This window comes from Rutidosis leptorrhynchoides, chromosome 11 (assembly GCF_046630445.1).
Source record: "Rutidosis leptorrhynchoides isolate AG116_Rl617_1_P2 chromosome 11, CSIRO_AGI_Rlap_v1, whole genome shotgun sequence".
In the NCBI taxonomy this organism is placed as follows: Eukaryota; Viridiplantae; Streptophyta; class Magnoliopsida; order Asterales; family Asteraceae; genus Rutidosis; species Rutidosis leptorrhynchoides.
This window is the reverse complement of record NC_092343.1, coordinates 53293802-53365890: the sequence shown is the minus strand read 5'-3', so window position 1 is coordinate 53365890 and position 72089 is coordinate 53293802. Positions and strand designations below refer to the sequence as shown.

The 72089-nt window shown below is 33.3% G+C and overlaps 2 protein-coding genes and 1 non-coding gene across 3 annotated transcripts; 2 read left to right on the top strand and 1 right to left on the bottom strand.

Annotated features, from left to right (window-relative positions):
• Positions 1-548: 548 nt before the first annotated feature.
• On the top strand, positions 549-655 carry LOC139879263 (small nucleolar RNA R71). The gene has a single exon (XR_011770115.1). It is a non-coding gene; the product is annotated as a small nucleolar RNA R71 (small nucleolar RNA).
• Positions 656-30035: 29380 nt separating this feature from the next.
• Positions 30036-32090, top strand: LOC139874580 (uncharacterized). The gene is made up of 6 exons (XM_071861990.1): positions 30036-30497; positions 30603-30702; positions 31185-31299; positions 31382-31481; positions 31916-31981; positions 32075-32090. The coding sequence occupies exons 1-6, from the start codon at positions 30466-30468 to the stop codon at positions 32088-32090; spliced, it is 429 nt and encodes a 142-aa protein (XP_071718091.1). The 5' UTR covers positions 30036-30465.
• A 3743-nt stretch (positions 32091-35833) lies between these two features.
• On the bottom strand, positions 35834-37074 carry LOC139874578 (uncharacterized mitochondrial protein AtMg00810-like). The gene is made up of 2 exons (XM_071861989.1): positions 36939-37074; positions 35834-36681 (listed from the first exon to the last, which is right to left on the bottom strand). The coding sequence occupies exons 1-2, from the start codon at positions 37072-37074 to the stop codon at positions 35834-35836; spliced, it is 984 nt and encodes a 327-aa protein (XP_071718090.1).
• Between the last annotated feature and the right edge of the window lie 35015 nt (positions 37075-72089).

Below are 72089 nucleotides of genomic sequence, written 5' to 3'. Positions count from 1 at the left end.
AACTCACTACACTCTATATCAATTTTAGTGGTTAAACGTTTAAGCGTAAGCTGAAAATTAGTGATTAATTCTTCAAAAGTCTTTATCAATGTGTCGAACTTATGTTGGCATTCTATGACTTGAAGGTTTATCATATATTGCTTTTTAATAAATTCAACTAAAATTTCCTTAGAGTGGTGAGTAGGTTTGTGCAATGGAAAAATTATATTATGATCCTAGCTATTTTGCTGTTTGTGTGCCCATCTAGGGTAAGGATACCTTAGATTGGTTCTAGTAGCATCGGAGTTCTTAGGAATTCGTAAACTTTGAAGAGTGAGGGTGAGATCTTGTAACCTGGTTTCCAGCATTTTTACCGTATGAGCGAAGACATCATCCTTCTCAGCAGCTTATTGTTACAGTCTTCCTGTTGTGCAGCTATTGTGTCCAAGAGATCTCATGCTTCATCTGCTGTTCGAGACATGAAATTGCCTTGGGAGGCCATGTCTAGGAGAGACTAGTCATTCTTGGTCAAACCATTGTAAAGCGTACAGACTATGTCTGCCCGACTTAATAAATGATTCGGACATCTTTTAAGCATCATCTTTACTCTATTCCATGCTAGACACAATGACTCATTTTCTTTTTGGGAAAAGTTAGTGATGTCATTTCTTAAAATGTGATATACCCCACCTATCAAAGGAAAGCCTTTTATAAACTAAGGCATTTCTGGAAAGTCTTTCAAATGTTTGACAAGTTAATTTTACCATAACTAAATGTGCTGATGAATTCTGACCGACTCTAGACAAGATTTCCTCAATCATATCCTCTGGTAGGTCTTCTAAAATATTCGGTTGTCTACCCTTAACGTCCATTTTATTTTTATACTGTAAAATAGACAAGGATTAGATTCGTAAAAGATAATTAACAAACAATACAAGCAATTTTTATATAGAACATAAAAGTACAAGCACACTACAATACATATAATACACAACATGATTACAACCCTCTAATCTGAATCACTGGTTACTTCTTCTTCGGACTTGGTTCGTTTTCCTAATTTTCTAGGAATATATGGTGTTCCTCTAATACGAGCCGTCATTTTCCATAATGATTTAGAAAAACCTGGTGGTTTAGAGGTTCCCGGGTCATTGTTACATTTTAGGAAATACGGATGTTGTCGATACATATAAAGTTCATCGGGATTGGAATCGAGTTTCTCTATTTTTATACCTTTTCCCTTATTATTTTCTTTCGCTTTATTAAATTGGGTCGAGGTAATTTCTATAACATCATCGGAATCCTCATCGGGATCCGATTCATTGGAAAATTGGTAATCTTCCCAATATTTTGCTTCCTCGGCGAAAACACCATTGACCATTATTAACTTTGGTCCATTGGTTGAGGATTTTCTTTTATTTAATCGATTTACTATAGGTATCTGATATGCCATTAACGGACGGTTTTTATTTTGTGCGGTGCCGTTAGGTCGCACGGTGTCCGATTCGGTAGCACACAGCATCTTCGTTTATTTATATTTTGCGGGGCCTAAATTTACTTTACTTTCTAAGGTGTAGAAGGTGTAAGTTAACCTAGTGTCGAATTTTATGCTGATTAACTAATTGAAGATCAAGCGGATAATTGTCTTTTAGTTAAATTACCTGGATAAAAGATAGTAGTTGATTTTAGCTAGAGGTCCTAAATGCAGAAAAAGTAAATAAAGTGGGAGGATATCCGGAGTATCCAGATCAAGAAAACGTTGACCAAGATATCAGTATTGGGTTAGGGAAAGGTAATTATGCTTATGTTAAGACTATTCTTGGATTGATGTTGATCTGGTTGGATGAGCCAATTACACAGACCTACTTATCTCTGAACTCTTGGAGTTCTCTTTGAGCAGTGAGAAGTATTTCACTTGGTCGTATAACTGAAGTGTAACAATACCCCGAAGGTTATCCTCGGTAGAGTACTAGGTTTATTAGTGAGTTAAGCTCTAATCCTAACCCTCGTTATCAGCTTAGATAACTGAATAACAACGTGCCGTGTTGATTGAACACTGATCACAAACGGAAGGAGTCCGTCGGTTTAAGTTGGCAAAACCTTAAATGAAAACTAACAACCATTACATCATACTAATGAGATCACAACAAATCAAACATTATACATCATTACAGCTAATATACTGTTAGTAAAGCAGATAGAAACCTAATAAGTACCTAAACAGTTGATATGACTAAGACCTAGGGCAACAATCAGACAAGAACATGCAATAGGCTTGGGTCATATAGTAGAGGCACTAACTAGATCTTAACAGCTCCTAAGAGGTCTCTTCAGAATAGTCAATAGGCATACTAGGTCATTCATGTCTCAATTCCTAGGTTCCGTGTCCTAAAAGTGCATTTGATGCCTCTCGGGAACTCCGGCCATACCGAGTTCATAGAATCTTCAGATACAGTATAACCAGGGGTCTTAATCCTATGAAGTAGCTAATTTCACATAGGTGGACAAGTCCTGATCACAACCTAAGTTGGTCAATCCTTAAGATGCTAGCATACAAATCTATCAGACTCCCTAATTCAGTATTATAACAGTAATCGTACTATATTAACATAATTACGCTAACCCAAACTTCTATCATGGCAACATACAGATAAATTAAGCTATCATGGCAATATCGGAATGCATTATTAAACATAAAAGATAAGAATACATGTTTAATACAAAAGACAAGCGTTTCGGATAAGAACCTGAAAAAGCCGAACTAATCTGCCCGGGATCGCAGGGACTCGCGGGGATATCCTCCGGAAAATAAAAGCTAAGCTAACTACTACTAAAAACTACCTAAAATATTGAAAATATAAATTGTATTGCAAGTTGAGTATGTCTTGGAATGAATGGAGAAATCCCCTTTAAATAGACTTGAAATTCTGCCAAATACGCCTGGCAGGCCGTTTGGCAGGCCTGATAATGCTAAAAATGAACATATATTTCATAGCATTATCCCTCAAGAAAGACAAGCTTTTAGTTGCAACTGTTCTATTTACAAGTGATATTCGTGTAAATAATAAAAGGTGAAGACAAAAGACAGATTCGACGAATTGAAAACGCAAACGACCAAAAAGCTCAAAAGTACAAAATACAATCAAAGAGGTTCCAATTGTTGATAAGAAACGTCTCGAAATTACAAGAGTACAAGATTCAAAACGCAAAGTACAAGATATTAAATTATTCGCAAGGACGTTCGAAAATCCGGAACCTGGACCAGAGTCAACTCTCAACGCTCGACGCAACGGACTAAAAATTACAAGTCAACTATGCACATGAATATAATATAATATATAATTAATTTTTAAAATTAATATATATATTATATTATATTTAAAAACCGTCGGCAGAAGAAAATAACCAAATGTGACTCTCCCCAGCTGGCCATGCGATCGCATGGCTTTGAAGGGCAAAGTTCATGCGATCGCATGAGGCTCTTTTCCAGCTCACAAGGCCTATAAAACACGAACTCTGGTGTACCATATATCATATATCTTTCTCTCTATCTCGTAAACATATATATATATATATATATATATATATATATATATATATATATATATATATATATATTATAATTTTAATTTTAATTTTAATTTTAATTCTAATAATAAGGGTATGTTAGCGAATGTTGTAAGGGTGTAAGTCGAAATTCTGTCCGTGTAACGCTACGCTATTTTTAATCATTGTAAGTTATGTTCAACCTTTTTAATTTAATGTCTCGTAGTTAAGTTATTATTATGCTTATTTAATCCGAAGTAATCATGATGTTGGGCTAAAAATATTAAAATTGGGTAATTGGGCTTTGTACCATAATTGGAGTTTGGACAAAAGAACGACACTTGTGGAATTTAGACTATGGGCTATTAATGGGCTTTATATTTGTTTAACTAAATGATAATTTGTTAATTTTAATATAAAGATTTACAATTGGACGTCCCTATAAATAACCATATACACTCGATCGGACACGATGGGCGGGGTATTTATATGTACGAATAATCGTTCATTTAACCGGACACGGGAATGGATTAATAGTCACTAGAATTATTAAAACAGGGGTGAAATTATGTACAAGGACACTTGGCATAATTGGTAACAAAGTATTAAAACCTTGGGTTACACGCAGTCGATATCCTGGTGTAATTATTAAACAAAGTAATAAAACCTTGTTACAGTTTAAGTCCCCAATTAGTTGGAATATTTAACTTCGGGTATAAGGATAATTTGACGAGGACACTCGCACTTTATATTTATGACTGATGGACTGTTATGGACAAAAACCAGACGGACATATTAAATAATCCAGGACAAAGGACAATTAACTCATGGGCATAAAACTAAAATCAACACGTCAAACATCATGATTACGGAAGTTTAAATAAGCATAATTCTTTTATTTCATATTTAATTTCCTTTATTTTATATTTAATTGCATTTCTAATTATCGCACTTTTATTTATTGTTATTGTATTTAATTGCACTTTTAATTATCGTACTTTTTAATTATCGCAATTTTATTTTATCGCACTTTTATTTATCGCAATTTCATTATCATTATTTATTTTACGCTTTAAATTAAGTTATATTTATTTTTACATTAGGTTTTAACTGCAACTAAAGTTTTAAAATCGACAAACCGGTCATTAAACGGTAAAAACCCCCCTTTAAAATAATAATATTACTTTTATATATATTTATATTTTTATAAATTAAAACTAATATAGCGTTAAGCTTGTTTAAAAGATTCCCTGTGGAACGAACCGGACTTACTAAAAACTACACTACTGTACGATTAGGTACACTGCCTATAAGTGTTGTAGCAAGGTTTAGGTATATTCATTCTATAAATAAATAAATATCTTGTGTAAAATTGTATCGCATTTAATAGTTTTTCCTGTAAAAATATAAACTATTTTATATACACCTCGCATAACATCAAGTATTTTTGGCGCCGCTGCCGGGGATCAATTTCTTGCTTAAACGCCGGAAGCGCAACGCTAATAAAAAAAAATTTAAAAAAAAATACGCTTTTGTAAAAATACGTTTTAAATATTCGAAAATATAAAAAGAAAAACAAAAATATAAATATTTTTAAGAGTTTGTAAGTTATATAAAAATTTTCTTTATCTTTATTTTAAAAAATAAGTTTTATTTAATTTATATAAATATATTACATAATTTTTTATTAAAACAGCAAAACAGAAGAAAAAAAAATAAAAATAAAAACACTCGAGTCCAAGTACTGTAGCAGCCCAGTGTCTGGCCCGAAACCCTAGCCCATGCGATCGCATGGCCGGGTAACTTAGAACTCATGCGATCGCATGAGCTCTGCAGACACACCAGAATTGACTGAAAACTGCAATCATTACGGTTTTATTATTAATTATTTATATAAACCCTAATTAGGTTATTCTTAATTTATTAATTAGTTATTAGTTTTTATTTAATTTGTATTATTTAGTTAAATTAGTTTAATTAAATTATAAATTTAATGCTTTTATAAAATAAAAAATATAAAAATAATATTTTTATAAAAATTGTACTTTTTACAACTTTTAGTATATTTTTATATTTTGTCCCTTTTTAATTATTTTAGCGTAATATTTGTATTTTTCGTTCGTATTTAGTTTTTAAATATAGTTTTTGCCATAGTTATTTTTTTACCTTCTAGATTTTTAGGCTTTGCCGTAAAATACCTTAAGCGTTTTTTCTTTAAATTAAGATTTAGGTGCTTTAGAATTTTGAGACACATTTTTAAGTTTTAGTACCTTTTTAAGTTATTGCCATTTGAGATATAGTTTTTCTTGTAAGCTTTAATATTTTTAGACGCAACTTTTAGTTTTTAGTTCCTTTTTAACTTTCAACGCGCTACTTTCTTATTTTTATTTTTTGACGCCTTTTACCTATGTATCAATTATCACTCCAATTAGTAATCTCAATTTGCAATTTTAATTTTAAGTTAGTGATAGTAATAAGGTTGGGTTAGTCGAGTGTTTTTAAAATTTTATAAGTCGCTCTTTTTCTTAATTTTTCAACCCTTTTCTTTTTCGACGCGCTCTTTTTCTTTCTTATTTCTCGCTATTCTAGTTTTTAGGACATAGATTTTTATTCTACTTCTTATCTAAATTTCTTAAAATTACGAAAATTTATTTTAAGTGGTTAAATTGATAGACATCAAAATTTTCTGGTTCGTAGTAATAGTTGGATTTGTACGTGGACCGGGTTATTGGAGCCAAACAGTCCTCAATTATATTGAGACCAAATAAATCCTGCCCCTCTGCTGCATCTTTTGGCTATTCGAAATGTGGGCAAAATCAGAAAAGTCTATTAATTGGATAACTTATATAATTTTTCTTTCCTTTTAAAAAACTAATAGGATATTCAGTGAATGCACCGAGCAAGACGTTCACCACCTTTTGTACGTTCACCACCTGTAACTCGATCAAGACATTTAGCAAATATTACCGCCTTTGATTTTTCTGTAGAATCATCATCCAGTCGACCAAGTACTCCAATTCAAATTTCTGATAATCCATTTTTTGAACCCGACCTCACAATTGAGAATTCGGAGAATATTCAGGGACGATTCATAGATCCTGAACCATTAATTTTTCCTCCGGAACCACCAATCATTCAAACAGAGATTGTTGAGGAACGAACCATTAAATCAGAATCCTCTAGTGATTCAGATTCAACAAATTCAATTATGGAAAATCTGGAACCTTTAAGTATGGAAGACCGAATGAGAGCTAAACGCACTGGACAAGGTCACGCAATTACTCATCCTGACATTAATGCGCCAGATTATGAAATCAAAGGACAAATTCTACACATGGTAACTAATCAATGCCAATTTAGTGGTGCACCGAAGGAAGATCCTCGTACCTTTAATAGGATCTGCACACTATTTAAAATAAGAGAAGTGGAGGATGAACAGATATATCTCATGTTATTTCCCTGGACTTTAAAGGGAGAAGCCAAAGATTGGTTGGAATCGTTACCTGAAGGGGCGATTGATACATGGGACGTTTTAGTTGAAAAATTTCTTAAACAATTCTTTCCGGCATCTAAAGCCGTAAGACTTCAAGGAGAAATTGTTACGTTCACACAGAAACCGAATGAAACTCTATATGAGGAGTGGACAAGATTTGGAAAGTTATTAAGAGGATGTCCGCAACATGGTTTAGACACCTGTCAAATAGTACAAATATTCTACCAAGGATGCGACATCACTACAAGGAAAGACATAGATATAGCAGCTGGTGGTTCTATTATGAAGAAAACTGAAACTGATGCTTACAAAATTATTGATAACACTGCTTCCCACTCACATGAGTGGCACCAAGAAAAAGATATCGTTAGATCATCTAAAGCAACTAGAGCCGATTCTAGCCATGACTTAGATTCCATTTCAGCAAAGATAGATGCTGTCGAGAGACGAATGGAAAAGATGACTAAAGATATCCACTCAATACGAATTAGTTGTGAGCAGTGTGGAGGACCACATTTGACAAAAGATTGTCTCAGTATTGAACTAACAATGGAACAAAGAGAGAATGTTTCATATCTAAACCAAAGGCCTGGAAATAATTATCAGAATAATTATCAACCGCCAAGACCGATCTACAATCAAAACCGGAATTATAATCGAAATGTTCCATACAACAACCAACAAGGTCCTAGCAATCAACAAGTATCCAATAATACTTACAATCTGCAAAGACCTAATTTTCAAAACAAACCACCACAAACCGATGATAAAAAGCCGAATTTAGAAGATATGATGACAAAGCTAGTTGAAACTCAAACGCAGTTTTTCACATCTCAGAAACAAACGAATGAACAAAATGCTCAAGCATTTAGAAATCAACAAGCTTCTATTTAAAACTTGGAACAAGAAGTAAGTAACCTAGCAAGGTTAATAGGTGAAAGAAAATCGGAAATTTTACCTAGTGATACAAATGCTAACCCCCGGAATGAAACAGCTAAAGCTATTACCATAAGAAGTGGTACAACACTTAAACCACCTGAAATACCTGTAACTTCTGATGAAGCTATTCCTACTCCAAAAGAACCACAACCTGATCAAGATAAGGAAAAAGAACCGGTAGTTGAAAAGGTTAATGAAGATAACACAGTTAAGGATAAACCTCATGTTAAACCATACCAACCACCACTTCCTTACCCGAGTAAAATGAAAAAGAGAAACTTGAAGCCGAGCAATCCAAATTCTTGGATATGTTTAAACAAATAATTGTAAATCTTCTCTTCATTGATGTAATTTCAGGAATGCCTAGATATGCTAAATTTCTGAAAGATCTAATCACGAATAGAAAGAAAATGGAAGAACTCTCGGCTGTTACTATGAATGCTAATTGTTCGGCAGTGCTGTTGAATAAGATACCAGAAAAACTATCTGATCCAGGAAGTTTCACAATTCCATGTTTTCTGGGTAGTCTTAGTTCAATAGAAGCATTAGCAGACTTAGGTGCTAGTATAAATCTAATGCCGTATTCACTATACACTAAACTAGATCTTGGAGAATTGAAACCAACAAGAATAAGCATACAACTAGCCGATCGATCAATAAAATATCCTAGAGGGATAATGGAGAACATGCTAGTTAAAGTTGGTACTTTAGTATTTTCAGTAAATTTTGTTGTTCTGGACATGGAAGAAGATTCTCAAGTTCCTCTCATATTAGGAAGACCATTCTTAAACACGGCTAAAGCAATGATAGATGTGTTTGGTAAGAAACTGACCCTAAGTATAGAGGACGAGAGTGTTACCTTTTCAGTTGATAGAGCAATGCAACAACCGCAATCTGCAGATGATACATGTTATTATATTCAAACTATAGATTCACATGCAGAATTATTAGAAGAATTTCCAGAATTACAAGGAACAGGAGAATGTTCTTTAGGAGAAGGAACTGAACCAATTGATGAAGCTAAAATGTTAGCTACACTAATGGCTAATGGATATGAACCAACAACAGAAGAAATTCAAATGCTAAAAGAAGAAGACAGATATCGATATAAATCATCGATATAAGAACCTCCGAAATTAGAGTTAAAGCCACTTCCAAACCATTTGGAATACGCTTATTTACATGGTGAATCTAAATTACCTGTAATAATATCGTCTTCTCTTACTGAAAATGAGAAATCACAACTCATTTCTGTGTTGAAAGCTCATAAACCAGCTATTGCATGGAAGATTCATGATATCAAAGGAATAAGTCCTTCGTATTGCATACATAAAATCCTTATGGAAGAAGGTCATAAAACGTATGTGCAACGCCAATGAAGACTAAATCCTAATATGCAAGATGTTGTTAAAAAAGAAATTATTAAACTGCTAGATGCAGGTTTAATTTATCCAATTTCTGATAGTCCATGGGTAAGCCCAGTTCAATGCGTGCCTAAGAAGGGTGGCATGACTGTCATTACAAATGAAAAAAATGAGCTTATTCCTACTAGGACTGTAACAGGATGGCGTGTGTGTATTGATTATAGAAAATTAAATGACGCCACCAGAAAAGATCACTTTCCCTTACCTTTCATTGATCAAATGTTGAAAAGATTAGCCGGAAATAGTTACTATTGTTTTCTAGTTGGTTTTTCCGGATACTTTCAAATTCCAATAGCACCCGAAGATCAAGAGAAAACCACGTTCATGTGCCCTTATGGTACTTTTGCTTACAAACGCATGCCATCTGGACTTTGCAACGCCCCTGCAACCTTTCAAAGGTGCATGATGGCGATTTTTCACGACATGATAGAATAATGCATGGAAGTATTCATGGATGACTTTTCAGTCTTCGGTGATACATTTGAATCATGTCTAGTTACTCTTGAACGAATGCTTATTAGATGCGAACAATCAAATCTAGTACTTAATTGGGAGAAATGCCATTTCATGGTTAAAGAAGGCATCGTTCTTGGACATAAAACTTCAAAAGAAGGAATTGAAGTGGATAGAGCTAAAGTAGATGTAATTGCTAAACTTCCACATCCCACTAATGTTAGAGGAGTTAGGAGTTTTCTAGGGCATGCCAGTTTTTACCGACGTTTCAGAAAAGATTTTTCTAAAATTGCCACTCCTATGAATAAACTCCTAGAAAAAGATGCTCCATTCATCTTTTCAGATGAATGCATCAAATCTTTTAATATTCTTAAAGAGAAACTTACTAATGCGCCGATTATGATAACACCGAATTGGAATCTACCGTTTGAACTAATGTACGATGCAAGTGATTTTGCATTGGGAGCCGTTTTAGGACAAAGGATTGAAAAACGATTTCAACCTATATATTATGCTAGTAAGACGTTACAAGGAGCACAAACAAATTACACAACTACTGAAAAAGAACTCCTTGCTATTGTCTTTGCTTTTGACAAATTTCGTTCATATCTCGTTCTAGCAAAAACGGTGGTCTATACCGACCATTCTGCTCTTAGATACCTATTTTCGAAACAAGATGCTAAACCACGATTAATCCGTTGGATCTTACTCTAAGAATTCGATATTGAAATCCGAGATAAAAGAGGAGCAGAAAATCTCGCCGCTGATCATCTTTCTCGTCTTGAAAATCCCGGATTAGAAGTTCTAAATGAATCGGCCATACAAGACAACTTTCCTGATGAATATCTATTGAAGATAGATTATAATGAAATTCTATGGTTTGCATACTATGCAAACTACTTAGTATGTGGATTCCTTGAAAAAGGATTATCGTACCAAAAACGAAAGAAATTCTTCAGTGATATAAAACACTATTTTTGGGAAGATCCACATTTGTTTAAAAGTTGTCCAGATGGAATAATACGCCGATGTGTATTCGGAGATGAAGCTAGTAAAATTTTAAACCATTGTCACACAGGACCAACAGGAGGGCATTATGGGCCTCAACTAACAGCAAGAAAAGTTTATGATGCTGGATTCTATTGGCCTACAATTTACAAAGACGCACACCTTCTTTGTAAATCCTGTGATGCTTGTCAAAGGGCCGAAAAAATAAGTCAACGTGATGAAATGCCACAAAATGTCATTCAAGTATGTGAAGTATTTGACATTTGGGGTATTGACTTTATGGGTCCATTTCCAAAATCTCATAATAATCTATATATTCTCGTAGCCATTGATTATGTATCTAAATGGGCGGAAGCACAAGCTCTCCCAACTAACGATGCACGAGTTGTAGTCAACTTTTTAAAACGTCTTTTTGCAAGGTTTGGAACACCAAAAGCTTTAATAAGTGATCGGGGAACTCATTTTTGTAATAATCAACTTGAGAAAGTTCTCAAAAGATATGGAGTAACTCATAAAATCTCCACTGTATATCATCCACAAACAAGTGGACAAGTTGAAAATACCAACCGAACTTTAAAACGTATTCTAGAAAAAACCGTAGGATCAAATCCGAAGGAATGGTCCATTAAATTGGAGGATGCACTCTGGGATTTTAGAACAGCCTACAAAAATCCAATTGGAACCACACCTTTCAGACTCGTTTATGGAAAAGCATGTCATCTTCCAGTAGAAATTGAACACAAAGCATTTTGGGCTTTGAAGACATGTAATCTTGATTTACATGAAGCTGGACGTCTACGGTTAAGTCAACTAAACGAATTAGAAGAATTAAGACATGAAACATACAAAAATTCATTAATCTATAAGGAAAGAACAAAGAAATGGCATGATAAAAGAATCAGAAGTTCAAAAGAATTTAAAGAAGGAGACAGAGTTCTTCTTTTCAATTCACGATTCAATCTATTTCCTGGAAAATTGAAATCAAGATGGTCTGGACCATTCATAGTCAAAAGAGTTTTCCCATACGGAATAGTAGAATTAATAAATTCAAATGGAATTGAATTTAAAGTTAATGGTCACAGAGTTAAACATTACATAGATAGTCCGATGGAAGTCGACAACGAAGTTAATCACAATTTCGATACCACAGCTAACTAAGTGTGGGGAGAATCAAGTCTTTAAAGGATAATATGTATTTATGTTAGAGTTAGATTTTCTGTTTTCGTGTAGTTCTCGAAAATGGAACCCGAATGGTCTTTCCCTAGCAGACCCTAAAGAACTAGTCTTCTCCCCCCATTCTGAATTTTTATTTTTTTTAGGTTTTTATGAAATGAAGACTTCCTGTGAACTAAACCATGGTCTAATGCTACACGCTTTGATCACTAAACGTAATAATGACACACTTCCAAGTGAACTAGTATCAGTAATCAGAGAAAGATTGGACGGAGTAAGAAAAGAATCCAGATGCGAAGATAATAAGTTACAATTTGGTAAAGGAAAATCAAAATCCGCAGCGAAAAGAAGAGCACGACACCTTAAAAAATGTCACAAATGCGGAAAATGGTCACATGGAGGTAAATGTTCAAATAATCAAACCTATTCAAACACCGAATTTGTTACTTTATGCAGAGACGGACCGTTCATATGTTTAGAAGAAAAAACACTGAATGCTCGAGGTTACGCCTATGTAGCTATGGAAAACCAATTAAACCGACTATTTTATGAGTGGGATAGATCGTATCACTAAGAATACTATCTCACAGGTAAGTCTGTACAGTTTTTATTTTTTATTTTTATTTTTAACCTTTTGATAATAAACGCTAATTTGTTCGCTAAAAAGTATTAAATTGGTATTCGATTAAATTAGGTTTGGCGACCGAAATTATTGATATCATACAAAAATTTATTACATCACTGCGAAATTTAACGTTTATTCTTAAGGTATAAATATCTTTAATCAATCAACCCAAAATATTTCAAAAATTCGTCATGAGTTAAATTAGGTCATGGAACCGAAATTACTTTACCGAAAAGAGGGGCGTATATTTTTGATAATATTTGATTGATTAAAGTGGGATTAAAAGCCAAAAAGATTTTTAATTTTATTTTTACCATGTTTTTAAAATTAATAAATTAGTATAAAAAAAATTATTGTAAACTTTTTAAATCAATATATTTAAAATTGTAAATATTTTAAAAATTAATCTTCTTAATATAAGTTTGTATGTATAAAAACAAAAATATAATATAAGTTTGGTGTGAATTTATAATATGAATTTTTAATTAAGTTTGGTGTGAATTTTTAATTTTATGCATTTTAAATTTAAGTTTGGTGTGAATTTAAAAATAAAAATTTACTTTATTTTGCTAAGTTAAAAATATGATTTTTAAAATTCGTCGTAAGTTGAAGACTAGGTCTTTGAACCGAAATTGCTTTACCCGAGGGAGGGACGAGAACTTTTATTATCATTATTTTTAATCTTATTGAACTAAAGTATGCCAAAAACATTAGAAAACCCAAAAATCTTTACTTTTAAAACCGCGCTTTGATTTGACAAATTTTAAAATTTTGTCGAGGGACAGACTAGGACGACGATCCGAAACGCCCTCGCTCCTAAAGGAAATCAAATTTTTAAAATTTTATTAATTTTATGTTTTATAAAGTATAAGGTAAAAAAAAAAAAAAAGCCAAATCACTGTAGCCGGATACCCATGCGATCACATGGGATTTAAACTCCAACTCCATGCGATCGCATGGAGCTGGATTTCAGGCCTGATACAAACAGACCAGCGGGTCTGTCTTCTCCACACAACACACACACAAACACGAAACTCTCTCAAATCTTCACCAAATTTCGCCAATTTTCCGCCGTAATTCGTCATTTTTCTTGCTCTAATCATGCCTAGATTCTCATTCTTCAGCAAAATGGTAAAAATTACACCCCTAAACTCATAAATTTGCTAGTTTTTGTGATAATTACCAATATTTTACCTAATGCAATTTTGTTAATTTCCTGTGTAATTAGTGTTAAATTGTTAGTAATTTATGCATGTATAACCTAGATTGATGCTATTTAACATGATTTGAAGCCAAAAACTTCAAAATTTTTAGAAATCTAGGGTTTGTGTTCTTGAGCAATTTGGGGCTTTTTGATATAAACAGGTTATGGCCGATTTTTGTCATGAATTATTGCTAAATTGAGTAGTGTAACATGTTTAGATAGTTAAATGATCCAAACATTGATCCTAAACATGATTTTTAGAGATTAAAGTGGACTTTTTAAGTCCAAAATTCATGAACTTGATTAATTTGATATATTTGCCATTTGACACTTGTTTAATTATTAGTAATGACTATTTTGACATGTTATTTGAGTTAAATGCTTATGAACTTTGTATACATTTTCATATGTGCTTATTTGAAAAGTGTAGAATTGTGAAAAATTGTGAAAATGTGTATAAGTTTAATTTTGATTTAACATGTTATAGTGATTGTTTTAAGTTGTTATTTTGCTAACACAAATGCATATTTGGATGCACAAATTTTGTGTTTAATGTGTTTTGCAGAAAGCCGATACGGGAGGTTCAGGAGCATCATCATCTAGACGACCAGCACCAGCACCAGAATCAGAACCAGAAATGCAACACGAACAAGAACCACAACAGCAGCCTGATCAGCACATACCTTATTATGATCCGGTACAGTTTGTTGATGAATTTATAGTATTCCCGATGAGACCGCCAGTAGAATTCCCAACAATTCCTGAGCACACTCTACATCCTAATCTGAGATTTGATAGAAGATGGAGAGATTACGAGACATATCAAAGGAACAAATTCAAATTGGTAACAAAAAATGTAGAGGTGCCAAGGGTAATCGATTGGGTTCCTTTGGAAACGGTCCATCTAGCTGACCGTGTTAGACAGCTTTTAGTTCAAAGGTATGGCAGTTCTTCTTTTACAGATTGGGAACGTCTTTTCACCATTCGTAGACCTGTATATAAGGAATGGTGTGTTCAGTTGATGAGTACTGTATCACTTGATACAAATATAGTTAGAATAGATGATAGAAGATTTCTTAGGTTTATCCTTGGCGGTAGGATGTACAGAATGTCCATGCTGGACATGGCCAGGGCTTTACAGATATATACTCCTGGTGAGTTGCTACTACCCGATTGTACAAACTTGATTCATTATGGTGAAAGGGTAGATAGCAACTTTGACGCTGACGCCATTTGGAGGCGTATGTCACATTTTGATGTTTTTACACGAGCAGGAGGACACTCCTATACACATATTGACATAGCCGAGCTTCGTATCATTCATAGATTTTTGGCTAACTCGATTACACAGAGAGGTCACAATAAAAAAAAAATTACCTTACATGATTTATTCTACCTAAAGTGTATTCGGGATCCTAGAAGCTTTGTCAATATCCCTTACTGTGTTGCTTTTTATTTATCTAAAATGGTAGAGGGAATGCAGGACGGGAGTATAATAGGAGGAGGTATTTTTGTTACTCTCATTGGAGAGTATTTAGGTGTTGATAGGAACCAAGGAGGTCCATTACAGCTTTGTAGAGAACAGGTTGAGCCCTTAGGATTGAAAGTTTATGTGGGTGCTAAGGTATTGAAAAGTAGACATAACCAGGTAGTACCCTATGAGGGATCTCATCCTCAGGTAGAGAGAGGCTCAGACGAGGAAATGGAGGAGGCGGAAGACATTAGGGATGTCTTTCGAGATGCTATTCTTGACGTCCACGTTCGTATAGATGAGGAAGCAATGACGAACGCGGCCAGACATAGTATGTATGAGCAGCGGAACTCCGAGCGAGTATACGAGGATTATAGGCGACGCCAACACGATAGCTGGTTAGTTCATCAGCACCAAATCATGAGCCAGCTATCATATCAGGTACCAAATAATTACGTGCCTACTCGACCTGCTCATTTTCTGCCACACAGCCCCGAGATCCGACCACCCTTTAACCGGTATGACTATAACCAAGCCTATCAGAACACCTATAACCAACAATGGAACCCACCTGACGAGATGAACTGGAATCCATATCCAGACTGATTTGGTTCCATTTAGTTATTTTTATGATTGTTATGTTTTTATCTTTTGACTTTTTCATGTTTAAACTTATGTTATTGGATATATTTGTGTAATTTTTATCATTTTTATTATTATTGTGTACTAATATTTCACATTTAGGATTTGAAAGTGGGATATTAAGTCCCATTTCAAATTGCCATGAATGTTTATATTTGTATGTATGTATTTTGTCAATTGTACAAAACAGGGTAAAACAGCGCATTTTCAAAGACTGGCATTAAGTTCAGCAAAAGCTAGTTTTGACGACAAAACGAAAAACAAATGTGATGTAACAACAAGAAGGAATGAACAAATGATGTGCACCATTTATCATTCATCAAACAAACGCCAATATGTTTGGAAACTTTGGTAAAATTTAATCATTTCTACGCTAATCACCCTCAATAATTTAAATTGTTACTGATTTCTTGCAAATGGGGGCATTGCAAGATCTTAAGTGTGGGAAGGGGTTAAATTCTTTCGGATTTTAAAATTTTTACTTTATACACTTGGTTACCATTAGAAATACTAGTAAAGTAGTAGTTGTATTAGAATCTAGTGCTCTCTGATAATAAAGAACATCCCTAGTCTTATATACTGACTACCCAATTCTAGTAAAATTTTTCAAAATTTTCAATTAAATGAACTCAAAATCATGTTTATACATATTTATGAACGATAAAACTAGGTGTTAACACCGAAATTATTGTTACCTCGGAAAGGACATAAATTGAGAAACAAACCAAAATGTTAAAATTCATTTAAAATGGAATAGAGGACAATAAAAAGGAAAATAAAAGCCAAGTGTGGGAAAAATTACCAAGTTATCTTAAACATATGTCACATATTTCTGTAACAAATAATTGAAGATACTTTTGCTTTGGACTAAACTAAACAGTTTTACCCGATTTACTTTAATATATTTGAAAGAAAGATGGATCTACACGATGAATCAATTCCATCGTTAAAAGGAAGTAAAGTCTTCCGAAAAAGAAACGCGCTTCTTGATTTAGGTCATGAAGTTGTCGTCCAGACCAGCTGTAGGTTGATGAAAAATCTAGAAAAGTCATCTCTAAAATCAGCAGGAAATCCACGGACCTCAGCATCAAATAGGGTCGCCATGTGGTCAGACTTATCCTAACCATGAGAGGATCTGTCTCGTAAAATGGGGAGGGCGCCGTGCAAATTAGCTTGATAAGACTAATGAATCAGACCCCCAGAAAGGATAATCTCCTTAAAGATTAAAAATCAGCTTTTAAGCCTGATATTACTCAATCCTTGAGATTGACTTTAAAGATTGAGAATTACAAACTCATGAAATTCGATGATATCTAAACTCGAGCTTGAACGAGAAAATATTTTGATCAAATTATAAACCGATTTGTTTTCTGAAAACCCCTTTTCAATGCGTTCATTACCATTGAACGTAAAATCCTAGGAATTCACCTGAAATTCATTAGGTCATCTGAACCAAATCGGGTGTCAACCGTAAGAACGGTGGTTGCATAGCATGGTCAAAGACAGGACCTTGTGCCAGACCGGAAAATTATAAGGGTGAGCTTTACTATTTCTCCTACAAAGGATAGTAATTGCGTTCGACACGTTATAGACCATAATTAAAAGCATGTCAAGGGACATTGCCTTAACAGTTGCTTGTTCAACGCTTTCCTTTACAACCGGACGGTAGTTTATCGAAAGGTAATATTCGGAGCAAGTATACTGGACGTGTTGCTTTCCTAATACAAGGTTAGCAAGTAGGTGACACAAAACCGCAAGTTTTGAGCTAAAATTTTCAAATCTGAAACCCACCAAACCCACAAAAATATTTTGCAAACACCGGTGAAGGGTTATTTCGGAAAACTTATCTAGGGTAAAAGCTAGATTTAATTTTCAAAAAGATCAAATGTTTTCATAAAGATCCAATTTCCTTAATGGATCTAAATTTTATAGTCATGTGGGACTGTAAACCACATCGTTACTACCATTGTTTATACCGCCGTAAAGAAATCACTGATGTACAAAGTGTGAAGAATAAAGAAGTGATTCTAGTATTTCAAGACTATATTGCTTGAGGACAAGCAACGCTCAAGTGTGGGAATATTTGATAATGCTAAAAACGAACATATATTTCATAGCATTATCCCTCAAGAAAGACAAGCTTTTAGTTGCAACTGTTCTATTTACAAGTGATATTCGTTTAAATAATAAAAGGTGAAGACAAAAGACAGATTCGACGAATTGAAGAAGCAAACGACTAAAAAGCTCAAAAGTACAAAATACAATCAAAGAGGTTCCAATTATTGATAAGAAACGTCTCGAAATTACAAGAGTACAAGATTTAAAACGCAAAGTACAAGATATTAAATTATTCGCAAGGACGTTCGAAAATCTGGAACCGGGACCAGAGTCAACTCTCAACGCTCGACGGAACGGACTAAAAATTACAAGTCAACTATGCACATGAATATAATATAATATATAATTAATTCTTAAAATTAATATATATATTATATTTAAAAACCGTCGGCAGAAGAAAACAACCAAATGTGACTCTCCCAAGCTGGCCATGCGATCGCATGGCTTTGAAGGGCAAAGTTCATGCGATCGCATGAGGCTCTTTTCCAGCTCACAAGGCCTATAAAACACGAACTCTGGTGTACCATATATCATATATATTTCTCTCTATCTCGTAAACATATATATATATATATATATATATATATATATATATATATATATATATATATATATTATAATTTTAATTTTAATTTTAATTTTAATTCTAATAATAAGGGTATGTTAGCAAATGTTGTAAGGGTGTAAGTCGAAATTCTGTCCGTGTAACGCTACGCTATTTTTAATCATTGTAAGTTATGTTCAACCTTTTTAATTTAATGTCTCGTAGCTAAGTTATTATTATGCTTATTTAATCCGAAGTAATCATGATGTTGGGCTAAAAATATTAAAATTGGGTAATTGGGCTTTGTACCATAATTGGGGTTTAGACAAAAGAACGACACTTGTAGAAATTAGACTATGGGCTATTAATGGGCTTTATATTTGTTTAACTAAATGATAATTTGTTAATTTTAATATAAAGATTTAAAATTGAACGTCCCTATAAATAACCATATACACTCGATCGGACACGATGGGCGGGGTATTTATATGTACGAATAATCATTCATTTAACCGGACACGGGAATGGATTAATAGTCACTAGAATTATTAAAACAGGGGTGAAATTATGTACAAGGACACTTGGCATAATTGGTAACAAAGTATTAAAACCTTGGGTTACACGCAGTCGATATCCTGGTGTAATTATTAAATAAAGTAATAAAACCTTGTTACAGTTTAAGTCCCCAATTAATTGGAATATTTAACTTCGGGTATAAGGATAATTTGACGAGGACACTCGCACTTTATATTTATGACTGATGGACTGTTATGGACAAAAACCAGACGGACATATTAAATAATCCAGGACAAAGGACAATTAACCCATGGGCATAAAACTAAAATCAACACGCCAAACATCATGATTACGGAAGTTTAAATAAGCATAATTCTTTTATTTCATATTTAATTTCCTTTATTTTATATTTAATTGCATTTCTAATTATCGCACTTTTATTTATTGTTATTGTATTTAATTGCACTTTTAATTATCGTACTTTTTAATTATCGCAATTTTATTTTATCGCACTTTTATTTATCGCAATTTCATTATCATTATTTATTTTACGCTTTAAATTAAGTTATATTTATTTTTACATTAGGTTTTAACTGCAACTAAAGTTTTAAAATCGACAAACCAGTCATTAAACGGTAAAAACCCCCCTTTAAAATAATAATATTACTTTTATATATATTTGTATTTTTATAAATTAAAACTAATATAGCGTTAAGCTTGTTTAAAAGATTCCCTGTGGAACGAACCGGACTTACTAAAAACTACACTACTGTACAATTAGGTACACTGCCTATAAGTGTTGTAGCAAGGTTTAAGTATATCCATTCTATAAATAAATAAATATCTTGTGTAAAATTGTATCGCATTTAATAGTTTTTCCTGTAAAAATATAAGCTATTTTATATACACCTCGCATAACATCAAGGCCGTATGGCAGGCCGTATTTGGCAGACCGTATTCTTGGCAAACCATTTGGTGGCTCATGTGGTGGCACGTATCTGGCAGGCCGTTTCCATAGTGGCAGGCCGTATGGCAGGCCGTATTCTTGCTGATCAGGGCCTGATTTACTGGATCGTAACTTGATTTCTTGTCTTTCACCGTTTTCGCTCTAGAATCTTCGTTTTAGCTCCGTTTTACTTGATTCTTTTTGAATCGCCTTTGTAATTACTTAATCTACAAAATCAACCGAAAAAGCGATAATTTTGCCGACAAAGTTTTAATCTTTATTGTTTTAGGACCTGATTTAGGGGGTAAAAACGTGACTTTTTACCCGATATCAGTATCAATATTTCTTCCTCCGGAACCTCTTCTTCTTCTGGTTCCTCCTATTCCAATTCCTCCTCTTCCAGTTCCTCTTCTTCCGGTTCCTCCTCTTCCGGTTCCTCCTCTTCCGGTTCCTCTTCGGGAATTTGTGAATCTTCCCAAAATATATTTGACTCTTCATTATTATTAGGTGAATCAATGGGATTTGTACTAGAGGTAGACATCTATCACACAATATCAAACACGTTAAGAGTTTAATATATCACATAATATTTACATGTTAATAATATATAGTTTCCAACAAAAAAATGTGAAGCAATCGTTTTTGAAGAAAATCACGGTCGAAGTCCAGACTCACTAATGCATCCTAACAAACTCGGTAAGATACACTAATGCAATTTTCTGGTTCTCTAAGACCAATGCTCGGATACCAACTGAAATGTCCCGTTCATATTGATTATAAACGTTCCATATTAATTGATTTCGTCGCGAGGTTTTGACTTCTATATGAGACGTTTTTCAAAGACTGCATTCATTTTTAAAGCAACCATAACCTTTATTTTATCGATAAAGGTTTAAAAAGCATTGCGTAGATTATCAAATAATGATAATCTAAAATATACCGTTTACACACGACCATTACATAATGGTTTACAATAAGAATATATTACATCAAAAATAAGTTTCTTGAATGCAGTTTTTACATAATATCATACAAGCATGGACTCCAAATCTTGTCCTTATTTTAGTATGCAACAGCGAAAGCTCTTAATAATCACCTGAAAATAAACATGTTTAAAATGTCAACAAAAATGTTGGTGAGTTATAGGTTTAACCTATATATTATCAAATCATAATAATAGACCACAAGATTTCATATTTCAATATACATCCCATACATAGAGATAAAATTCATTCATATGGTGAACACCTGGTAACCGACATTAACAAGATGCATATAAGAATATCCCCTATCATTCTGAAAAATCCTTCGGACATGATAAAAACGAATTCGAAGTACTAAAGCATCCGGTACTTTGGATGGGGTTCGTTAGGCCCAATAGATCTATCTTTAGGATTCGCGTCAATTAGTAGATCGGTTTACTAATTCTTAGGTTACCAAGCAAAAGGGGCATATCCAACTTCGATCATTCACCCATATAATGTAGTTTCAATTACTTGTGTCTATTTCGTAAAACATTTATAAAACTGCATGTATTCTCATCCCAAAATATTAGATTTTAAAAGTGGGACTATAACTCACTTTCACAGATTTTTACTTCGTCGGGAAGTAAGACTTGGCCACTGGTCGATTCACGAACCTATAACAAATATGTACATATATATCAAAGTATGTTCAAAATATATTTACAACATTTTTAATACGTTTTAATGTTTTAAGTTTATTAAGTCAGCTGTCTTCGTTAGTAACCTACAACTAGTTGTCCACAATTATATGTACAGAAATAAATAGATATATATTATCTTGAATCAATCCACGACCCAGTATAGCTAACTCCAACATTACTGCATATAGAGTGTCTATGGTTGTTCCAAATACTATATATAGATGGGTCGATATGATATGTCAAAACATTTGTATACGTGTCTATGGTATCCCAAGATTACATAATATATTAAAATACATGTATAATACAATATAAGTTATCTAGGATATGATTAATATAAATTTGTTACCAATTTTCACGTAGCTACAACAAGCAAAAATATCCAATCTTGTTTTACCCATAACTTCTTCGTTTTAAATCCGTTTTGAGTGTTTCAAGTTGCTATGCTTTCATATTGAACTTAAGTTTATGAATCTAAATAGAAAAAGTATAAGTTTATAGTCAGAAATACAAGTTACAAGTCATTTTTGTAAAGGTAGTCATTTCAGTCGAAAGAACTACGTCTAGATGACCATTTTGGAAAACATACTTCCACTTTGAGTTTAACCATGATTTTTCTATATAGTTTCATGTTCATAAGAAAAATAATTTTCCAAGAAGAACAACTTTTAAATCAAAGTTTATCATAGTTTTTAATTAACTAACCCAAAACAGCCCGCGGTGTTACTACGACGGCGTATATCCGGTTTTACGGTGTTTTTCGTGTTTTTCGATTTTAAATCATTAAGTTAGAATATCATATAGATATAGAATATGTGTTTAGTTGATTTTAAAAGTCAAGTTAGAAGGATTAATTTTTGTTTGCGAACAAGTTTAGAATTAACTAAACTATATTCTAGTGATTTCAAATTTAAATCTTCGAATAAGGTAGTTTTATATATATGAATCGAATGATGTTATGAACATCATTACTACCTCAGGTTTTGTGGATAAACCTACTGGAAATTAGAAAAATAGATCTAGCTTCAAAGGATCCTTGGATGGCTTGAAAGTTCTTAAAGCAGAATCATGACACGAAAACAAGTTCAAGTAAGATTTCCACTCGAAATAAGATTGTTATAGTTATAGAAATTGAATCAAAGTTTGAATATGAGTATTACCTTATATTAGAAAGATATCTTACTGTAAATAAGAAAGATTTCTTGAAGTTGGATGATCACTTTACAAGATTGGAAGTAAGCTAGCAAACTTGGAAGTATTCTTGATTTTATGAAACTAGAACTTATAGAATTTATGAAGAACACTTAGAACTTGAAGATAGAACTTGAGAGAGATCAATTGGATAAAGAAAATTGAAGAATGAAAGTGTTTTTAGGTGTTTTTGGTCATTGGTATATGGATTAGATATAAAGGATGTGTAATTTTATTTACTTGTAAATAAGTCATGAATGATTACTAATATTTTTGTAATTTTATGAGATATTTCATGCTAGTTGCCAAATTATGGTTCCCACATGTGTTAGGTGACTCACATGGGCTGCTAAGAGCTGATCATTGGAGTGTATATACCAATAGTACATACATCTAAAAGCTGTGTATTGTACGAGTACGAATACGGGTGCATACGAGTAGAATTATTGATGAAACTGAACGAGGATGTAATTGTAAGAATTTTTGTTAAGTAGAAGTATTTTGATAAGTATCTTGAAGTCTTTAAAAAGTGTATGAATACATATTAAAACACTACATGTATATACATTTTAACTGAGTCGTTAAGTCATCGTTAGTCGTTACATGTAAATGTTGATTTGAAACCTTTAAGTTAACGATCTTGTTAAATGTTGTTAACCCAATGTTTATTATATCTAATGATATGTTAAATTATTATATTATAATGATATTATAATATATTAATATATCTTAATATGATATATATACATTTAAATGTCGTTACAACGATAATCGTTACATATATGTCTCATTTCGAAATCCTTAAGTTAGTAGTCTTGTTTTTACATATGTAGTTCATTGTTAATATACATAATGACATGTTTACTTATCATTTATCATGATTAAACATAGTGTAATAATATCTTAATATGATTCATATGTAATTAGTAAGACGTTGTTATAACGATAATCGTTATATATATCGTTTCGAGTTTCTTAATTCAATAAATACAATTTTATGTATATAACTCATTGTTAAAATACCTAATGAGATACTTACTTATCATAATATCATTTTAACTATATATATAATCATATATATGTCATCATATAGTTTTTACAAGTTTTAACGTTCGTGAATCACCGGTCAACTTGGGTGGTCAATTGTCTATATGAAACCTATTTCAATTAATCAAGTCTTAACAAGTTTGATTGCTTAACATGTTGGAAACACTTAATCATGTAAATATCAATTTCATTTAGTATATATAAACATGGAAAAGTTCGGGTCACTACATAAAATACTACGACGGAGTCCTGTTTGGGTGATTTCAAAACGGGTTTTTCGAGAGGGATAGAGCTAAAGAAATTATGGGCTATAGCTATGGAGGTTATGGGTAATGTTCGGGGGTATGCTCGTGAGGTCAATCTAGTGTTTATCATCTCCGTTGCGTCTGCGTACTTTCCTGCAATATTGAATTTTAATATTGATACGTGAGCACTCATATCCTACCTTTTATATATTAATAGTGTATCCCTGACTAGTGCCCGAGTATATATGTTTATGCATGCTTTTATGTTAAACTTTCGTCGTTAGATAGTTTTGATGATTTATGAATTTGATACATATGCGACTGAGGTAAGGTATATGATATGCATGTCGTTAGAAAGCTGGCGAAAAATTAATAACTTTTCATTTAGAAAGCGTATGATTTCGATGAACGGATTAAAAGATATCGTCAATTGAACTATCTATAATTTTATGAATTTTTGTTAAAATGATTATTATCGTTATCGTTATCATTATCGTTATCCTTATCGTTATTGTTATCGTCGTTATTATCGTCATTATTATTATCTAATAATCAATATTATTATTATTATTATTATTATTATTATTATTATTATTATTATTATTATTATTATTATTATTATTATTATTATTATTATTATTATTATTATTATTATTATTATTAATATTTTGATTAAAACTATCATTTTATTATTTCTATCATTATTATTATTAAAAGTATCATTAATATTAAAACTATCATTTTTATTATGATTTTAATAGAATTAATATTTTGATTAAAACTATCATTTTAGTATTATTATTATTAAAATTATCATTTTGAATAGAATTATTATTTTTATAAAATATTATTATTATTACAGTTAATAATAAAAAGTATCGTTATTATTAAAAATTATCATTATTAGAATAATCATTTTATTATAATTAATATCATCATTAGTAAATATAAATATTGTTATTATTATTAGTAAAATAATAATATTTATTTTTATTACAAAATAATACAACTTTTACTCATTATTATTATTATCAATATTATTTTATCAAATAAATATGTGATGCAAATATATTTTTATCACACGTAATATAATTACATTAATAATACATACCACTATATTTTTATGATATTAAGTGAACTTAATAAATGTTATTACTTGAGATATATAAAAGTATATTTTTTTTATCATATATAAACTTTAATATAAATTTTTATTTATTAATAAATGGTTTGCATTATTTACTATAATAAAATCTGATAAATATACTTATATATATATATATATATATATATATATATATATATATATATATATATATATATATATATATATATATATAAACGACTATATTTAAGTTATATAATAAACATGTATAGTTTTTGAAAGCCATCTTGAGTTAAATTGACTTTTGTTGACCTTTGCATATCGATCTCGAGCATTAGGATTGTGATACACTATGACTTGACCTAACTTGATAGACTGATATTGACCAACATATAAATATATATATACTTAATATAGGTTCGTGAATCCAAGGCCAACCTTGCATTGTTCAATGTCGTCATATGTATTTTTACTACAAAATACAATATTGTGAGTTTCATTACTCCCTTTTTAAATGCTTTTGCAATATATATTTTTGGGACTGAGAATACATGCGCTTTTATAAATGTTTGACGGAATAGACACAAGTAATTGAAACTACATTCTATGGTTGAATGATCGAAATCGAATATGCCCCTTTTAGTCTGATAATCTAAGAATTAGGGAACAGACACCCTAATTGACGCGAATCCTAAAGATAGATCTATCAGGTTCAACAAGCCCCATCCATGTCGCGGATGCTTTAGTACTTCGAATTTATCATGTTCGAAGGATGTCCCGGAATGATGGGGATATTCTATATGCATTTTGTTAAGGTCGGTTACCAGGTGTTCACCATATGAATGCTTTTTATCTCTATGCAGTTTGCGAAATGCCTGATATGAGATGATGTTTATGAGAAATGGAAATATGAAATCTTGTGGTCTATTAAAATAATGGAAATGATTGTTTATAATAAAATAATGAACTCACCAACCTTTTGGTTGACACTTGAAAGCATGTTTATTCTTAGGTTTGAAAGAAATCTTCCGCTGTGCATTTGCTCATTTTAAAGATATTATTTGGAGTCATTCATGGCATATTTTAAAGAACGTTGCATTCAAGTCGTTGAGTTCAATCAGAATCATTATTAAGTAAATGACAGATTAGGTAATTTATAGTTTGGATATTATGAAATGTATGCATTCCATTGGGATTGCCCACAGTACCACCAGGTGCCTTCACAGTCTATGCAGCCTCACCAGATGTGCCCACTGCTGCTACTGTGACGGCCCACAATGCTCCTGCTGTTCAGACCGCTGATCATGCCCACGTTCCTTTTCCCTCTGCCAAGGCTCCTGAGAATACCAAAAAAATTAGTGCCGAGAAGTCTGCTGAAATCGAAGGTAAATTCACCGAAAAAGAAGTCCTTGATGCAATAAACGAGTGTGATAATTCAAAGGCGCCGGGCCCTGACGGTTTCAAATTTAAGTTCTTTAAACTTCATTGGGATTTGATTAAAGAGGATCTTATGAAAGCGCTCGATTGGTTCTGGAATAATTGTGATATATCCAAAGGGTGTAACGCCTCCTTTATCACCTTGTCCTGAAAAATAACGATCCATTAGGACTTAACGAGTTTCGACCCATAAGCTTAATAGGTTGCTACTACAAGATTCTAGCGAAAGTACTCTCTATTCGCATAAGAAAAGTGTTGCCCTCGGTAATTGGTTACGAGCAAAGCGCTTATCTTAAAGGAAGATATATTCTTGATGGCTCCTTGATCGCGAATGAAACCATTGATTATCTAAAACGAAAAAAGAAGAAAAGCCTCATTTTTAAAGTCGATTTTGAGAAAGCCTTCAATAGCTTGAGTTAGGATTTCTTGTTGGATATGATGCGTAGAATAGGTTTTGGCACTAGATGGAGAAAATGGATACATGCATGTCTAAAGTCGGCCTCAATTTCGATTCTAGTCAATGGTTCTCCCACCAACGAATTTATCATCGAGAGAGGGGTTCGACAAGGTGACCCGCTATCACCCTTTCTTTTTCGTATTGCGGCGGAGGGTCTGAATCTTCTAGTGAAAAGAGCTTGCCATGAAGGTCTCTACAAAGGGGTTCATGTGGGTGTTGATAAAATAGGCGTATCTCACTTACAATTCGCGGACGATACGATCTTCTTCGGGGAATGGCAAAATCAAAACTTTTGCAACTTAATGAAAATCCTAAAATGTTTTGAGAACTTATCGGGGCTTAAAATCAATTTCCATAAAAGCGTGTTGTATGGGTTAGGCGTGAATAGTGTTGACATTGAAGGCTTGGCTTCGCGTGTTGGTTGTAAGGTAGGCGATCTCCCTTTTATTTATCTCGGTCTACCGATTGGAAAAAACATGAGCAAGGAGCAAAGTTGGAAGCCCGTTATTGAGAAATTTCAATTGAAACTCACGAATTGGAAAGCGAGATCGATTTCTTATGGTGGAAGATTAACGCTTGTGAAGTCGGTTCTTAGTAGCTTACCGTTATACTATTTCTCCCTTTTTCGTGCTCCCTTGAGTGTCCTAAAAAATTTAGAGAGTGTTAGAAGGAATTTTTTTGGGGTGGGACCGGCGACAACCCAAAATTGTCTTGGGTGAAATGGGATGAGTGTTTACTTCCTTATGATTACGGGGGTCTTAATATTGGGTCTTTACGGGGGAAAAATCTCGCTCTTTTGGGAAAGTGGTTTTGGCGGGCCAAGACCGAGCCGAATGCACTTTGGGTTACGATTATTAGGAGTATTTATGGTACTAACTGGCTACTTCCTCCTACGGGTCTCTCCGGATCGGTAGGAGTGGGTAGTGTTTGGTCCAATATTTTACGTGCAGGTTCCATGATCGAGAAATTGGACACAAACTTTGCTTCCTCTTTCATAAAGGTAATTGGTGACGGTGCGGACACGGAGTTTTGGAATGACTCATGGCTTAGTGACGTGCCTTTAAAGCATAAATTCTCGAGGTTATTTCATTTGGACGAAGATTCGAAGGCAAGAGTTCAAGACCGGATTACGTGGATCGATCATAGTCTTACTTGCAACTTTCGGTGGAAAAGAAGCATTTCGGGTCGGGCCATCAATGATCTCGACTCCCTCATGGCACTACTTAATAATTATGTGAAGCAAGATAAGGCCAAGGATTTGTGGATGTGGAGCCTAGCGGGTAACGGTTTATTCTCTACAAGAAAACTAGCAAGTATCATAGATGAAAGGATTCTCAATTACGGGTCGTATGTGAACAATGAAGAATTTTTGAAGAATAATTTGGTTCCTTTTAAAGTCGCGATCTTCATATGGAGAGCTTTAAAAAGACGGATCCCGGTTCGTACCGAACTTGATAAAAGAGGTATTGACTTGGATTCCGTTAGATGCCCTTTGTGTGATGATAATGTCGAATCTATTGAGCACTCGTTAATCTTTTGTCGGTATGCGATGGACATTTGGGTTCGTGTTTATAAATGGTGGGGCCTAGGGGCGGTTTCAAACTTGAGTATTAGTGAATTGTTTAGAGGCAAATGCAACCGTTCTCTATCCCCGCTTTGGTCGAGTATTTGGCAATCCGTTGAGTGGACGTGCGGCTACCTAATATGGAAGAATCGCAATCAAAAGGTGTTTTCAAATTCATCTTGGTGTGGTCCGTCGAATTTGTTGGAAATCCAACTTAAATCCTTCGAATGGATTTCTACTCGTTTGAAGAATCATAGTTTGGATTGGCTAGGCTGGATCTCGGATCCATGGTCTTGTATTGTGTAACGTAATTGTTTTGTAGTTGCCATCTCCGCAACTTGCGCTTCTTTGTTGTTAATTATTGGTCTTGATCCTTCTTGTACAGGTTTCCCCCCCTTAGCGGGCTTGTGTTAATATATTCTTGCTTTTCGAAAAAAAGAAAAAAAAATGAAATGTATGCATTCCTGTCAACTTTCGATGTAATGAAAGTTTGTCTTTTAAAAACGAATGCAATGTTTGTAAAATGTATCATATAGAGGTCAAATAACTCGCGATATAATCATATGTTATTGTATTCGTCCTTATGGATTAGGACGGGTCGTCTCACCAGTGGTCAAATCTGATACAAAAGTTTAATTTCATTTTTAATAGTCAATTTCTTTGTTAAAGGGCACGGAAGGCTTTAAAAAAACACTTTAGATCATTATTGACCCGTTTGACTCATTTTTTATTACCTCTATTTCTTCTAATTTTTCATGTTTCATCTTTTTTCGGATAACGCATAACCCAATTGGACCCATTTATAAGTGAAACGGATGAGTTAGAGACACCTATTTATATCTTGAATTATGTTGAATCTACAGGTATTGCTTCGCAGATTCCAAATAACACTCAATCTGTCTTTGGATGGAGTTCTTGATGTGTTGACTGATGCTGGTCCCATGAACCTAATCGATGATTATGATAGTGATATAGATGATGATATAGATGATGGTGTTGATAAATAAACACATGTCATGACGTGTTATGATCTGCCAGGTGCAATGGCTAACCGTGGAAGGCCTATTGTTACCACAAAGTGCCTAAGAATTGCACCTGGAACCGTAGTTGGTCGGCTGCAACAACTGAAGGGGTTTTAGTTTATTCAATGGATGATACTCCGTAATTCTTAGCCCTGCAACTCCCTAATATCACAAATACGCTCCCGCATCTACCAGCAACACTACAATTATTAGAAAACACATTCCACAATTTCTTTACGGCTCAATATACAACAACAATCAAGAATTTGTAGTCGACAACGTGTTCACACCCACACTTACTATTGAGTCAGGTACCAAATACACACTACATAAATAAATACTTATCACAGTAGATAGGTTTTATCATGACGACAGTGTAACTGTCACAACAATGCCTGAATACGTCAAAACCGAAGGAGCTTTAAGCAACACAGACCCAGGTACACATCAAAGTCTTACAATCTTCTCTAAAACACTGTTATGAATTATTCTAATGGTCAAATTTCCGTTTTACATAACATCCCTAATTCAAACGCCTTCCCCGCAACTCCTCAATTCTCTCTTTGTTTTACATAACAAGCATAGTGGAAAGGTGAAGTTGCGAGCTATTTTGATGTCATTGTTTGAGTTTGATCATACAGAGAAAGGTGATGCACTTTGGATTAAAAAATAAGCAAAGGAGGTACTAATTGAGCTTCGTTTTTAAATTTTTTTTATACAATTGTACGAAGTACTTTTTTTAATTCTTAAATGGATTGATATTTAAAAATGTGTATTATATTTTTAGGTTACTAAAAGAGTTGATACAGATACAAGCAAATGGCATGGATGGAACTGGAGATCAGAGGGTGACCTACTTCTTAATGGGGCATTTTTCGTCACATCAGGTGCGGGGTCCGCTGCCAGCTATGCTATAGCCATATATTGTTATCGTTTACATCTATTTTCTTCTATAGCTATCCTATAGCCATAAATTCATTGTAGTTTGTAAAACACAATGAATGGTAGTTTGAACATTTATGAAGTCTTTAAGTCAATTCATTACACTTTGCATATTGTGAAGTCTTTTTGGATGAATGGTAGTTTCTTTTCTTTTTTCTTTTCTTTTTGCTTTTCTATTTTTATAGTTTGTTACACCACAAATGTTCATAGTATGCGATTGCTTAATAAGCTGATGTTCATAGTATGCGAATGTTACACCACAAATGCGGCGAAAATGCGATTGCTTTGAGGGTGGTAATTTTGACCCATGTACTTAAAACACTCATTTCATGCTAATGGTTCTTCTCATCTTTATGCACTTAATCCATGATTGAGTATTCTAAAAATGTTTAAACTAATTGTTTTGTAACAATATTCTTGATTGCAGATGTCAAGTACATCCCTTTATGTTGCTGCTAGTCATAACATTGCTGAAGTGATCAAGTATAACTTAAACTTGAATTTGCCTGAAACCTTTGCGTTGGATGCCAAGAACAGTCTACGTAAATTCTTAATCTACTTTTAAATGTTTATGATTAGTAGTGATACATGTTGTTTTACTATAATCTACTTTGCAGCGTGGAGAAACACCATTGCACTTGGTTGCTAAAAACAGTTGTAGTGAAGCTACAGGGATTTGTCTCTCTCATAGGGCTTCTAGCCTTCTACTGAAGCCAAAGCAAATGTATGTATATGACTGTTTTTTGTTTTTCAGTGTTAATTTTTCTTGTTCATCACATTTTCAAAGAATCTCATCCTACTGGGAAAATATTAGTATATATTAAATATCTATTTGGGGTCACACCTGTAAAATTATGACATAAGCAAAAGAGGAGACAATTTTAACCTATCTGGAATGGAACAAGTCAATATGAGTTTTCAATTTTTATCCCAAATTGGTTAGTTGAAAAGTTTTGCTAATACATTATCATATAGGGTTGAAAGTTGCCAAATATACTTGAGCTAACTTTGTTAACATAATTTGAACCCTTCAGATCAAATAGACTTGAGCTAACTTAAAAAAAAAAAAAAAAAACATAATTTGAATCCTTTAGATGTCAGTTGCACGTTTCTTCCAGTTTTTCTCTGTGATTGTAATACTTTTAAAGTGTGTTTTAGGTATACAATATGTTCTCGTTGGCTAGATACGGTGGAAGTCATTAACTGTTGGATGCCTCAAATGAGGTACTTTGTATTATATAATCCTTTGTTATGTGTCAAGGAGTGGAAATTTTGTATTTTATTTTATTTTTTATTTTTTTTTGTTAACAATATTAGATTTGTGTACTTTTGATAAATCTGGTGAAACTTTATGATGAAGTAGAATTCGTAGGCTCCCACACTACATCGATTGCTCATTTTTTTAATATTCAGATTTCATGATTTCATGATGACGCCTTCCGAGCCCGTCTATCGAACATGGCGAATGGTAATTTAACATATTGGTTGAGCCATTCATTGATTAATATTAAAGAAGGAATTCATCACTTTGTAGGTCCTTGGTGTTGTTTAAAGCTAAACTATATGTTTACATAACATTTTTTCTGTACGTATTTCGAATTGACCGATCTTACTACACGGGTTGCGAGTGCTACTATTGAATGTGATCAAAAGAAACACGTTTCGTGCTTTCCAGCCTTGACAACTATCACATGTAACTATGTAAGTTAATTTTTTTATAAAGCATTTGTTAATTTTGGGCATTGCTAGCCTTGGCAACCTCATTCTTTGTGTTTTATCTCTAAACAATATTATAAGCATAATATAATAGGCTATGCCCAAAATGGTACAAACACCCTTTGATCACAAATTAATAGGCTATACATTAATAATAGGCTACGCCGATATCACAAATTAATAAGCATAATATAATAGGCTACGCTGATATCATTCATGTCTTTATTTTTATAGGCTATACATTTGATGTATACTTCTATTTTTTTGGGTCTTGGTATATCATATTTGTTTTCGCAGATGCGGCGTATGTCTCGGCCTCTACGACTCTGTAACCAATACTTTCAACAGTTTAAACAATTTTTTACAGGATACATTGACGGTCTTGGAGATGCAGTAGTTCAGGGGCTGGTAAAGGCTATTGGAGTCTCCAACTACAGTGGTTCACCTACTATTTCGACGAACGCGCTTTCTATTTATATTGATGTTTAGCACAGTCATACAAAAAATTGAATGCATTTGATGGATCGAAAAACATTGTTTGTATAATTATCTAATATGATGTTTTATTTTCAATCATAATATAATATTGTCATCAATAACTTATGATTTAATAAATAGTCTAATTAGAGCCAACCGTGCAACGCACGGGCTCTCAAAGTCTAGTATAGAGTATATTCTATAATCCACATCCACATTATTATTATTATTTTGATATTTGTCATTTGAAATGTTTACTTGTATTTCAATCAATCAATTATCAATCATATATCATATACAATTAAAATAATATTTCAAATATTAATGATTCGATATGGATTTGCTATATGATTCAGCATTATTCATGTCATTAACAATCGCAGTAAATGTTGAAATGTTAAAATGTTCGATTAAAAGAAAATCAAACGTACAGTTAGATTAGATACAAAAATAGTTTTGAAAAATTAAAGTAAAACAAGTTTTTATATAAATGCTATTTTGTAAATATGAAATCATTTTTGTTAGTGTAATTCAAACACCTAAAAACTAATGATAATTATAATATTTTAATATATTAATTTTTCTATTTTTAACCTTATTTAATTTAATTTACATATTAATATTAATAATTCATGCAAAAATAAAAAATTAAAAGAATAGATTAACTTAAAAATAATATATATACAATATATTTATTTTGAATTTTTCTTATATACATTAGAGTTAAAGTTAATAATAGTAAAAGACTAGGGGTGTGACCCTATAGATAAAAAATTAAGGAAAAAAATTGTATTTTTTAAACTGCGTATTTTCTTACATATGAACAATGACAGACGAAGTATTCTTTTTTTTTTTTTCCCTATGTTTTGAGCTTTCTCGTGGAGTCTTGGACATGATCAGTTCATGTTCCTTTTGTGAGATAAGGACATGAGCGAGTATATCTATCATAGTCGTGCTATATTTGTATGAACTGGTAGAACAATCAACTCGTTTAATAATCTCAAGCCGAACAAACTAATCGATCTTGTAGAGTTAAACGAGAATATCAAAATCAATATCAATCATAGTATATAAAATTATAAAATATATATATAATCTATCTTATCTAATAAAAGGGGGTTGAGGGTGATGTCATTATATGCTTTTTAGAGTTGTAACATATACTTATAAGGGTTGTACCAATTAACCTTGATTATGTCATAATTTCCTTTTTAAATTTATATTAATTCTATAAATTGTACTAACAATAATAATAATTAATAAATAAGTATATTATTACTCTACTTATGTCTTTCATGCTTTTAAATATTACGGAGTAATTTACTGTCACCTCTTTATTTTGATTAGTAGTTTCAACATCTCTCCAACAAATGCATAGGAACTCACTACTCATTTTATTTTAATTCAAAATTTAAATACTTTCACATTCATCTTCCTCTTATCTCAATCTCCATTTCTCTCATCTTTGTCTTTGTACAAAAATCATCCAAGTACTATAATTGATTCTTTAACAAGCTCTTATGAGACTATTCGTTTTCTTTATTATTAATTGTAGCGTTCAATAATGTCTCAAATATTTGGGAAGTGAATGTATCCATATAGCTAAATGCCCTGATCAATAGTCAATATGCTATAATGGTTTATACATCAAACTTATTTATACGGGTCTTTACCAAATAAAAAAAACTTATTTTCACGGGTCATACTTATAGTGTCAACGGTGACTTTTTTTGTTTTTTTTTTTAATTTCTTTAAGATATATTTAGTTTGTATGTTACATATTAGATGAAATAGTAATAGCAAAATCATCTATGATTCATAAATCATATTTGTTTCGAAATAGTAATAGCAAAATCATCTATGATTCATAAATCATAATTGTTTCATCAATAGATTCATGAGTGTCTTCTTGATCTTCTATGGCAAACGGGGGGGTTTTACCAAAGTTTCTTTTCTATTTTACTGGTTCATTTTTATTATAGTTTATGATTTCCTAAAATGTGTCAAACTAATCTTTTTCGTCATATGCATAACAAATTGTAATGTATGAACTTGATTGTAATATGTGTTGCATAAAGTTTTCTATTTTTCTGTTTATATAGAACTTAAAGATTTTATTAATTAGTTTTAATATATATATTTTTGAAATAACCCGTGAGTTCACGGGTCACTTAACTAGTATTACTTATATGATACTCTAATTACTACTCCATTACTATTACTATCACTGTATTATACTCCGTAATATTTTGGGGGGAGTCAATCACTCAATTAAAATAATAATATATATTATATTATGATATTTTGTTCAAGTGAATTACTAAACACATTGGTAGTCGAGGAATTGTGAACCATCTTGACGCAAAGGTTTAAGCACATGCACCACCGCTTAACCAGCCTTTGGTTTCGGCTTTCACCGGCATCAGGCCGTCACTCACTCGTTTTGTACGACATGCTAAGCATATTCAATTAGCCCTTTGTTTTATGAAAGGTGATCCTCACACACCACTTTTTTGTCCATGTATACCTAATTTTACCTATTATATTATAGTCTTAATTATATTTGAAAACTGATAACAACAAAGAAGAAATTGAACGATGAACAACACAATTTCATTCATTTAAATTGATTACAAATGATTCGATCTACTCGTTATATACTAACTACATCAGATTAACTAACCAAAACCGTCTTAACAAACTAACAACCTAAAATACATAAAATACCCTACACAAATAAATAATTACAGTTCAGTTCCCCGAACTTCTATTTACACTATTTACACTTTAGTCCCCTGAACTTCTGTTTACATCAATACTCCCCTTCAAGTTGTGAGTTTTGGGCAACGAAACTCCCAACTTAGACAAGAGCTTATTATGTTGTTATGAAGGAATAACCTTGGTAAATACATCAGCTAATTGTGACTTTGTGTGAACATATTGAGTCTTTATCAAACCAGACTTCACTTGATCTCTTACATAATGGCAATCCACCTCAATGTGCTTAGTCCTAGCATGGAAAACTGGATTTGCAGCTATGTGAATAGCAGCCTGGTTGTCACAAAACAATTTAACAGGACCTAAATCATTTAGACCTAAATCCTTGAGCAAAGTTACTAACCAAGTGATTTCGCAACATGTTAATGTCATTGCCCTATATTCAGCCTCTGCAGATGAACGAGAAACCACATTTTGCTTCTTTGACTTCCATGACAATGGTGAATCACCTAGTAAAATACAAAAACCAGTGGTAGACCTCCTAGTCATTGGACAACTTGCCCAATCTGAATCACAGTAAGCTTTCAACTGAACAGCAGATCTATTAGCAAGGATAATACCTTGATTTGGAGCTAATAACAAATATCTCAACAGATGTTTCACAGCTTGCATATGAACAGAAGTAGGATTCTGCATAAACTGGCTTAACAATTGCACAGTGTAGCATATATCAGGACGGGTAATTGTTAAGTAAATGAGTTTACCTATTAATCTTCTGTACACCTCTGGATCAGCCAATGGTGAACCAACATCTACAGTGAGTTTGTTGTTTTGATCCATAGGCAATTTGTAAGGTTTCAGATTTTGAACCCCAGCTTCTTTTAACAAGTCCAAAGTATACTTCCTTTGAGAAATAAAGATCCCATGTTCAGATTTAGATACTTCTAAACGCAATAAGTAACTTAAAGCTCCCAGATCTTTCATATGAAAAGTTGATTTTAATTGTTCTTCAACTGAACAATATGATCATGACTATTGCCAGTAATTAACAAATCATCCACATATACCAAGATTGCTGTGAATTGTTCTTTGTCCCTTTTTGTAAACAATGAATAATCTGCCTTAGATTGTTGATATCCAAAAGAGATCAAAGCACTTGACAATTTAGCAAACCATTGCCTTGGTGCTTGTTTAAGCCCATACAATGATTTTATGAGTTTGCAAACTTTATTATCATTAGACATTGTATCCTATACATGCTCCCCTTTACCTACATATCCCATAGGCATTTTCATATAAACTTTTTCCATTAAATCTCCATGTAAGAATGCATTAGACACATCCATTTGACACAACTCCCAATCATACATAGCAACAACAGCTAAAAGAGACCTTACAATAACCATCTTTGCAACAAGAGCAAATGTTTCAGCATAATCAACACCCTTTCTTTGCCTATTACCATCTACTACCAATCTAGCCTTTTTTCAATCAACTGTACCATCAGCTTTTAACTTTGTTTTGTATATCCAATGACAACTTATTGCTTTCTTACCAGGTGGTAATTCAACAATTTCCCAAGTATTATTTTCTTCTAAAGTAGATAACTCACTATCCATTGCTTCACACCATCCTGAGTCAACAATAGCTTCTTTAAAGCTTGTTGGATCAACTTGTGCAACCAATGCAGTAACGTATTGTTGAAACTCATCTTGTAAAACAGGAATTGACACTTGATTAGCAATAGGTGTATGAGATAAGCCACTTGAGGTACCTGGAATGACATAATCATTATGCCAAATAGGTGGGTTGGAAACTCTAGTAGACTTTCTTAATTCTGGCACAGTGGTAGTAGTATCTTGAACATGATGTTCAACTTGATTATCTTGTGTTTCAGAAGCAAAAATGATGGAAGGGTCATCATATATTGAAGGATTGACTTGGGATGATGTAGGTATAGCAGGTGGAACAGGATGCAAGAATTTATTAACATTTTCTGCAGAATAAGGAAAAATGTGTTCATAGAACTGTACATCCCTTGAAACAAACATAGTGTGAGTTAACAAGTTGTATAACTTATAGCCCTTTTGATGAGAAGGATATCCAATAAACACACATGGAATTCCTCTTTCTTGAAACTTTTCTACAACCCTAGAGGGATTAATGGCCATGGCAAAACAACCAAAGATCCTAAGATGATCATAAGTTGGTGGTTTATTAAGTAGAATCTCATAAGGTGTTTTATTGTTCAAAACTGAAGAAGGATATCTGTTGATCAGGTAAGTAGCAGTAGTAACACAATCACCCCAGAACTTTAGAGGCAAATTAGCTTAAAATCTCAAAGCTCTAGCTACTTCAAGTATATGTCTATGTTTCCTTTCAACTCTACCATTTTGCTGTGGCCTATCAGGACATGAAGTTTGATGCTCAATACCTTGTGCAGCTAAGTATCTTCCCAGATCACCTTTGATAAATTCTAAGGCATTATCTAATCTTACAACTTTAACCTTCTTATCAAATTGGTTTCTAACAAATTTCAGAAATGACTTCATCACACTGAAACAATCACTCTTATTGACAAGAAGATACACCCATGTAGCCCTACTACTGTAGTGACCCGAACTTTTCCATGTTTATATATATTAATTGAGATTGATATTTACATGACTAAATGTTTCCAACGTGTTAAGCAATCAAACTTGTTAAGACTTGATTAATTGAAATAGGTTTTATATAGACAATTGACCACCCAAGTTGACCGGTGATTCACGAACGTTAAAACTTGTAAAAACTATATGATGTCATATATATGGATATATATATAGTTAATATGGTATTATGATAAGTAAACATATCATTAAGTATATTAACAATGAACTACATATGAAAAACAAGACTACTAACTGATTTCGAAACGAGACATATATGTAACGATTATCGTTGTAACGACATTTAATTGTATATATATCATATTAAGATATATTAATATATCATAATATCATGATAATGTAATAATTTAACATCTCATTTGATATAATAAACAATGGGTTAACAACACTTAACAGTATCGTTAACCTAAAGGCTTCAAAACAACATTTACATGTAACGACTAACGATGACTTAACGACTCAGTTAAAATGTATATACATGTAGTGTTTTAATATGTATTTATACACTTTTGAAAGACTTCAAGACACTTATCAAAATACTTCTACTTACAAAAATGCTTACAATTACATCCTCGTTCAGTTTCATCAACAATTCTACTCGTATACACCCGTATTCGTACTCGTACAATACACAGCTTTTAGATGTATGTACTATTGGTATATACACTCCAATGATCAGCTCTTAGCAGACCATGTGAGTCACCTAACACATGTGGGAACCATCATTTGGCAACTAGCATGAAATATCTCATAAAATTACAAAAATATTAGTAACATTCATGACTTATTTACATGTAAACAAAATTACACATCCTTTATATCTAATCCATATACCAACGACCAAAAACACCTAAAAACACTTTCATTCATCAATTTTCTTTATCAAATTTATCTCTCTCAAGTTCTATCTTCAATTTCTAAGTGTTCTTCATAAATTCTATAAGTTCAAGTTTCATAAAATCAAGAATACTTCCAAGTTTGCTAGCTTACTTCCAATCTTGTAAAGTGATCATCCAACCTCAAGAAATCTTTCTTAGTTACAGTAAGATATCTTTCTAATACAAGGTAATACTTATATTCAAACTTTGATTCAATTTCTATAACTCTAACAATCTTATTTCGAGTGGAAATCTTACTTGAACTTGTTTTCGTGTCATGATTCTGCTTCAAGAACTTTCAAACCATCCAAGGATCCTTTGAATCTAGATATATTTTTCTCATTTCCAGTGGGTTTATCCACAAAACCTAAGGTAGTAACGATGTTCATAACATCATTCGATTCATATATATAAAACTACCTTATTCGAAGGTTTAAACTTGTAATCACTAGAACATAGTTTAGTTAATTCTAAACTTGTTCGCAAACAAAAGTTAATCCTTCTAACTTGACTTTTAAAATCAACTAAACACATGTTCTATATCTATATGATATGCTAACTTAATGATTTAGAACCTGAAAACACAAAAAATACCGTAAAACCGGATATACGCCGTTGTAGTAATACCGCGGGCTGTTTTGGGTTAGTTAATTAAAAACTATGATAAACTTTGATTTAAAAGTTGTTCTTCTGGGAAAATGATTTTTATTATGAACATGAAACTATATCCAAAAATTATGGTTAAACTCAAAGTGAAAGTATGTTTTCCAAAATGGTCATCAAGATGTCATTTTTTCAACGGAAATGACTACCTCTTTAATAATTGACATGTAACTTAAATTTCCGACTATATACCTATACTTTTTATGTTTAGATTCTTAAATTAGAGTTCAATATGAAACCATAGCAATTTGATTCACTCAAAACGGATTTAAAATGAAGAAGTTATGGGTAAAACAAGATTGGATATTTTTGATCTTTTTAGCTACGGGAAATGTTTAACAAATCTATACAAATCATATCCTAGCTAACTTATATTATATTATACATGTATTCTAATATATTATGTAATCTTGGGATACCGTAGACACGTATGCAAATGTTTTGACATATCATATCGACCCATGTATATATATTATTTGGAACAACCATAGACACTCTATATGCAGTAATGTTGGAATTAGCTATACATGGTTGAGGTTGATTCCAAATATATATATATACTTTGAGTTGTGATCTAGCCTGAGACGTGTATACACTGGGTCGTGGATTGATTCAAGATAATATATATCGATTTATTTATGTACATCTAACTGTGGACAACTAGTTGTAGATTACTAACGAGGACAGCTGACTTAATACACTCAAATCTTTAAAACATAATAAAAATGGTTGTAATTATATTTTGATCATACTTTGATATATATGTACATATTTGTATAGGTTCGTGAATCGATCCGTGGCCAAATCTTATTTCCGAGGAAGGAAATATCTGTGAAAGTGAGTTATAGTCCCACTTTTAAAATCTAATATTTTTGGGATGAGAATACATGCAGGTTTTATAAATGATTTACAAAATAGACACAAGTACGTGAAACTACATTCTATGGTTGAATTATCGAAATCGAATATGCCCCTTTTTATTAAGTCTGGTAATCTAAGAATTAGGGAACAGACACCCTAATTGACGCAAATCCTAAAGATAGATCTATTGGGCCTAACAAACCCCATCCAAAGTACCGGATGCTTTAGTACTTCGAAATTTATATCATATCCGAAGGGTGTCCTGGAATGATGGGGATATTCTTATATATGCATCTTGCTAATGTCGGTTACCAGGTGTTCACCATATGAATGATTTTTATCTCTATGTATGGGATGTGTATTGAAATATGAAATCTTGTGGTCTATTGTTACGATTTGATATATATAGGTTAAACCTATAACTCACCAACATTTTTGTTGACGTTTAAAGCATGTTTATTCTCAGGTGAATACTAAGAGCTTCCGCTGTTGCATACTAAAATAAGGACAAGATTTGGAGTCCATGCTTGTATGATATTATGTAAAACTGCATTCAAGAAACTTATTTTTGATGTAATATATTCTTATTGTAAACCATTATGTAATGGTCGTGTGTAAACGGTATATTTTAGATTATCATTATTTGATAATCTACGTAATGCTTTTTAAACCTTTATAGATAAAATAAAGGTTATGATTGTTTTAAAAATGAATGCAGTCTTTGAAAAACGTCTCATATAGAGGTCAAAACCTCGCAACGAAATCAATTAATATGGAACGTTTATAATTAATATCAATGGGACATTTCAACTACAATCATCAACAATAGTCAGAAAAAACCTGTATTTTCCTTCATAAGCAACTTTATATGGACCCCATATGTCAATGTGTATCATGTGAAATATGGCATCACAATCTGAACTACTAACAAAAAAAGGTGGACCTTCAGAATTTGATGCTCCTACACAATCGTGTAGGATGCTCCTACAAGGAATTCACTGTCTGCAAACCTTCAGAATTTGATGGGACCGAAGGACCAATCGGATTGAAACGGTGGACCGAGAAAGTTGAATCGGTGTTTGCCATAAGTAAGTGTGCTGAAGGAGACAAAGTGAAGTACGCTACGTATACCTTCACAGGTATTGCGTTAACATGGTGAAATACCTATCTAGAGCAAGTGGGACAAGATGCTGCTTACGCGCTACCGTGGTCAGCATTCAAGCACTTGATGAACGAGCAGTACCGTCCCAGAAACGAGGTCAATAAGCTCAAGGTAGAGCTTAGAGGGTTACGAGCATAAGGGTTTGATATTACTACGTATGAACGACGATTCACAGAGTTGTGCCTATTGTGTCCGGGAGCGTTCAAAGATGAAGAAGAGAAAATCGACGCATTTGTAAAAGGGTTACCGGAAAGGATCCAAGAGGATATAAGTTCACACGAGCCCACCTCCATATAAAAGGCAAGTCGAATGGCTCATAAACTTATAAATCAAATTGAGGAAAGGATTAAAGAACAGGCGGCCGAAGAAGCCAATACGAAACAAGTCAAGAGGAAATGGGAAGAAACCAGTGACAAGGGTCACAATTTCAATAATTAACCCAACAATCATAACTACAATCGCACCAATTTTTGCAACAACAAACGCAACAACAACAACCACCCCAGCAACAACTACAACAACCGTTTCAACAACAATAACAAACGCAACAACAACAATCCCAACAATAACAACAAGAGGCAGAAATTCTGCCAGAGATGTGAAGGATACCATCCAACTGGGTTCTGTACAGCAGTGTGTACTAAGTGTAATAGAAAGGGCCATGGTGCGACAAAGTGTGAAATCTACGGATCAATGGTTAAGGGAACAAATAATGCCGAAACAAGTTATGCAGACATTACCTGTTTCGGATGCGGGAAGAAGGGCCATTACAAAAATATGTATCCAAATCAGGGGGATAATAATGGGAAAGGCCAAGGAAGAGTCTTTAACATTAATGCGGTTGAAGCGCAGGAAGACCCGGAGCTTGTTACGGGTACGTTTCTTATTGACAATACATCTGCTTATGTTTTATTTGATTCGGGTGCGGATAGAAGCTATATGAGTAAGGATTTCTGTGCTAAATTAAGTTGTCCATTGACGCCTTTGAATAATAAGTTTATACTAGAATTATCAAACGGTAAATTAATTGCAGCAGATAATATATGTCGGAATCGAGAAATTAAACTGGTTAGCGAAACATTTAAGATTGATTTGATACCAGTAGAGTTAAGGAGTTTTGATGTGATAATCGGCATGGACTGGTTGAAAGAGGTGAAAGCAGAGATCGTATGTTACAAAAATGCAATTCGCATTGTACGAGAAGAAGGAGAACCCTTAATGGTATACGGAGAAAAGGGCAACACGAAGCTACATCTTATTAGTAATTTGAAGGCACAAAAACTAATAAGAAAAGGTTGCTATGTTGTTCTAGCATACGTCGAGAAAGTACAAACTGAAGAAAAAAAGCATCAATGATGTTTCCGTCGCAAAAGAATTTCTCGATGTATTTCCAAAAGAATTATCGGGATTACCCCCACATCGATCCGTTGAATTTCAAATAGATCTTGTACCAGGAGCTGCACCAATAGCTCGTGCTCCTTACAGACTCGCACGCAGCGAGATGAAAGAACTGTAAAGCCAACTGCAAGAACTATTAGAACGTGGTTTCATTCGACCAAGCACATCACCATGGGGAGCTCCTGTTTTGTTTGTCAAGAAGAAGGATGGTACATTTAGGTTATGTATTGACTACAGAGAGTTGAACAAACTTACCATCAAAAACCGTTATCCACTGCCGAGAATTGACGACTTATTTGATCAACTACAAGGCTCGTCGGTTTATTCAAAAATCGATTTACATTCTGGATATCATCAAATGCGAGTAAAGGAGGATGATATTCCAAAAACTTCTTTTAGGACGCGTTATGGTCATTACGAGTTTATGGTTATGACGTTTGGATTGACTAACGCACCAGCTGTGTTCATGGACCTTATGAACCGAGTGTGTGGGCCATATCTTGACAAGTTTGTCATTGTTTTCATCGATGACATACTTATTTACTCAAAGAATGATCAAGAGCACGAAGAACATTTGAGAAAAGTGCTAGAAGTATTGAGGAAAGAAAAACTGTACGCTAAGTTTTCAAAGTGTGCATTTTGGTTGGAAGAAGTTCAATTCCTCGGTTACATAGTGCACAAAGAAGGTATCCAGGTGGACCCGGTAAAGATCGAAATCGTTGAAAAGTGGGAAACCCCAAAAACTCCGAAGCATATGCGTCAATTTTTAGGATTGGCTGGTTACTATAGAAGATTCATCCAAGATTTCTCCAAAATAGCAAAACCCTTGACTGCATTAACGCATAAAGGGAAAAAATTTGAATGGAAGGATGAACAAGAGAAGGCGTTTCAATTATTGAAGAAAAAGCTAACTACGGCACCTATATTGTCATTGCCTGAAGGGAATGATGATTTTGTGATTTATTGTGATGCATCAAAGCAAGGTCTCGGTTGTGTATTAATGCAACGAATGAAGGTGATTGCTTATGCGTCTAGACAATTGAAGATTCACGAGCAAAATTATACGACTCACGATTTGGAATTGGGTGCTGTTGTTTTTGCATTAAAGACTTGGAGGCATTATTTATATGGGGTCAAAAGTATTATATATACCGACCACAAAAGTCTCCAACATATATTTAATCAGAAGCAACTGAATATGAGACAACGCAGGTGGATTGAACTGTTGAATGATTATGATTTTGAGATTCGATACCACCCGGGGTGTAGTGACCCGAACTTTTCCATGTTTATATATATTAATTGAGATTGATATTTACATGATTAAATATTTCCAACATGTTAAGCAATCAAACTTGTTAAGACTTGATTAATTGAAATATGTTTCATATAGACAATTGACCACCCAAGTTGACCGGTGATTCACGAACGTTAAAACTTATAAAAACTATATGATGACATATATATGGATATATATATATAGTTAACATGATACTATGATAAGTAAACATATCATTAAGTATATTAACAATGAACTACATATGTAAAAACAAGACTACTAACTTAATGATTTTTAAACGAGACATATATGTAACGATTATCGTTTTAAAGACATTTAATGTATATATATCATATTAAGAGATATTCATACATGATAATATCATGATAATATAATAATTTAAAATCTCATTTGATATTATAAACATTGGGTTAACAACATTTAACAAGATCGTTAACCTAAAGGTTTCAAAACAACACTTACATGTAACGACTAACGATGACTTAACGACTCAGTTAAAATGTATATACATGTAGTGTTTTAATATGTATTTATACACTTTTTAAAGACTTCAATACACTTATCAAAATACTTCTACTTAACAAAAATGCTTACAATTACATCCTCGTTCAGTTTCATCAACAATTCTACTCGTATGCACCCGTATTCCTACTCGTACAATACACAGCTTTTAGATGTATGTACTATTGGTATATACACTCCAATGATTAGCTCTTAGCAGCCCATGTGAGTCACCTAACACATGTGGGAACCATCATTTGGCAACTAGCATGAAATATCTCATAAAATTACAAAAATATGAGTAATCATTCATGACTTATTTACATGAAAACAAAATTACATATCCTTTATATCTAATCCATACACCAACGACCAAAAACACCTACAAACACTTTCATTCTTCAATTTTCTTCATCTAATTAATCTCTCTCAAGTTATATCTTCAAGTTCTAAGTGTTCTTCATAAATTCTACAAGTTCTAGTTACATAAAATCAAGAATACTTTCAAGTTTGCTAGCTCACTTCCAATCTTGTAAGGTGATCATCCAACCTCAAGAAATCTTTGTTTCTTACAGTAGGTTATCATTCTAATACAAGTTAATAATCATATTCAAACTTTGGTTCAATTTCTATAACTATAACAATCTTATTTCAAGTGATGATCTTACTTGAACTTGTTTTCGTGTCATGATTCTGCTTCAAGAACTTCGAGCCATCCAAGGATCCGTTGAAGCTAGATCCATTTTTCTCTTTTCCAGTAGGTTTATCCAAGGAACTTAAGGTAGTAATGATGTTCATAACATCATTCGATTCATACATATAAAGCTATCTTATTCGAAGGTTTAAACTTGTAATCACTAGAACATAGTTTAGTTAATTCTAAACTTGTTCGCAAACAAAAGTTAATCCTTCTAACTTGACTTTTAAAATCAACTAAACACATGTTCTATATCTATATGATATGCTAACTTAATGATTTAAAACCTGGAAACACGCAAAACACCGTAAAACCGGATTTACGCCGTCGTAGTAACACCGCGGGCTGTTTTGGGTTAGTTAATTAAAAACTATGATAAACTTTGATTTAAAAGTTGTTATTCTGAGAAAATGATTTTTATTATTAACATGAAACTATATCCAAAAATTATGGTTAAACTCAAAGTGGAAGTATGTTTTCTAAAATGGTCATCTAGACGTCGTTCTTTCGACTGAAATGACTACCTTTACAAAAACGACTTGTAACTTATTTTTCCGACTATAAACCTATACTTTTTCTGTTTAGATTCATAAAATATAGTTCAATATGAAACCATAGCAATTTGATTCACTCAAAACGGATTTAAAATGAAGAAGTTATGGGTAAAACAAGATTGGATAATTTTTCTCATTTTAGCTACGTGAAAATTGGTAACAAATCTATTCCAACCATAACTTAATCAACTTGTATTGTATATTATGTAATCTTGAGATACCATAGACACGTATACAATGTTTCAACCTATCATGTCGACACATCTATATATATTTCGGAACAACCATAGACACTCTATATGTGAATGTTGGAGTTAGCTATACAGGGTTGAGGTTGATTCCAAAATATATATAGTTTGAGTTGTGATCAATACTGAGATACGTATACACTGGGTCGTGGATTGATTCAAGATAATATTTATCGATTTATTTCTGTACATCTAACTGTGGACAACTAGTTGTAGGTTACTAACAAGGACAGCTGACTTAATAAACTTAAAACATCAAAATATATTAAAAGTGTTGTAAATATATTTTGAACATACTTTGATATATATGTATATATTGTTATAGGTTCGTGAATCAACCAGTGGCCAAGTCTTACTTCCCGATGAAGTAAAAATCTGTGAAAGTGAGTTATAGTCCCACTTTTAAAATCTAATATTTTTGGGATGAGAATACATGCAGGTTTATAAATGGTTTACAAAATAGACACAAGTACGTGAAACTACATTCTATGGTTGAATTATCGAAATCGAATATGCCCCTTTTTATTAAGTCTGGTAATCTAAGAATTAGGGAACAGACACCCTAATTGACGCGAATCCTAAAGATAGATCTATTGGGCCTAACAAACCCCATCCAAAGTACCGGATGCTTTAGTACTTCGAAATTTATATCATATCCGAAGGGTGTCCCGGAATGATGGGGATATTCTTATATATGCATCTTGTTAATGTCGGTTACCAGGTGTTCACCATATGAATGATTTTTATCTCTATGTATGGGATGTGTATTGAAATATGAAATCTTGTGGTCTATTATTATGATTTGATATATATAGGTTAAACCTATAACTCGCCAACATTTTTGTTGACGTTTTAAGCATGTTTATTCTCAGGTGATTATTAAGAGCTTCCACTGTCGCATACTTAAATAAGGACGAGATTTGGAGTCCATGCTTGTATGATATTGTGTAAAAACTGCATTCAAGAAACTTATTTTGTTGTAACATATTTGTATTGTAAACCATTATGTAATGGTCGTGTGTAAACAGGATATTTTTGATTATCATTATTTGATAATCTACGTAAAGTTTTTTTAAACCTTTATTGATGAAATAAAGGTTATGGTTTGTTTTAAAATGAATGCAGTCTTTGAAAAACGTCTCATATAGAGGTCAAAACCTCGCAACGAAATCAATTAATATGGAACGTTTTTAATCAATAAGAACGGGACATTTCAGTTGGTATCCGAGCGTTGGTCTTAGAGAACCAGAATTTTGCATTAGTGTGTCTTATCGAGTTTGTTAGGATGCATTAGTGAGTCTGGACTTCGACCGTGTTTACTTGAAAAATGATTGCTTAACAAATTTTGTTGGAAACTATATATTTTTAACATGTGAATATTATGTGATATATTAATCTCTTAACGCGTTTGATATTATGTGATAGATGTCTACCTCTAGAACAAGTCCCATTGACTCACCTAATAATAATGAAGAGTCAAATGTAAATTGGAATGATTCGTGGACTGATTCACAAGTTCCCGAAGAGGAACCGGAAGAAGAGTCGGAACCGGAAGAAGAATCGGAACCGGAAGAAGAATCGGAACCGGAAGAAGAAATAGAACCGGTGGGGGAAATAATAAAACGGTTAAGTAAAAGAAAATTCTCAACCAACCGACCAAGGTTAATTATGGTCAATGGTGTTTCCGCCAAGGAAGCAAAATATTGGGAGGATTACCAATTCTCCGATGAATCGGATTCCGACGAGAATTCCGATGATGTTATAGAAATTACCCCAACTGAATTTAAAAAGGCAAAAGAAAATAATAAGGGAAAGGGCATAAAAATAGAGAAATCTAATTCCAACCCCGATGAACTTTATATGTATCGTCAACCCCCGAAGTCCTTAAGTTGTAACAATGACCCGGGAACCTCTAAACCACCAGGTTTTTCTAGACCAATGTGGAAAACGACGACTCGTATTAGGGGAACATCATATATCCCTAGAAACTTGGCAAAACGAACCAAAACCGAAGAAGAAGAAACAAGCGAGTCGGAATAAGATAGTTGTATTCGTGTGGTGTAATATATGTAATATAGTGTGCTTATGCTTTATGATATATGTAAAAATTGCTTGTATTAATAAGTATTTTTTTTATGAATCTAACTCTTGTCTATTTTACAGTATAAAAACACAAAATGGATAGACAACCCAACATTTTAAGAGACCTACTCGGAGACATGATTGATGAAATCTTGTCTAGAGTCGGTCAGAATTCTTCGGCACAACTATTTAAGGCGAGATCAGTTTGTAAGACATTCGAAGAACGTTCCAAGAATGCCTTAGTTTATAAAAGGCTTTCGTTCGAAAGATGGGGGATATCACATTGGGAAATCCATAAGTTACGATGTGTTTACTTTGACGCATATATTGCGGGGAACCCAAATGCTATTTTACGCAATGGGTTAAGAAATTATTTTGACTCAATATATCCGAATATTGTACTTCGTGATTTAGAAAAAGCGGCTAACATGCAACATAAAGAAGCATGTTATGCTTATGGATTAGTAATGTTCGCTTCTCACCAAAGTGAGAACAAGAACATCGGGCTACAACTATTAAACAAAACGTTCCCACAAGTGACGGAGTCGGTAATTGGGGTAAGAAATGAGGTTTTTAGATTGTTACGGGACTGTTGGACATTACGTAACCCTCGTCCCTTTGACGACGTTACAACACGCTGTCTTATCAACGGCCATAACGGTTATGTTCCACAAGACCAAGGATGGGAAGTAATCCTAGTAAAACCAGAATGCATGACTTGTTTCTGGACATATGAATTACGTGTCTTTATTGCCTTTGCTGAACGACTTATGTACTAGCTAGAATTATCTTCACAACCATCTTGTATCAAATTTATTGTGTGCTATATTTCATGCTATATGTAAAATAAGCGGTATCGTAAGTTTGTAAAATATTGTGTAAAAGTTTGAACGCGAAATATTATTATAATCAGTTTTTCATATAGAATTGTAGTAGTTGAATTGTATATTAGCTACTAAGTATGAACTTAACGGGTAGGTACTACCCGAATTTAAACTTATAAAACGCTAATATGAAGAAAAAGCTTTTATAAATGAGTTCATATTATGCTACGAAATACTATTAACTACTCTTAATATTCTGTATGATTAACTTGTTCCATTTGACTATTTTGAAGGAAATGGCACCGACTACTCGACACACCGTGAATATGAATGAAGAGGAATTCCGTACTTTTCTAGCTTCAAACATAGCCGCAGTACAGGCTGCACTACATACCAACAATAACCTTGGATCTAGCAGTACAGGAAATCGTGTAGGATGCACCTACAAAGAATTCACTGCCTGCAAACCTTTGGAATTTGTTGGAACCGAAGGACCGATCGGATTGAAACGGTGGACCGAGAAGGTCGAATCGGTGTTTGCCATAAGTAAGTGTACTGAAGAGGACAAAGTGAAGTACGCTACGCATACCTTCACAGGTTCTGCGTTAACATGGTGGAATACCTATCTAGAGCAAGTGGGACAAGACGATGCGTACGCACTACCGTGGTCAGCATTCAAGCACTTGATGAACGAGAAGTACCGTCCCAGAACTGAGGTCAATAAGCTCAAGACAGAACTTAGAGGGTTACGAACCCAAGGATTTGATATTACCACGTACGAAAGACGATTCACAGAATTGTGCCTATTGTGTCCGGGAGCATTCGAAGATGAGGAAGAGAAGATCGACGCGTTTGTGAAAGGATTACCGGAAAGAATCTAAGAAGATATAAGTTCACACGAGCCCGCCTCCATACAACAGGCATGTAGAATGGCTCACAAACTAGTGAACCAGATTGAAGAAAGAATTAAAGAACAGACTGCTGAAGAGGCCAATGTGAAGCAAGTCAAAAGAAAGTGGGAGGAAAACGGTGATAAGAATCACCAATACAACAACAACAGCAATTACAACAATAATCGCAACAATTATCCCAACAATCGCAACATCAATCGCAACTACAACAAACGGCCCAACAACAACAACAACAACAACAACAACAGCAACTACAACAATCATCCCAACAACAATAATAACCGCAACAACAACAACAATCAGAAGCAGCTATGCCAAAGGTGTGAAAAGTATCACTCGGGGTTCTGCACCAAATTTTGCAACAAGTGTAAAAGAAATGGTCATAGCGCGGCGAAGTGTGAGGTCTACGGACCAGGGGTTAATAGAACGAAAGGAACAAATGGTGTCGGAACGAGTAATGGTGGAGCAAGTAGTGTCGGAGCAAGTTATGCCAATGTAGTTTGTTATAAATGTGGAAAACCGGGCCACATTATTAGAAATTGCCCGAACCAGGAGAACACGAATGGACAAGGCCGCGGAAGATGAAACGACCCGACCCAATCCATAGGGACGAATACAATAACATATGATAACATTGCGAGGTACTTGACCTCTATATGATACATTTTACAAACGTTGCATTTATTCTTAAAAGGCAAACTATCATTACATCAATATTTGACATTTTCGTCTAACATTTCATAATATCCAAATGACCTAATCTGTCATTTACTTATTTATATTCTCTATTGAACTCCAATGACTCGAATGCAACGTCTTTGTATCATGGCTTAAAAGGTCCCAAGTAGTATCCTTAACATGAGCTAATGCACAGCGGAAGACTTAATTCATACCTGAGAATAACATGCTTTAAAACGTCAACATAAAGTTGGTGAGATATATAGGTTTGATGCTAGCAGCGTTATAACAATAGAACACAAGATTTCATATATAAACATTTTAATAAAAATATTCTAAGTGGTTGAGCACTTGGTAACCATACTTAACATTTAATCACGTCGCATATTCCCTTTATTATGAAATCTTACTGCACCGTACCAAGGTGTAGTCACGAAACGAAGTACTGTGCAACCGTTGAATACTGGTCGTCCAGTCCGGTTGGGGTTGTCAGGCCCGATAGATCTATCAACAGGATTCGCGTTTACAATACCGCTGTAAATATTAGTTACCAAGCTACAGGGAAGTATGCCAGTGGTACAACTCAACGTAGAATATATTTTTCAGTTACTTGTGTCCATAGCGTAAAACATAAAATACATGTATTCTCATCCCGAAATATTTAGAGTTTAAAAGTGGGACTATATACTCACTTTTGTCTTGAAGATATGTAATTTCGACTTGGTCTCCGATTGATATCACGAACCTATCCATATATAATATATCAATACCTTTTCTTTTTAAACAATCGTCACATATATATACTTATAATACTTTTAATACTTTTAATAATTCCTTAGTCCGTAGTTAGCAGTCCGATGTTAGTAATTCAATTTTAATGGTTCATATTTAGTTGTTTAATAAACCCCCAATGAAATAAATAAAACCCCCATCGTATATGTATTGGTCGAGATTAATCTTGACCCATGGTACCGGTGTTGTCAAATGACGTGTTGCGTACATAAAGTACCGGTGTTGTCAAATGACGTGTTGCGTACAATCATGGGATCTTATGATTAATCTTCTCGTATTGTTTACGGGTGATCCTGAACCATATAAAATTAAATTATGAGTACATATGTATAAAATATCATGTTACTTTAGGAAGATGTGATTTATTTAATTTTCTCCAATTATTTTCGTGGCTAAACTAGTCTTGGATATCCGATTTTGTTTTGGTCATAATTTCTTCGTTACAACTCCGTTTTCGTTGATTCAACTTTCCACTTCCTTGGATCGAGTCCCTCTTTAAGAATATGAACTGTAAATACCTTAGTTTGTATTCGAAATCATAGGTCATAGGTCAAATTTTGGTGAAACTTATGAAGTTAATCATTTTTGTTACAAAAACATCATTTAATGACCATTTTTCTAAAAATACTTATACTATGAATTAAATCATGAAATTTTTATGTGTTAACATATTCATAAGAAATATCATTTTTCCAGAATATAAACCTCCAATTCAAAGTTCAAGATGGTTTTTAATTATCCAACCCAAAACAGCCCCCGGTTGCACTCCGACGTCATAAAAACATTTTTTTTTTAGGTATTCTTTGAAAAACCAAGTTATACCTTGTTAAATTAGCATAGATTTAAGTTATATTACAGGTCTTGAAGTATTTTAAAAGTTAAGTTAGAAGGATCTATTTAGTTTGCAAACAAGTTTGAAATCATTCAAACTATGTTTTTGTTGTTAAAATTGTATACCATACAATAAGATAGCTATATATATATGAATCGAATAAGGTTATGAACAAAGTTACTACCTCAAGTTACTTGGACAAGATTGCTGTAAAAGAGGAGTAAAAACCTAGAACCAAAAGAGTGATGAAATTGGATGAAAGATTGGAAGCAACTTAAGACATAAACTTGAATTGAAAGTTGTATTTTTGTAGTGTTTTTGTTGATCTTTTTATGGTGGTGTTTAAGGTGATTCTTGAGAGGATTTTTGCTGGAGTTCTTAGAGAGACATGAGGCTAGTAAGTGTGTGTGTTTAGCTAGAGAAATGATGTTCCAAAAATTGAAAATGGATGCATGTATTTATGGTGGTGTAAAAGGTGTATAAATTTGTAATTTTGTGAAAAGATCTTTTAATCATGTGAAATTGTCATACTAAATAACAAAAGTAGTTACCTTATACATAAGGCATGAACAAGGGCTGGTTGGTGGTGATTTGATGTGTATATACCAATAGTAAATACGTATAGAAGCTAGGTATGATACGAGTACATATACTCTAGATATACGTATAGAAATCTTGTGAAAAATGGAATGAGGATTCAAATATAGCTATCTTTTGTGAATATACTTATATTGTTTTATGTATTTAAGTCTTTAAAAGTGATTAAATACATTATATATACGATATATGTATAAACATTATAGGTCGTAAGTATTTATGTCAAATAACGTTACGTATAGTTATCGTTTTGAAAGCTTAAGTTAGTAGTTTCAAAATATACTTATAACTTATTGTTATTAATACAAAATGAGATATTTAAACATCCTTAAATCATGTTAAATATGTATATATACATATATATACACAAACGTATAATTAACATATATTGTATAGTTCGTGATATCATCGGTCAAACTAGACGGTTAAACGTTATGTAAAACTCTTTTCAAAATCATAAATCTCAACAATTTAGATTGCTTATCATGTTGGTAAGTTTTAATTTATGTAAATATTAATCTTATAAGTGTAAAACGATCGGAAAAATCCGGGTCGTTACAGTACCCACCCGTTAAAGAAATTTCGTCCCGAAATTTGGTAGAGGTTGTCATAAATAACAATAGGAATGTTTTCATGATGAATATGAGGTATTAATAGAGTTTTATCATTATTGGAAGATATGGATAAAACGATTCGGTCATGTGAAGCGCATGAGTGAAGCTATCACAAAAGAATGAAATGAGTGAATATAGAATTGTTTTAACCGATGTCGAGATTAGGATTGATTTCCAGAATTTAAGGGATTTAAAGAAAATCTTATGTAATAAGATTTGGTTCTTTGATGATTTAGAAAACAGGATCTCCTTTGATTTAATGCGATAATCTGTTTCGATTTCTTTATCGGATATTTCACTATAAATCCACCTCCTTCCCTTTCTTACTTCCATACCTCACATCTCTTACTCTTCCTCCTCTAATTCATACCTTAAGGTATCCTTTAAAATGCTTCATCCCGTTCTGATTTTTGTTATACTTCTAACTTTCATATCTTTCATTCTTCTCTTTCATCTACCGCTAGAAGAATCTATTCACTTTTATGATTTTCTTGGAATTATAATGTTTCTAATTCTCCCGTGTCTTTACGTCGCCATACGTATTGATACACACGGTTTGTAGTTTCTGGGTGGTTATTGGGTTTGATATCTTTCCTTATATTTCGATGCTCCTGCTTCTGTTTTCCATAATCATTGTCATCCATAGTTAATACTCTCTCCTATTTGCTGTAATCTATACCCCAATTTCTATTTTGGGACTTTGTCCCTTCGTTTCTTCTTCCCGTCCTTGAGTCAAGCGATCAATAGTTCGAAATTCGTAGGTATAAAATTCGGAATGAACATAGCTAATGCTCTAAGAAAGGAATGGTAATGGCACGATTTTGATTTGTCAAATTACCAGAATATCCAGGAAAATAGAACTATCAAGATGATTTGTTCTTAATATGTTTCGAAATTGGATAGAATGTAAAAGTCGTGTAACATGGCACATGATGACGGTACTGTGAATCATCATATTCCATTAGAAACTTAACATGACTTACTGTAATATAATGAAGTTGATCAAGTTTCATTATATTATACTAGTTCATGCATCAGTTCCCAACACTGCTTCAGAACATTCCTATTTTAAACTTGAAGGATTTAGAAACTAACACAGTTTCCTTTATATTGTAACGCAGATATTACAGAGAGATAAATGATTTCAGATAAGGATAGTGGTGAAAATATCTTCAGAAATATTGAGGATATTTATAATGAAAGATATGATAATATCTTGGAATTTCTAATGTCGAAGGATGATGATGAAGATTGACCCGTAAGGGTTTAGATTCAGAAGCAAGGTGTTTGCTACAGAATCGTCATAATTCTTTATGTATAAGTTTAGTCCTTGTAACTTGTTCAGAGTCTCCTTCATGGTTTGTTTAATCCGGTTTTCAGTACCAATTTTCTATCGAGCGTTCCTAACACTTCCTTCTTTTATCATCAACATTTGGTCATTAAGACCTTCTACAACATGCTGCTTCGTCAGTATTTTCAAAGTTATTGGATCTGGGTCATTGGTTATCAAACCAAGATGGTTTAAGGAGAATTGTATTTTTAGATGATTAAACGCTGATGGTAATATGATGGAATATAAAAGGTTCTCCGGTAACGATGGAGAAAGAACAACGTATATATATATATCGAGATTGTAATAAGAGTAGTCTTACTGAGATATCGAAGTGGAGCTGTGACAAAATTAGTTAATTGAAAAGGAATCGCGTGATTGTTTTTGCTAATGGATGATAAGGAATTCGATGCGGATACGTTTTAACTATAACTTCGAGTTCAAAAATTTTTAGGTGCATAACTGTATGCATAAATCTTTATTCCGTAGACGAGGTGCGGCTGGTTGAACTTCTCGATCGAGATGTTTTCAAGAATCATGAAAAGTTGTGAATGCGAATTGTAATCGTCAAGATACAAATGAGGTTTAAAATAGAATCAAGTGGCAAACTTGAAGGATTGTTTAGTTTCATATGTAATAATCATCATTTTAACTCATTTTTAATTGTCCAAAGTTAGCAGTCCAATAGTCCGATTGTCCAATGGTTCAATAAATTCATATATGAACTAAATATATAATATTCGAATTACTTAATACGTATCGTGACCCGTGTACTGGTCTCGGTGTCGATCACAACTCAAAGTATATATATATTTTGGAATCAACTCCGACCCTGTATAGCCAACTCCCACCTTCACATATAGAGTGTCTATGGTTGTTCCGAAATATATATATAGATGGATCAATATGATAAGTCGAAACCTTGTATACGTGTCCCGTTATTTAAAATGCGTAAAATAAATAAATATATATCATGACCCATTATACAACGTGTTGTCTCAGAATTAATCCGACGTGTTGTTGTACATGTGTCCCGACGGTATGTAAAGTACAGAAATTAAAATTGCAAGAATGTAAATTGCGATAAATTAAATATTAATCAGTTAGCTGGGAACAGTTAGTCGGAACAGTTAGCATGTAATCCTATCACAATTTCAATTAATTAATTCATCTGTTTCTAACAATTTTTATTTTGCCAATGTTTCTTCATTATGCCACTTGTTGGATTCGGATAGGTAAAAATCCAAATATGAAATTTAAATGGAAATGGTTAATCTGGGGTGAACGGATACGTATATTGGTAATTGTAAGTAGGATAATAAATGATCGTTGAATCAGATTCGAAGAATGTACAGTGTAACTTGTTAATGTGAATTCTAAATATTCCTTGGGTACTACCCACCCGTTAAAATATTTTCATCATTAACAGTTTGTACGAATGAAATTTTTAATTACAATCTTTATGAAAATATATTTGCATATATATTTTCTTCGGAGGTAACTATGAATTTAATGAGTCAATAAAATATTCAACTCATTTGATTTATCGTTATTACTAGATTACATAATCTCTAAAACATTAGAGATTACATAATCGTCATGTCGAACGAAGAACGATACGTAAAGAAGAGGTAATCGGTGTAGAATGATATGTAGAACAAAGATCATATTCGAAGTTCAGATGATGATGTTGAGGTACGTGGTGCGGATGTGATTGTTGGTGGTGGTAATGATACGGTTGGTGTTGATGCTGATGATGTCGTTGACGTTGATGATGCTACTGGTACTGAAGATTGCGAGGTTGATGTTGTTAACGGTACTGGTTATGCTGCTGGTGCTGCTGCTGGTGTTTGTAACCTTCGCACCGTGTTCTCCAAAGCCGTCACACGAGCGCGAAGTTCGTTAATTTCTGCTAGTACACCAGGATGATTGGCGGTTGGAGTGAGCGAATGAACAAGATCCGAAATATGGGATAGGATATAATCGTGAAGAGATACTCGAGAAATGAGAGAGAAAATGGTTTCTCGAACAGGTTCGCCGGTAAGTGCTTCAGGTTCGTCGCCAATGGGGCAATTCGGTGGGTGAAAGGGATCACCTTCTTCTTGTCTCCAATAATTTAGTATACTACGAACCCATCCCCAATTCATCCAGAATAGATGATGAGAAATTGGTTGATCCATTCCAGTGACGCTGCCTTCGGAGCCCGAATGGAAATCCATATCAGCGTAGCTGTCGGAGTCGGAGGAATTCGAACTGGACGCGGAGTTCATCTTGTACAGTCGGGGAAATGAATTTTTGGTTTGGAATAGATTATAGGAGTTGGGTTTGGTATTCTTCAATACATAATTTACATATGTATTTATAATACTCAAAATCCCGTGAATTACGGAGAATCTTTGAAATTCGTCAGGCAATGTCTATAGCAACAGATACGCTAGGATACGAATTTTGTCTATACACTATCGATGCACCAAATGCAGTAAGACGTGTCTAGACTTAAGAATACTAAGCAGGCAATTCTTAAGGATGATAAGCAGATGATTTTCGACTAGATATGATAAGCAAAACTTTTGACATGTAGACACGGTCAAAGTCCAGACTCACTAATGCATCCTAACAACTACCAGTTAGACACACTAATGCAAGGCCTGGTTCGCTAAGACCAACGCTCTGATACCACATGAAACGACCCGACCCAATCCATAGGGACGAATACAATAACATATGATAACATTGCGAGGTACTTGACCTCTATATGATACATTTTACAAACGTTGCATTTATTCTTAAAAGGCAAACTATCATTACATCAATATTTGACATTTTCGTCTAACATTTCATAATATCCAAATGACCTAATCTGTCATTTACTTATTTATATTCTCTATTGAACTCCAATGACTCGAATGCAACGTCTTTGTATCATGGCTTAAAAGGTCCCAAGTAGTATCCTTAACATGAGCTAATGCACAGCGGAAGACTTAATTCATACCTGAGAATAACATGCTTTAAAACGTCAACATAAAGTTGGTGAGATATATAGGTTTGATGCTAGCAGCGTTATAACAATGGAACACAAGATTTCATATATAAACATTTTAATAAAAATATTCTAAGTGGTTGAGCACTTGATAACCATACTTAACATTTAATCACGTCGCATATTCCCTTTATTATGAAATCTTACTACACCGTACCAAGGTGTAGTCACGAAACGAAGTACTGTGCAACCGTTGAATACTGGTCGTCCAGTCCGGTTGGGGTTGTCAGGCCCGATAGATCTATCAACAGGATTCGCGTTTACAATACCGCTGTAAATATTAGTTACCAAGCTACAGGGAAGTATGCCAGTGGTACAACTCAACGTAGAATATATTTTTCAGTTACTTGTGTCCATAGCGTAAAACATAAAATACATGTATTCTCATCCCGAAATATTTAGAGTTTAAAAGTGGGACTATATACTCACTTTTGTCTTGAAGATATGTAATTTCGACTTGGTCTCCGATTGATATCACGAACCTATCCATATATAATATATCAATACCTTTTCTTTTTAAACAATCGTCACATATATATACTTATAATACTTTTAATACTTTTAATAATTCCTTAGTCCGTAGTTAGCAGTCCGATGTTAGTAATTCAATTTTAATGGTTCATATTTAGTTGTTTAATAAACCCCCAATGAAATAAATAAAACCCCCATCGTATATGTATTGGTCGAGATTAATCTTGACCCATGGTACCGGTGTTGTCAAATGACGTGTTGCGTACATAAAGTACCGGTGTTGTCAAATGACGTGTTGCGTACAATCATGGGATCTTATGATTAATCTTCTCGTATTGTTTACGGGTGATCCTGAACCATATAAAATTAAATTATGAGTACATATGTATAAAATATCATGTTACTTTAGGAAGATGTGATTTATTTAATTTTCTCCAATTATTTTCGTGGCTAAACTAGTCTTGGATATCCGATTTTGTTTTGGTCATAATTTCTTCGTTACAACTCCGTTTTCGTTGATTCAACTTTCCACTTCCTTGGATCGAGTCCCTCTTTAAGAATATGAACTGTAAATACCTTAGTTTGTATTCGAAATCATAGGTCATAGGTCAAATTTTGGTGAAACTTATGAAGTTAATCATTTTTGTTACAAAAACATCATTTAATGACCATTTTTCTAAAAATACTTATACTATGAATTAAATCATGAAATTTTTATGTGTTAACATATTCATAAGAAATATCATTTTTTTAGAATATAAACCTCCAATTCAAAGTTCAAGATGGTTTTTAATTATCCAACCCAAAACAGCCCCCGGTTGCACTCCGACGTCATAAAAACATTTTTTTTAAGGTATTCTTTGAAAAACCAAGTTATACCTTGTTAAATTAGCATAGATTTAAGTTATATTACAGGTCTTGAAGTATTTTAAAAGTTAAGTTAGAAGGATCTATTTAGTTTGCAAACAAGTTTGAAATCATTCAAACTATGTTTTTGTTGTTAAAATTGTATACCATACAATAAGATAGCTATATATATATGAATCGAATAAGGTTATGAACAAAGTTACTACCTCAAGTTACTTGGACAAGATTGCTGTAAAAGAGGAGTAAAAACCTAGAACCAAAAGAGTGATGAAATTGGATGAAAGATTGGAAGCAACTTAAGACATAAACTTGAATTGAAAGTTGTATTTTTGTAGTGTTTTTGTTGATCTTTTTATGGTGGTGTTTAAGGTGATTCTTGAGAGGATTTTTGCTGGAGTTCTTAGAGAGACATGAGGCTAGTAAGTGTGTGTGTTTAGCTAGAGAAATGATGTTCCAAAAATTGAAAATGGATGCATGTATTTATGGTGGTGTAAAAGGTGTATAAATTTGTAATTTTGTGAAAAGATCTTTTAATCATGTGAAATTGTCATACTAAATAACAAAAGTAGTTACCTTATACATAAGGCATGAACAAGGGCTGGTTGGTGGTGATTTGATGTGTATATACCAATAGTAAATACGTATAGAAGCTAGGTATGATACGAGTACATATACTCTAGATATACGTATAGAAATCTTGTGAAAAATGGAATGAGGATTCAAATATAGCTATCTTTTGTGAATATACTTATATTGTTTTATGTATTTAAGTCTTTAAAAGTGATTAAATACATTATATATACGATATATGTATAAACATTATAGGTCGTAAGTATTTATGTCAAATAACGTTACGTATAGTTATCGTTTTGAAAGCTTAAGTTAGTAGTTTCAAAATATACTTATAACTTATTGTTATTAATACAAAATGAGATATTTAAACATCCTTAAATCATGTTAAATATGTATATATACATATATATACACAAACGTATAATTAACATATATTGTATAGTTTGTGATATCATCGGTCAAACTAGACGGTTAAACGTTATGTAAAACTCTTTTCAAAATCATAAATCTCAACAATTTAGATTGCTTATCATGTTGGTAAGTTTTAATTTATGTAAATATTAATCTTATAAGTGTAAAACGATCGGAAAAATCCGGGTCGTTACAGAAGAGTTTTCAATATTAATGCGGCAGAGGCACAGGAAGACCCGGAGCTTGTTACGGGTACGTTTCTTATTGACAATAAATCTGCTTACGTTTTATTTGATTCGGGTGCGGATAGAAGCTATATGAGTAGAGATTTTTGTGCTAAATTAAGTTGTCCATTGACGCCTTTGGATAGTAAATTTTTACTCGAATTAGCAAATGGTAAATTAATTTCAGCAGATAATATATGTCGGAATCGAGAAATTAAACTGGTTAGCGAAACATTTAAGATTGATTTGATACCAGTAGAGTTAGGGAGTTTTGATGTGATAATCGGTATGGACTGGTTGAAAGAAGTGAAAGCAGAGATCGTTTGTTACAAAAATGCAATTCGCATTATACGAGAAAAAGGAAAACCCTTAATGGTGTACGGAGAAAAGGGCAACACGAAGCTACATCTTATTAGTAATTTGAAGGCACAAAAACTAATAAGAAAAGGTTGCTATGCTGTTCTAGCACACGTCGAGAAAGTACAAACTGAAGAAAAGAGCATCAATGATGTTCCCATTGCAAAAGAATTTCCCGATGTATTTCCGAAAGAATTACCGGGATTACCCCCACATCGATCCGTTGAATTTCAAATAGATCTTGTACCAGGAGCTGCACCAATAGCTCGTGCTCCTTACAGACTCGCACCCAGCGAGATGAAAGAACTGCAAAGCCAATTGCAAGAACTTTTAGAGCGTGGTTTCATTCGACCAAACACATCACCGTGGGGAGCTCCTGTTTTGTTTGTCAAGAAGAAAGATGGTACATTCAGGTTGTGTATCGACTACCGAGAGTTGAACAAACTTACCATCAAGAACCGCTACCCACTACCGAGAATCGACGACTTATTTGATCAACTACAAGGCTCGTCTGTTTATTCAAAGATTGACTTACGTTCCGGGTATCATCAAATGCGGGTGAAAGAAGATGATATTCCAAAGACTGCTTTCAGAACACGTTACGGTCATTACGAGTTTATGGTCATGCCATTTGGTTTAACTAATGCACCAGCTGTGTTCATGGACCTTATGAACCGAGTGTGTGGACCATACCTTGACAAGTTTGTCATTGTTTTCATTGATGACATACTTATTTACTCAAAGAATGACCAAGAACACGGTGAACATTTGAGAAAGGTGTTAGAAGTATTGAGGAAGGAAGAATTGTACGCTAAGTTTTCAAAGTGTGCATTTTGGTTGGAAGAAGTTCAATTCCTCGGTCACATAGTGAACAAAGAAGGTATTAAGGTGGATCTGGCAAAGATAGAAACTGTTGAAAAGTGGGAAACCCCGAAAACTCCGAAACACATACGCCAGTTTTTAGGACTAGCTGGTTACTACAGAAGGTTCATCCAAGACTTTTCCAGAATAGCAAAACCCTTGACTGCATTAACGCATAAAGGGAAGAAATTTGAATGGAATGATGAACAAGAGAAAGCGTTTCAGTTATTGAAGAAAAAGCTAACTACGGCACCTATATTGTCATTGCCTGAAGGGAATGATGATTTTGTGATTTATTGTGACGCATCAAAGCAAGGTCTCGGTTGTGTATTAATGCAACGAACGAAGGTGATTGCTTATGCGTCTAGACAATTGAAGATTCACGAACAAAATTATACGACGCATGATTTGGAATTAGGCACGGTTGTTTTTGCATTAAAGACTTGGAGGAACTACTTATATGGGGTCAAAAGTATTATATATACCGACCACAAAAGTCTTCAACACATATTTAATCAGAAACAACTGAATATGAGGCAGCGTAGGTGGATTGAATTGTTGAATGATTATGACTTTGAGATTCGTTACCACCCGGGGAAGGCAAATGTGGTAGCCGATGCCTTGAGCAGGAAGGACAGAGAACCCATTCGAGTAAAATCTATGAATATAATGATTCATAATAACCTTACTACTCAAATAAAGGAGGCGCAACAAGGAGTTTTAAAAGAGGGAAATTTAAAGGATGAAATACCCAAAGGATCGGAGAAGCATCTTAATATTCGGGAATACGGAACCCGGTATAGGGCTGAAAGGATTTGGGTACCAAAATTTGGAGATATGAGAGAAATGGTACTTAGAGAAGCTCATAAAACCAGATACTCAATACATCCTGGAACGGGGAAGATGTACAAGGATCTCAAGAAACATTTTTGGTGGCCGGGTATGAAAGTCGATGTTGCTAAATACGTAGGAGAATGTTTGACGTGTTCTAAGGTCAAAGCTGAGCATCAGAAACCATCAGGTCTACTTCAACAACCCGAAATCCCAGAATGGAAATGGGAAAACATTACCATGGATTTCATCACTAAATTGCCAAGGACTGCAAGTGGTTTTGATACTATTTGGGTAATAGTTGATCGTCTCACCAAATCAGCACACTTCCTGCCAATAAGAGAAGATGACAAGATGGAGAAGTTAGCACGACTGTATTTGAAGGAAGTCGTCTCCAGACATGGAATACCAATCTCTATTATCTCTGATAGGGATGGCAGATTTATTTCAAGATTCTGGCAGACATTACAGCAAGCATTAGGAAATCGTCTAGACATGAGTACTGCCTATCATCCACAAACTGATGGGCAGAGTGAAAGGATGATACAAACTCTTGAAGACATGCTACGAGCATGTGTTATTGATTTCGGAAACAGTTGGGATCGACATCTACCGTTAGCAGAATTTTCCTACAACAACAGCTACCATTCAAGCATTGAGATGGCGCCGTTTGAAGCACTTTATGGTAGAAAGTGCAGGTCTCCGATTTGTTGGAGTGAAGTGGGGGATGGACAGATTACGGGTCCGAAGATTATACAAGAAACTACCGAGAAGATCATCCAAATTCAACAACGGTTGAAAACCGCCCAAAGTCGACAAAAGAGCTACGCCGACATTAAAAGAAAAGATATAGAATTTGAAATTGGAGAGATGGTCATGCTTAAAGTTGCACCTTGGAAAGGCGTTGTTCGATTTGGTAAACAAGGGAAATTAAATCCAAGGTATATTGGACCATTCAAGATTATTGATCGTGTCGGACCAGTAGCTTACCGACTTGAGTTACCTCAACAACTCGCGGCTGTACATAACACTTTCCACGTCTCGAATTTGAAGAAATGTTTTGCTAAAGAAGATCTCACTATTCCGTTAGATGAAATCCAAATCAACGAAAAACTTCAATTCATCGAAGAACCCGTCGAAATAATGGATCGTGAGGTTAAAAGACTTAAACAAAACAAGATACCAATTGTTAAGGTTCGATGGAATGCTTGTAGAGGACCTGAGTTCACCTGGGAGCGTGAAGATCAGATGAAGAAGAAATACCCGCATCTATTTCCAGAAGATTCGTCAACACCTTCAACAGTTTAAAATTTCGGGACGAAATTTATTTAACGGGTAGGTACTGTAGTGACCCGAACTTTTCCATGTTTATATATATTAATTGAGATTGATATTTACATGATTAAATATTTCCAACATGTTAAGCAATCAAACTTGTTAAGACTTGATTAATTGAAATATGTTTCATATAGACAATTGACCACCCAAGTTGACCGGTGATTCACGAACGTTAAAACTTATAAAAACTATATGATGACATATATATGGATATATATATAGTTAACATGATACTATGATAAGTAAACATATCATTAAGTATATTAACAATGAACTACATATGTAAAAACAAGACTACTAACTTAATGATTTTGAAACGAGACATATATGTAACGATTATCGTTTTAAAGACATTTAATGTATATATATCATATTAAGAGATATTCATACATGATAATATCATGATAATATAATAATTTAAAATCTCATTTGATATTATAAACATTGGGTTAACAACATTTAACAAGATCGTTAACCTAAAGGTTTCAAAACAACACTTACATGTAACGACTAACGATGACTTAACGACTCAGTTAAAATGTATATACATGTAGTGTTTTAATATGTATTTATACACTTTTTAAAGACTTCAATACACTTATCAAAATACTTCTACTTAACAAAAATGCTTACAATTACATCCTCGTTCAGTTTCATCAACAATTCTACTCGTATGCACCCGTATTCCTACTCGTACAATACACAGCTTTTAGATGTATGTACTATTGGTATATACACTCCAATGATCAGCTCTTAGCAGCCCATGTGAGTCACTTAACACATGTGGGAACCATCATTTGGCAACTAGCATGAAATATCTCATAAAATTACAAAAATATGAGTAATCATTCATGACTTATTTACATGAAAACAAAATTACATATCCTTTATATCTAATCCATACACCAACGACCAAAAACACCTACAAACACTTTCATTCTTCAATTTTCTTCATCTAATTAATCTCTCTCAAGTTCTATCTTCAAGTTCTAAGTGTTCTTCATAAATTCTACAAGTTCTAGTTACATAAAATCAAGAATACTTTCAAGTTTGCTAGCTCACTTCCAATCTTGTAAGGTGATCATCCAACCTCAAGAAATCTTTGTTTCTTACAGTAGGTTATCATTCTAATACAAGGTAATAATCATATTCAAACTTTGGTTCAATTTCTATAACTATAACAATCTTATTTCAAGTGATGATCTTACTTGAACTTGTTTTCGTGTCATGATTCTGCTTCAAGAACTTCGAGCCATCCAAGGATCCGTTGAAGCTAGATCCATTTTTCTATTTTCCAGTAGGTTTATCCAAGGAACTTAAGGTAGTAATGATGTTCATAACATCATTCGATTCATACATATAAAGCTATCTTATTCGAAGATTTAAACTTGTAATCACTAGAACATAGTTTAGTTAATTCTAAACTTGTTCGCAAACAAAAGTTAATCCTTCTAACTTGACTCTTAAAATCAACTAAACACATGTTCTATATCTATATTATATGCTAACTTAATGATTTAAAACCTGGAAACACGCAAAACACCGTAAAACCGGATTTACGCCGTCGTAGTAACACCGCGGGCTGTTTTGGGTTAGTTAATTAAAAACTATGATAAACTTTGATTTAAAAGTTGTTATTCTGAGAAAATGATTTTTATTATGAACATGAAACTATATCCAAAAATTATGGTTAAACTCAAAGTGGAAGTATGTTTTCTAAAATGGTCATCTAGACGTCGTTCTTTCGACTGAAATGACTACCTTTACAAAAACGACTTGTAACTTATTTTTCCGACTATAAACCTATACTTTTTCTGTTTAGATTCATAAAATAGAGTTCAATATGAAACCATAGCAATTTGATTCACTCAAAACGGATTTAAAATGAAGAAGTTATGGGTAAAACAAGATTGGATAATTTTTCTCATTTTAGCTACGTGAAAATTGGTAACAAATCTATTCCAACCATAACTTAATCAACTTGTATTGTATATTATGTAATCTTGAGATACCATAGACACGTATACAATGTTTCGACCTATCATGTCGACACATCTATATATATTTCGGAACAACCATAGACACTCTATATGTGAATGTTGGAGTTAGCTATACAGGGTTGAGGTTGATTCCAAAATATATATAGTTTGAGTTGTGATCAATACTGAGATACGTATACACTGGGTCGTGGATTGATTCAAGATAATATTTATCGATTTATTTCTGTACATCTAACTGTGGACAACTAGTTGTAGGTTACTAACGAGGACAGCTGACTTAATAAACTTAAAACATCAAAATATATTAAAAGTGTTGTAAATATATTTTGAACATACTTTGATATATATGTATATATTGTTATAGGTTCGTGAATCAACCAGTGGCCAAGTCTTACTTCCCGACGAAGTAAAAATCTGTGAAAGTGAGTTATAGTCCCACTTTTAAAATCTAATATTTTTGGGATGAGAATACATGCAGGTTTATAAATGGTTTACAAAATAGACACAATTACGTGAAACTACATTCTATGGTTGAATTATCGAAATCAAATATGCCCCTTTTTATTAAGTCTGGTAATCTAAGAATTAGGGAACAGACACCCTAATTGACGCGAATCCTAAAGATAGATCTATTGGGCCTAACAAACCCCATCCAAAGTACTGGATGCTTTAGTACTTCGAAATTTATATCATATCCGAAGGGTGTCCCAGAATGATGGGGATATTCTTATATATGCATCTTGTTAATGTCGGTTACCAGGTGTTCACCATATGAATGATTTTTATCTCTATGTATGGGATGTGTATTGAAATATGAAATCTTGTGGTCTATTATTATGATTTGATATATATAGGTTAAACCTATAACTCACCAACATTTTTGTTGACGTTTTAAGCATGTTTATTCTCAGGTGATTATTAAGAGCTTCCGCTGTCGCATACTTAAATAAGGACGAGATTTGGAGTCCATGCTTGTATGATATTGTGTAAAAACTGCATTCAAGAAACTTATTTTGTTGTAACATATTTGTATTGTAAACCATTATGTAATGGTCGTGTGTAAACAGGATATTTTTGATTATCATTATTTGATAATCTACGTAAAGTTTTTTTAAACCTTTATTGATGAAATAAAGGTTATGGTTTGTTTTAAAATGAATGCAGTCTTTGAAAAACGTCTCATATAGAGGTCAAAACCTCGCAACGAAATCAATTAATATGGAACGTTTTTAATCAATAAGAACGGGACATTTCACGGGGAAGGCAAATGTGGTAGCCGACGCTTTGAGTAGAAAGGACAGAGAACCTATACAGGTAAAAGCTATGAATATAATTATTCGTACTAACCTTACTACTCAAATAAAGGAGGAGCAACAGGGGGTTGTAAAAGAAGGAAAGTTGAAGAATGAGATACCCAAAGGATCAGAGAAACATCTTAATATTCGGGAAGACGGAACTCGATATAGGGCTGATAGAATTTGGGTACCAAGGTTTGGAGATGTGAGGGAAATGGTACTTAAAGAAGCACATAAAACCAGATATTCAATACATCCCGGAGCGGGGAAGATGTATAAAGATCTCAAGAAACACTTTTGGTGGCCGGGTATGAAAGCCGATATTGCTAAATATGTAGGAGAATGTTTGACGTGTTCTAAGGTCAAAGCTGAACATCAGAAACCATCAGGTCTACTACAACAACCTGAAATCTCGGAATAGAAATGGGAAAACATTACCATGGATTTCATTACTAAATTGCCAAGGACTGCAAGTGGTTATGATAATATTTTGGTAATAGTTGATCGTCTCACCAAGTCAGCACACTTCCTGCCAATGAGAGAAGATGACAAAATGGAGAAGTTGGCGCGATTGTATTTGAAGGAGGTTGTCTCCAGACATGGAATACCCGTCTATATTATCTCTGATAGGGATGGTAGATTTGTTTCAAGGTTCTGGCAGACGTTACAACAAGCATTGGGGACTCGTCTAGACATGAGTACTGCCTATCATCCACAAACTGATGGGCAGAGCGAAAGGATGATACAAACGCTTGAAGACATGCTACGAGCATGTGTTATTGATTTCGGAAATAGTTGGGATCGACACCTACCGTTAGCAGAATTTTCCTACAACAACAGTTATCATTCTAGTATTGAGATGGCGCCGTTTGAGGCACTTTATGGTAGAAAGTGCAGGTCTCCGATTTGTTGGAATGAAGTGGGGGATAGACAGATTACGGGTCCGGACATAATACAAGAAACTACCGAGAAAATCATCCAAATTCAACAACGATTGAAAACCGCCCAGAGTCGACAAAAGAGCTACGCGGACAGTAAAAGAAAAGATATAGAGTTTGAAATTGGAGAAATGGTCATGCTTAAGGTTTCACCTTGGAAAGGTGTTGTTCAATTTGGTAAACGGGGGAAACTAAATTCAAGGTACATTGGACCATTCAAGATTATAGATCGTGTCGGACCAGTAGCTTACCAACTAGAGCTACCTCAACAACTCGTGGCTGTACATAATACTTTTCACGTCTCGAATTTGAAGAAATGTTTTGCTAAAGAAGATCTCACTATTCCATTGGACGAAATCCAAATCAATGAAAAACTTCAATTCATTGAAGAACCCGTCGAAATAATGGATCGTGAGGTTAAGAGACTTAAGCAAAACAAGATACCAATTGTTAAGGTTCGATGGAATGCTCGTAGAGGACCCGAGTTCACCTGGGAACGAGAAGATCAGATGAAGAAGAATTACCCGCATCTATTTCCAGAAGATTCGTCAACACCTTCAACATCTTAAAATTTCGGGACGAAATTTATTTAACGGGTAGGTACTGTAGTGACCCGAACTTTTCCATGTTTATATATATTAATTGAGATTGATATTTACATGACTAAATGTTTCCAATGTGTTAAGCAATCAAACTTGTTAAGACTTGATTAATTGAAATAGGTTTTATATAGACAATTGACCACCCAAGTTGACCGGTGATTCACGAGCGTTAAAACTTGTAAAAACTATATGATGTCATATATATGGATATATATATATATATATATATATAGTTAATATGGTATTATAATAAGTAAACATATCATTAAGTATATTAACAATGAACTACTTATGAAAAACAAGACTACTAACTTAATGATTTCGAAACGAGACATATATGTAACGATTATCGTTGAAACGACATTTAATTGTATATATATCATATTAAGATATATTAATATATCATAATATCATGATAATGTAATAATTTAACATCTCATTTGATATAATAAACAATGGGTTAACAACACTTAACAGGATCGTTAACCTAAAGGCTTCAAAACAACATTTACATGTAACGACTAACGATGACTTAACGACTCAGTTAAAATGTATATACATGTAGTGTTTTAATATGTATTTATACACTTTTTAAAGACTTCAAGATACTTATCAAAATACTTCTACTTAACAAAAATGCTTACAATTACATCCTCGTTCAGTTTCATCAACAATTCTACTCATATACACCCGTATTCGTACTCGTACAATACACAGCTTTTAGATGTATGTACTATTGGTATATACACTCCAATGATCAGCTCTTAGCAGCCCATGTGAGTCACCTAACACATGTGGGAACCATCATTTGGCAACTAGCATGAAATATCTCATAAAATTACAAAAAATATTAGTAATCATTCATGACTTATTTACATGTAAACAAAATTACACATCCTTTATATCTAATCCATATACCAACGACCAAAAACACCTACAAACACTTTCATTCATAAATTTTCTTTATAAAATTGATCTCTCTCAAGTTCTATCTTCAATTTCTAAGTGTTCTTCATAAATTCTATAAGTTCAAGTTTCATAAAATCAAGAATACTTCCAAGTTTGCTAGCTTACTTCCAATCTTGTAAAGTGATCATCCAACCTCAAGAAATCTTTCTTATTTACAGTAAGATATCTTTCTAATACAAGGTAATACTCATATTCAAACTTTGATTCAATTTCTATAACTCTAACAATCTTATTTCGAGTGGAAATCTTACTTGAACTTGTTTTCGTGTCATGATTCTGCTTCAAGAACTTTCAAACCATCCAAGGATCCTTTGAAGCTAGATATATTTTTCTCATTTCCAGTGGGTTTATCCACAAAACCTGAGGTATTAATGATGTTCATAACATCATTCGATTCATATATATATAACTACCTTATTCGAAGGTTTAAACTTGTAATCACTAGAACATAGTTTAGTAAATTCTAAACTTGTTCGCAAACATAAGTTAATCCTTCTAACTTGACTTTTAAAATCAACTAAACACATGTTCTATATCTATATGATATGCTAACTTAATGATTTAAAACCTGAAAACACGAAAAACACCGTAAAACCGGATATACGCCGTCGTAGTAACACCGCGGGCTGTTTTGGGTTAGTTAATTAAAAACTATGATAAACTTTGATTTAAAAGTTGTTCTTCTGGGAAAATGATTTTTCTTATTAACATGAAACTATATCCAAAAATTATGGTTAAACTCAAAGTGAAAGTATGTTTTCCAAAATGGTCATCAAGATGTCGTTTTTTCGACGGAAATGACTACCTCTTTAATAATTGACATGTAAATTAAATTTCCGACTATAAACCTATACTTTTTCTGTTTAGATTCTTAAATTAGAGTTCAATATGAAACCATAGCAATTTGATTCACTCAAAACGGATTTAAAATGAAGAAGTTATGGGTAAAACAAGATTGGATATTTTTGATCTTTTTAGCTACGGGAAATGTTTAACAAATCTATACAAATAATATCCTAGCTAACTTATATTGTATTATACATGTATTCTAATATATTATGTAATCTTGGGATACCATAGACACGTATGCAAATGTTTTGACATATAATATCGACCCATGTATATATATTATTTGGAACAACCATAGACACTCTATATGCAGTAATGTTGGAGTTAGCTATACAGGGTTGAGGTTGATTCCAAAAATATATATACTTTGAGTTGTGATCTAGCCTGAGACGTGTATACACTGGGTCGTGGATTGATTCAAGGTAATATATATCAATTTATTTCTGTACATCTAACTGTGGACAACTAGTTGTAGATTACTAACGAGGACAGCTGACTTAATACACTCAAATCTTTAAAACATAATAAAAATGATTGTAATTATATTTTGATCATACTTTGATATATATGTACATATTTGTATAGGTTCGTGAATCGATCCGTGGCCAAGTCTTATTTCCGAGGAAGGAAATATCTGTGAAAGTGAGTTATAGTCCCACTTTTAAAATCTAATATTTTTGGGATGAGAATACATGCAGGTTTTATAAATGATTTACAAAATAGACACAAGTACGTGAAACTACATTCTATGGTTGAATTATCGAAATCGAATATGCCCCTTTTTATTAAGTCTGGTAATCTAAGAATTAGGGAACAGACACCCTAATTGACGCGAATCCTAAAGATAGATCTATTGGGCCTAACAAACCCCATCCAAAGTACCGGATGCTTTAGTACTTCGAAATTTATATCATATCTGAAGGGTGTCCCGGAATGATGGGGATATTCTTATATATGCATCTTGTTAATGTCAGTTACCAGGTGTTCACCATATGAATGATTTTTATCTCTATGTATGGGATGTGTATTGAAATATGAAATCTTGTGGTCTATTGTTACGATTTGATATATATAGGTTAAACCTATAACTCACCAACATTTTTGTTGACGTTTAAAGCATGTTTATTCTCAGGTGAATACTAAGAGCTTCCGCTGTTGCATACTAAAATAAGGACAAGATTTGGAGTCCATGCTTGTATGATAT

Coding starts and splice junctions, on each gene's coding strand:
- LOC139874580 (XM_071861990.1), top strand. CDS start 30,466: ATGCACTTTGGATTAAAAAATAAGCAAAGGAG. Junction 30,498..30,602: donor TTAAAAAATAAGCAAAGGAG/GTACTAATTGAG, acceptor TTATATTTTTAG/GTTACTAAAAGAGTTGATAC. Junction 31,482..31,915: donor CTACTGAAGCCAAAGCAAAT/GTATGTATATGA, acceptor AGTGTGTTTTAG/GTATACAATATGTTCTCGTT.
- LOC139874578 (XM_071861989.1), bottom strand. CDS start 37,074: ATGGTTATTGTAAGGTCTCTTTTAGCTGTTGTTGCTATGTATGATTGG. Junction 36,682..36,938: donor AATGCCTATGGGATATGTAG/GTAAAGGGGAGC, acceptor CATATTGTTCAG/TTGAAGAACAATTAAAATCA.